We start from the raw sequence: 72089 nt of genomic DNA, 5'->3' as shown, positions 1-72089 counted from the left end.
CATAGGTCGCCGATTCGAGATGCCATTGAGGAAGTGCGAGGAAGACGACAATGAAGGAGCCGAGAACGGCGAAAAAATAGAAGGTGCATTTGAAGAAAAGGATGTGGTCTTGAAGAGAAAAAGAGGTTTTGTTGACAATACCAATGATGCAGAAATTGGGATTGGACGAGGAAATAAAATTGTGAAAGCAACTGATGAAGTGGCGAATGAAACTGAGAAGAATTTGTGTGACGAGAAACTAGCAGGTGAAGAAGATGCAGCGAATGGAAACAAGGAAAGTCTTGCTAATGAAACTGAAAATATCAAATTGAAGAAGCCACCGGATAAAATAAAAGAGTGGCACTTCCATCTCGTTCTTTTCCTCCATAGCCCAGGCTCTGATACCAATTTGTTAGAATTGAATATCCACACAGATACAAGAGACAACCAAACTTGTGTATCTACAAAAAAACTTTTCTTTTCTATTCTTGCTTTCTTGCTCTTTCTCTTTTTCTCTTGATCTACTTGATCTCTTGATCTACATTTCATACAAACTATCAAAGGCTATTTATAAGCTATAAAACTGACCAACATAACTCCACACATAACACCCTCATTACTTTATAACTGACATATCTGACTCATTAATATTCTAACTGACATAACTGACTCATTAATATTCTAACTGACACAAGAAACTAAGTAAACAAAACTGCTAAAAAACGGACATTTAAAATTTATCCCAACACGACCCATTTTCAAAAATAAGAAAGCCTGACATGGCCTACAGGCCTTGTAGGCCTCCCACTATATATACTAAGCAAAAAAAATAATTGTATAGAGCAAAGAAAGTTTTATTCATGCATGCACTAGTACTTCTCATAAGAAAAAAATGACAAACAAGAAAGAGTCAACATAATACCTCAGCTCTAGAATGTATATCATAGAGGAATAGAGTCAAAGAAATGGGAAAAATAAGAAAAATACAATTATTGGATGCTGAAATAAAGTCTACAAGAGAATGTCATTCATCTAAAACTCTTTAAACCACCATCAAGACAAGGGAAAGAAGAGTATTATTGAAAGATCTTCATCGGTAACATCATAATCCAGCAAGGTACCCATTGCTCTATGGTATTAAGCTGCAATAGCATGTCAAAATTTGGATACATCAGACAAGTTTTCCTTTCATAAAATAAAATAGCACAAAAAGTAAGAGATATTGGTATTTGGTACTTTGTGTCTTTGCCACATAAAATAAATATTATTTTATTATTTTATTTTAATAAATTAAATAGGCCAGCCTACAAGGCTGTAGGCCGGGCTTGACAAAATTGGCCTTTAGCCTATTTATTAAAAAAACTTTTTTTATAAGCCTAAGCCTACTATACTTTCCTGAAAGGCTGAGCCTGGGCTGAGCTCAATGTAGGCCAGGCCGGGCCAGCCTGGCCCATTTACACCCTGCTTGCATCAAAATAAGTTGTGCAAATCGCATAAATTGCGCTAACATTGCGTTATATATATCCGATTTAGGATAATATTTGCAGCTTGTGCCATTTGTGTCAATGGATTGTACCCTGTGGAAAAAACATAACCACTGACAGAATCGAAACTGATTCAAGAATATAATTCACAACCAATATGATTCAGTAATTCGCCAGAAAAATAAGATAGTTGGCGTAAAGTACCAGCATAAAAAATTCCGTTGGCCATATAAACAGGATTACAGTTTTTCACAAAAATATAAACACAATATTAGAAGGGCAGATTGCTGGAAGTTGCTTGTTGGTACGTTCGAATTTCCCATATTAAGGGAGAATAATTTTTTTATGTTGTTGGAAGAAATTATTCTCCTGCCACAATCACACTAAAATCTGTGCATTTTTATTTTTTTTTTAACAATTTCTCTATGTGCAGAAAAATTAAAATGTCTCCCGTAACAACAGAAAACACCTAAAGCCCTTAAAATTAACGCCGTAATTATATCCTTTCAGTCTTAAAGTTAGATTCTAACATCACCATTTAGGTTAAATGTCTTGAAAACTACTAACAATTTTCTAATCTTTTGATAAAGATACTTCAAGACATATCAATATTTTAATTATGGTAATCAAAAGGTATTTTATTTTTTTAAGTAAGATTTTTAAATTTTCACTTAAAAGAATGAGTTCTTTGTATTTCAAATATGAAGTAACTTTCATTATTTTTAACAAAAATAAAAAAAAATGCTTATTTGTGCTTCAATCACTGCTTCTCAATGCTAACCGAAACTAAGGGAACAGCAAGTTCTACAATTCTAGTGTTCAAAAGCAACTCCTCTATCACACTAATAACAATTGGCTCGGCTGCTTACAAAAAAAATTGCTTCACCATATTTCTTGTTGTAACCCACTAAGCATAAAAAGTTTAACTACTTTAACTTTTCAGTATTATTTTATATAAGTGTAAATTACATTCCGACTGTTATTCTACTTTTATCTAATGGTTTTAATTTTTTTGATTTCTTATACTAATATAATATTGGATGGATAAATTATTTCATATTAGTATTAAATTAAAAAGTTGACTTCCCATTTAAATAATTGATTTTCATCAATATGAAGATTATGAATTTCTTAGAATTAATCATTGATGGAAATCAATGATTTAGATGGGATGTCAAACTTTTTAGTTTAATACTAATATGAAATAATTTATCCATCCTATATATATATATATATGAGGTAGGATCTTTTGACACCGGTGTCAAATTTGAAGTTTGACACCTCATCTGAGAGCCGTTAGATCAAAAAAGATCAACGATGTCACATGCTTACAAATCAGAGTCATTGACCTTTTTTGATCTAACGGCTCTCAGATGAGATGTCAAACTTCAAATTTTACACCAGTGTCAAAGGATCCTACCTCTATATATATATATATATATATATATATAAAATATTTCTCCAACAACTTGAGATAAGTTTATCTCCGGCCACCCTAAAAGCTAAAACTACGTTGTTTTGTTTATTTATTTCCTTATATTAATTAATTCACTTTTGAATAGTTATGATTTATCAGCCGGAGATAAAAATATCTCCGACAACTTGAAATGATAAGTCATATATATATATATATATATATATATATATATATATATATATATATATATGCACACACACGTATGTATTGCTTCTAAGCAAAACACAAATGCGAATTTTCTTCTCCAGAAAACATCAACATCCAGAACGTTATAGTATATTAAGGGCTGCCCAATGGGATTTTAATTTCTCTTTAAATATGAGTAACCAACATTTATTTTATATTTTTTATGGGCTATATATCATCCACCAAACTCAATTCCTAGTGGAATTCGGACTTGGAACAAAAGTGTGAGGAATCCCAAATGAAAGTAGAAAACACATCACAACAGAAAAAGCAAATGAAAAGCCCCATAACAATGCGAGATAACTCCTCCACAAGAGAAAATAGGTCAACATGCTTTTATTTTGTGTTTATATAATGCAGACAAGCAAGCACCACTAGACCACAAATTATTCTTGTTTAACAATTCTTTTGGGTTTGGATTTTTCAATCTCCTAAAAGTCTTGCATTTTTTTTATGATTACTTAAAAGGGCCGCGTGCAATGGCCACATCTAAACTTGTCACATCTACAATGTGTTTTTAATTGAAAAGTAGAGGACTCGTGCTCTCTACACACAGGTGTAAAGGAGTTCTTGTAATTGAAATTTGTTTTCCTAAAAGGAAGATTATAAAGCATGTCAAGCTAAGACAAGGGGTGCCACTATTACTCGGTTTATTGGACGCCCTTATCTAATTTGGTTTTAGCCACTCACATCAAAGGTTTCGTCTGCATTCACCTAATTTGCTTATGAAATCTGTCGTACCTAAGTATGATCTAGATGACTAAAATTCTGAGTACTTGGCTTAATACTAGTGGATGGGTTATTGAGAAATACACCCCGGTGTTCGTGGAATCATATACCCATGAGCAAAGGTAGCAGAAAAATAAGGAGAACAAATTTCAAACTTGTGACACTCGGAGCTTTTTCTCACTGTGCATTCAATATGGTAACAAGCAGAGTAGTTATCAACTTTTTTCTTCTTCAAAAAGTAGCTCTCTCAAAAGTTTAAATAGATAAATTATGGGTAGCATGTAGAAACATAAAGATGGTTCCTACCTTTTACATATTTCATGCTGATTTAGATTAGAACCTTTTAAAATATTATAACACCATTGATACCAAAGGAATTGAGTGTCAAAAAGGAAGCTTCGTAGCTTGAAGAAAGTAAAGACGCATTCTAATCACGTAAGCCTTCAACAATTAGAAGATGCGGTGATTTCAAGAATGTAAAATCACTCTTGAAATCTATCAAGCACCAATATTCCAAAAAAAAAAAATTTCAACGTATTGGATACGCATATCAAAAACGTATCAATAACGCTGTATCAAAATCGGTGCTTCATAGTTTGAAACCATGCCAAAGAACAAACAATCACTTTAAATTGTCAAGTGCTTTAGTAGTTTCATATGTTTAAGAATTACATTATACTTTTTTTTATTCTCTTATTTCATGATAATTTTTTTTCAAATTAGCATACCCAAGGAGGGGCGAGGGTAGGCGGTCGCCCCTCCCTAAAATTTGTTTATTATTATTATTATTATTATGGCTTTGATGTTTTTACATTGAATATAAATAAGTTATATACGTTCACTCTCAAAACAACGTCGTTTTGAATTGAAAGATTAAAAAATTATAAAGAAAATGACTATTATAACCCTGAAATAAATTACAATTACAAAAATACTTGAATTTTCATCCCAAAACGACATCGTTTTGGACTCAATATAGATAACTTATCTACATGACTGCAAAAAAATGAATCCTATTATTATATATATAAAATAATATTTTTTAAAAATAATAAACTATTAATCCTATAAATTAGCCCTACCTCAAAAGTATTTGTATTATTTGACCTTTTCTTTTGAGTTTTCGTCCCTTATTATAAAAAAATTTGGGCCTGCCACTGCAAATTAGTGTCTCCTTAAGTATTGGATCGAACACTTATTACTAAGCCAAAAGCTATACTTGTTAGTTAGGCGCAACTCTTTTTACTTACTCTTATTAGCTCAAGCGCTATGATTTGATCTGATTTCGACTCACACCAGGCATTGCCAAGGCAAGATGTTGGCCTCACCAACAATCCTCCCAAAACATGCCTTCTGTAAAATGCCATCTCAGGGAATTAAACCGATGATCTCAACTCTAATAACAGGTGTTGGATCGAGCGCTTACCACTAGGCTAAAAGTTATAACTATTAGCCAGACCACAAGTTTTTCTACTTATCCTTATCAGCCGAAGTGTCATGGTTCGATCTGACTCCGACCACACCAGGCCTTGCCAAGGAATGATGTTAGCCTCACTAATAAGTCGGGATGACAATTCAGGTTGGCATGACATGACATGAATTTGACACGAATACGACATGAATTTGAATTTGGGTACAACCTTCGATATGAACACAACCTGCTTATTTTGTGGGTTGACACGACATGACACGAATAATTGCAAACTCGTAGTGTGTCGCTTATTATATGGGTTGGCATGACACGACACGAATAACCTGCCAACCTCAAACTGTGTTACTTAACATGCAGTTAAACACAACAAGATAAGACACCAGTAACCTGTTTACAACACGATATGACATAAGTAACATGTAAGAAGATTAATGCGAGTCAATTTTAGATTTGTGAGTTGACAAGCGACATGGCACAAATTTTTTCATATAATTTTTTATCAAGATAAACACAACATGAATTTTAAACGGGTAGATCTGAACACAAATTTTTCATATCATGTCAGCAGGTTATGATGAAAATTATCAACCTTACCGGTAGGCGTTCAAATCACATATGGGGAGTTTGTGCAACTTAGCACATAAACGAATGAATGTCCACATGTCATACGTCATATTACACTTATGTGGAACCTTGCCATGTTTATACCACCAATAAGTTCTAATTATACGAGAACTGATTCTAATTGGTGGCCTAGAGGTAACTTTTTAAAATTAAAAAATATAAATAAAAATGATATTTTTTTTAGAACAGTGAACTTTTATAAAATTCCATAGAATCAAAATTATATATTATGGGATTCACATAATATTTTTGAAAAAATTTCTGTTACACTTTAAAATGATTATATGTATGATAATGATACAAAAAAACTACAAGATTTGAAATAAATTCCACATCAATTCTTTTATAATTTACCATAATTAACAAGCACTTAATCAGTCTAACTGACCAATTAGGTGAACACCAGAAGACAAATAAAGTTTCTGAAAAACGTCGATTAACTAAAATAAAATGTTAAAAAAAATCTGACTTAATTTGACATGAAACATTCTAAGTTATAGATTATTCCCGAAAAATTTTACATCATAATGTGCAACTTTTTTACACTGGTCTATTAATATATACATTAAGGTTAAGGTAAACATATGAATATATAAACGATTTAAAGCATTTTTGTTAGTGGAATTTAAAAAAAAAAAATGATACAAAAGGTCAATATTATATATGGATACTTATAATTTTAATAGTTGGATTCATAAAAGTTACATCTTATGATTAGTTATTGGTAATGTAAATATGTTGCATATATTGACTTAAGTTATATTCTTAAAAGCATAAGTATGTGCATACGTAGTATGGAAAGAAAATTTGTGTTTGAATTAATGTTATTTATTTTTCATTAAATTTTATAATTATAAATTTAATTTTTAAGAAAAGCCTATTTGTAAACATCTTTTTTTAAGTAAACTAATTAATTCAAAATTGTTCTGAAGCCAAAACGAAAAAGGCTAACATGGGTAGATATATTTGTGCTCCTTCTTAATATATATATGCTTAATTAATATCACTTGTAGCTTGGTTGAGTGGTTGTATGTATCAGACAAGAAAAAAAAAAGACTAATGTCAATTTATTGTCTTTATCTTTTATTCTAATAATACGGAAAAAGTTCAGATACTCGATGAAGTATGTCTTTGAATCAGTTATCCTCTTATGCTTTTTTTTTTATTATCATTTATTCCTTATATTTTTTTCATCTAAGTCCTTCCAGCTATGTTGATGTGGCCCAATTAATAATAACGGTTATAAGTTAATGCTTTTAGTTAGAAGCAATAATCATTAGGGTTACAAAGTCGATGGAGTTACCGGATTAAAGACAATTGATTATATATTAGGGTTGGTTCTTTCTCCCTTAAACCAAGGTGTTATTCCTCCATCAGAAAAACTCGTAATAGAAAATAAGGCTCAGAGAGAAAAATAACCCTAACGCTACTACGAAAGAGATGGTTGTTATTATTTCCTTATCATCGCTTTCGGGTATGTTTTTATCCTTGGTATATGTGAAAATCATGTTTTTCCAAGATCCTTTATCATATTCTTATTTTATGATTTACGAATATGACATATTATATATGTTAGAGTTTCTAACTAATATGACTATTCTACACTTCTTACAAAAATAGACTTCAGCTATCTTGTGTTATCTTCTTCCTCAAACTTTGCAAAGATTATTTACCATACAAAATTTCTCCGGTTTCAGACAAAATTCATAAAATTCATGTAATAAGGTAATAAATTTTCTTTTCTCGTTGACTACAAATATTTTATGCATAAAACATAACCAAACTATAGTTTGGTTTAACTGAACCTGAGATTGATGACAAAATAAAAATCTTTCTTGATGAACTGATTCATAAGCATGATGTCTTTTGCCAATGCAACATTTTATATATACATACGTGCACACAATAGACAATGAATGTATACATTTTATATATATACATTTATATAGAGATATCTCTTCAACCATTGAAATCTGACATTGTTAAAAAAACACCAGAGATTGACTAACAATAGACAAAGACGAACATATATGTTGCAAAATATTCATGATTTCAACTGAAAAATTTTGTTGGAAATTGACAATCACACAAAATTGAGAAAACAGAAAAAAGAGATAAGAGTAGAGAGATTGACACGATGATTTACCCTGGTTCACTCAATTAAGGCTACGGCTTGTCTGTACTATATTCTCCTCACCGCCACTCGTTACATGTAACACCTCGTATATATCCGGTAATGTTATCATACTATCGTATTAAGCAGCGCTTAATTAAAAATACGGAATATCTTTTTCTTTTCAATTATGAAGTCATTAACATTACCAACTTACTTATTAATCAATTAATAAAACATCGCCTGTATGTAATTGCAATAAAACAGCTATCTGAAATACCTCATTAATTAAATAACATAAGATGAGTCTCTAGTCACGGAACTACAACAAAGTAGAACGGACCATCTAACATTTTAAACAACTCAACTCAAAAGTAATAACAGCATAGTGGCATGGACAACCCCATGCTCACCCAAATAAGGCAACAAAGCCCAACATCAGTCTCAACTCAAAACATAAAGAGAAGAAAACATAAACAACATCCAGTCCAGTCATGCTAGCTAGGGGTGAAACTGGGCCGGGCCGACCTACAGGGTCCTACGGCTCGGCCTACATCAGGTCAGACCTGACCTAGTATATTTTGTATAATAGGTCGGGCTTGGTCCTTAAAAAAGCCTGTTTAATAAAAAGACCGTAGGCCCACTTTCAAAAGGTCGAGCCTATAAGCCTACATGCTGGCCTATATTATACTATTTATTTTAAATAAAATAAAATAGAGTAAGTATGCCTTGAAGAAAAAACAAAAGATATAAATTTAATCAATTACAATTATTTATAACTTAATTATATTCGATTATATTTAATAGAAATCTTACTTTATTTCTTATATAGGAGGAACCAACATCTCAACATGTTAGATTGTGTATATGAATATATTAAAAGATTTTTGGGAAATGTTATACTTACTACAAGCATCATGATGTGTTTGTTGGATTCATGTAGTTATTTTAATTTACATAGTATGGATTTGTTTGTTGGATCTGATAAAATATATGTTATTTAGTTTGAGCATTTTGCTTTTGAAAATGACTTAAATGCATATTGTATGAGTTTTGTTATGATTCATGATTCTGTTTGGACGTTGAAATTATGATTTTTGGTGTAGCAACAAAATTTGAGTACTTCGTAAAGTTGATTCATGGTTATGCTTGGAAGTTAAAAATTAACAGGCTAACGAGCCAAGCCAGACCATTTGTTTTTTTATAAACGGGCCAAATCAGGCTAACAGTTAGACTCATACTAGGCTTGAGTCAGGCCAAATTAAAATTTTTTGGCGTAGGCTTGGGCTTTTCGGAGCAAAGCTTGGCCCAGCCCAGCCCACTTTCACCCCTAATGCTAGCAAATAAGCAGTAAGATCATAATCAGCTAAGCTCTAGCCTTCTGCCGCCAGAGGCATCAGTCACCATACTACCTGAACCTGAAATAAGCATTCCCCAAACGTGGGGTGAGATCTCTAAACAAGAAATCTCAGTAAGAGAAGGGGTTCTCAAGGATCTTCCACCCCAAGCTGACTTACATGTGCAATATAAGTTTAAAAGCAGTTCATCAATATCATTTCTAACACAGTCAATGCAACAGATAATCATGTCATATGTGTCAATTCTATTCTACTGGCCAGAGAAATGCAGGAATAAGTATACGTCTATTACCCACAATTAGTGCAAGACGCACTTGCATTAACCCCGGATCACCATATCGTATGACGCCATATACTCAGGCTTACCGTCAAGATGAAACAACACATGCATATTAAAAGCCATTACACGTAAAACTCAACAACATTTCAAATATTCAAAGCATGTAACACAACATGCATATAACCACACCCCCATGGGACATGTGGAACCACAACATGGCTAAACCGAGGACACGAAAGCTTACCTTGCAAGCTAACACCCAAAGCCAAGAGTCCACAGCTCAAAGTCCAAACACAGCAGATTCACAATCTGTTATAGACCAATAATACATCAATAACATGCACCGCAAGCATACAATATTAAGACAACAACTTTCCATTATGTTTTACGTCTTAAGGCTTCTCACCAAGCCATAAGCCCTTAATCATACGATTCTGACTTACATTAATTAATTACAGAAGTTCAACTTCCTCAAACTAGGGTCCATAAACCCATGGATCAGTTCTGGATGAACAGTACGCTATTGTTCCTCGCAAACCCCGAATATCCGGATATTCCTCGGGGTCATATATGTATATGCAATATTCGGATATCTCACAGGAAATATCCGGATATCCAGATCCCCATATCTGGATATTCCACGTCAAATATCCGGATATTTCGATACAGAATGCAGTTTCTGTATTTCCCGAAGATATCCCTCCAAGGTTCCATTTTTAACACTTCCAGAAGCTTAAACATGCATCTTAAGGTTCATTTATGTTCATATGACAGTTGGTTACTTGTTTAGTTCATTAAACATGCCAAGACTTCATCTTTAAGCAACAAAACTCAAGACCAAGGTTGGTATAACTTACCAAAGCTCAAAACTCAGCAAAATGGGTGCTCTTGGAGCTCACACAACAGCTCCAAGGTTCTGACTTGTACCAAAAACGAAAATGGCAACACAAGTTATGCCCTTTCTTCACAAAGGTGACACTTTGAAACTCACAAGCCAAGGAGAAAGCTCCAACACCACGAACCACCAACTCAGCCCCTTCATAACCACAAAACAGCCCCAAACACTGAGAAGCAAGGCCACCAACACTCTCCCAAGGTCACTCTCACTCACACCAAGTGTTTAAGAGAAGAGAAATGAAAGGAAATGGCTTCAAACCTCAAGAATGGAGAAGAGAAGCCAAAAATAGTGTTTGGAAAATCTGGTCAGCCTCCCTCCATGCATAGGAGTCTGTTTTCTAGGGTTTTGTGCCCTCACATAAGGCTTATGTAGGTGGTTAAGTCACTAACACACAATATTAACTTTAATTGTTACGCTTAGCATTTTAATCCCAAACTTTGGATTCTTAACCTATTCAATTTTACAAGAATTATCATATTTTTCTTATAATTTTCGGAGCACCTTTTCGGTACGCGCTTATCATAGCCAGTACCAGTTTCCGGCACCAGTTCTCATTATTTGGACTTGAAACTCGTTTTACAAGTCGTACATATTATTCTAGTAATTATCATGCACTTATTATAATTTTCTGAGATACTTTTTTGGTACGCATTTATACCGACTAGCAGAACCGGTATCTGCATTTTTCTTCCGAAAAGCGACTTTCAGCATTCTTAATCACTAACTATAATTATTATAGCCTCATAATAATTATTAGGGTCAATTATGGAATTATTTCCTAATTTCACATAATTAATTAATTAACTTCCTTAATTAACGGTGCGGGTTCTTACATTACAATTACTCGGTTTACAAAGAAAATATAAATAGGATTAGAAAACCCTAACAACAACTATTCATGGTCCCAAGCCCAAACTGCTAAGAAAATTACAATAAACAGAGGCCCACAATAGTACCTAGCCTCTACGGGCATGCGAAGTATGAGCCATACCCAACAATTTTCAGCTACATTCATAATCACATTTATGCTTCCTATCATATTCAATAAGAAAGTCGGAAGCACTTCCAAATTTGTTCCTTGGCCAACATTGGAAGTAAATTTACCTTCATTCATTGTGATCAGCCGTGGATCGCAGTAGGGATGTAAATGAGTCAGCTGGCATAACAGAGGCCTACGACTCAGCCTATATCAGGTCAGACTCAGCCTATTACATAAAGTCAAATAGAAGAAACTCAAGCATAAAAAAAAAGCTTATTTAGAAAGCAGGCCATAGGTTTTCTTTTACATGTCAGGCTAAGCCTACAGGCCGACCTATATCATATTATTTATTTTAAATAAAATAAATAAATTATTATTTTAATAATTTTGAATAATAAAGCAATATTATTTAATTATTTTTGTTAATAATTGAATATTTAATAGACTTAAATAGGTTAATAGGCCTAGGCCTAGACTTTTGTTTTTTTAAATATAGGTCATGTCAGACTTATGATTTGGGCCTACACAAGCTAACAGATCAGGTCATGCCTAAAGAAATTTATACAAGCATGGCCTTTTTAAGCCAAAGCCTAGCTCAGCCTAACCTATTTACACCCCTACTCTCGAGTCATACAGGTCGTCCTGCAAAAATTTAAAATTTGAATTTTTTCTAAAAAAATTTAAATTTAAAATTAAAAATTGAATAAAATACGTGGGATGACCTGTAACCTGCAATGGGATATGTTAAAATCACAAACATTTTAGCTTTTTTTATTTTTCTTGATAAAATTTTTTTTTGCGGGTTGGCACGCTGGTCATGCAGGTCAACCCATGGCACGACACTACACTAATTCGTGTCATTTATCCAAACTCACACACGACCCATTTTGTCTCACGATTTGACACGACCCACATTTTAACGTATCGTGTTGCGAGTCATAACCCATTTTGCCACCCCTAAATTAATGGTTTTAAACAATCACAAATTTCATATTCACTAATCAGTAATCATCATTTCAAATAGCAATCAATATTTACATAATATGCAACGGTCTCACTTAAAAATTCAAGTTGTTAAGTGAAGACAACTTCAATAATCTATATTAAACTTCTTAAAAACTTTGAATTTGTTCAATCCTAGGGATAGAGATGTATAATCAGATATTAGTGAGTTTATCTTGAATTTAAGGGCTATCTCAAATATCTGTAGAGAAGACATTTTTAAGGATATCAAATTACTGTGCACAAGAGAATAATGGTATAGTCAGAGGGGTGGTGTGTTTGTACAGTGATAGCAAGTAGAGAGAGAATAAGTATCATACTTGTAGGCTTTACCTTATGGAAAATATTTTTCTCATATTGCATGAGACAATTTGTTTCATGCAACACAAAAAAAAGTGGGTAGAACCCACTAAGAAGAGGAGAGAGAAATAAAAAAGTGGATCCCACCCACTTTTTTGTATGTTGCATGAGACAAATTGTCTCATGCAACATGAGAAAAACATTTCCCTTACCTTATTTATAAAGTTTACATGTAGATAGTGAAATTTTGGACCTTTAGGGCCTGTTTGGTGTAACGTATAAGACCTGATAGTATAAGCTTATACTATACATTATGACATTTTCAGTTGTTTGGTGTAACTATTGTATAGTATAAGCTTATACAGCATGATCACTTAATACATCAAAATGATGTATAAGTTAATCAGGTCTGAGAGTGCCGGATTAGACCTGTTAAGAATCGATGGATTAGAGGTTAATCACTTCTCACCTTTCTCTTCCCCTTATACCCCTTTCTTCTTCATCCCCTTTCTTCCCGGTAGCCCTCACTTCTCTTCTCCCTCCGCCACCATCCGTCTGCCACGTCTGTGAGATACATTCCACGTCTGTGTGTGCGTCTGTGAAGAAGCGTGAAACACACACGGCGGCCCTGATGGCAGCGTCGTTCAGATGGATATTACAACTACACAAGGATGTTCCAAAAGCTGCTCGCTTCTATTCGAAAGGCTTAGACTTCACCACCAATTAATGTATGCACTCTCAGTTGGGCCGAACTTCAATTTGGTCCTCTTAAGCTTGCCCTCATGATTCTGTGCAGTATCTCTCTTCATTCCTCATGCCCTCCATCTGTTCGATAATATGTCCCTTCCTAACTAGATTTGATAAAACATGACCTCATTGTACGTGATACTTTTATTAAGTTCAATTTGCTCAAAAAATATACTGCGATGAAAAACCAACAGAAATATACTATCTTTTTATTCAATTGATTTATTATTTCTAATTTTATGTGATGTTAATGTTAAATTTTTATATTTTAATATCATGACTTATTTAGAAGAATTATATTAATTCTTTCTTAAAGGGTATTTTTGTCAAAAGAATTTATTTTTATCCTATCTAGTATTATACAATGCATTACCAAACACTGGATAGTATTATCTTATACAATGCATTATCTTATACAAGGTCACACCAAATGCTGGATAGTATTAAAATTTAATCAGGTCTTATACAATCAAGCCTTATACTATCAAGTCTTATACTATCATGTCTTATCCTATACTATGCACCAAACATGCCCTTAGTGACTCTTTGGAGTCCAGTACTTGATTCATTACTATCGTATTATGATTAATATCAAATAAGGATTCTTTCCTTAATTTTCTTTGGTTTCCTCTTTACTATTGTCATTTTTGGCTACAACAAAATCCAATAGACAAATTTGTGTCAAACACATCTTCCACGAGGAAATTTCCATGCGCTTTCGTCCCTTTCCATTAGTAGCTTTCTTCCCTTTGGCACAAGCAAATTAAATTTAAAGTTACACGTTAAAGATTATACATTAATAAATTCAACTATATCTCTCACGGTTACAACTAACAAAAGGACATCACTGTTAAAATAAAGCCACCCAACCTATCAACTTAGTTTATACGGTTTCCTATCCAACTTCTATATCTTTCAAATTAAATATACTACTATCAAAGTATACATTTTAATTATTTGGTTATAATGGCTCACTTTCGATCTTAATTAATTAATTTCGTTGTAAAGTGAATGAATTATGTGGCTCAGGAACATCTGTTTGTAGTGGTGCGGCTAGTGCAGGAACCAAAAGGTTACTTTCTGGTAAAGCCAATGGCCTTCGAGACAGAGATAATGAAAACATTCAAAATTATTTAATTTTAAATGTAGCTTCCCCCAGCCTACCACAGTTCCCTTAGTCTTACGTACTTACATGGATGTGGGGTGGTAGGTTAACAAAAATGAAATGTTTCACGGATTAGGATGCTCTGTGTGTATATTGTTTAACTCGTGTCTTGCACATGCGCACACTTTTTACCTATCTAACTTTATTAATTATATGCTGATGGTGGAGCAAGAGTTTTTATTTTGGGGTCATGAACCAGTTAAAATTTAAATTAATAATGTCTTTCAAATCATTTTTAAGATTAAATATGAAATATCCATTCAAAAAATTTAGAAATCCCAACAATGGCAAACGGAAAAAGGATTTTAGCTGTGTGGTGTCATGGTGTGATGTTAGCTTTGTAACCATTATTAAAATATTTTTAGGTTAACTTTCCCCACAAAAGCTGGCTTCTGAAGGGAGAAAGTGCCACCGGTAGTACTAAACCAAACTGTCTATTATAGAATAAAACATAGAGAAGGACGTAATTACGTGTTTATATATTATGTATTATAAGTTATTGAAGTAATTTTATATGAGTTAAATTATTAAGATTAATAATGTTTCATTTACTATGGACTTTGTAATGTGTATATTCTAAAAATCTTGTTTCTATTTTTATGATGAGCCAAACTAAAAATAATAAGAAGAACTGAGGAGTACTTATTCTTCATAAGAGACTATAAACTTGTTATAAAATAATATTATCCGTAAGTCATATGCATGATTTTCTTATCTGACATCCCATCATTAAAAAATATAAATAAAATCTGTAGTGTCTTTGCTTCCCAATGAGGCTGTATATGGTGTCAGATGTAGAAGGGAAAAATGATCGGTTCCCTTGAAGTAACATGTTTGCTGGAAGTAGCGGTTAAAGTCAGCAAGTAAGTAAAGAGGTCGTTTGGGATTGAATAAAATGGATTGGAGACAGATAGGTATGCTCTAAAGAGGTACGAGCGGGGTGGTACTTCGAGTTCATAATTGTGTTTTGGGTACACAGCAATACTAATAGGGATTATCAAGTATCATGTTATAGGATTTTTAGCTTCCTTCCACCCTTCGATTAGTGTGAAGTTATTTTTTCAGTTTTTATTTTATTAAAAAAACAATTGATCTCATAATTGATGTGTCTGTGATGACATGATGTACCGAGTTTACTGTTACAGGACACTAGTAAATTCCATACTAATATCCTCAATACAAATATTTGTTTTGTCTAAACCCTCTGTATAAAAAAATGTCGCATAAAAAAATTATCTTATATTATATATTCCTAAAATTTTGTGCCTTTTTTTTATGTTATGAACTTTATATATTTGTCTCTTTCACATAAGAATACTATCTCATGTAATATGAGATTAGTAAATCCCATAAACAAATATCAATCGATTTATTACACAGATTGATATCATATACATAATTTGTTAATTTTACTTTTTGAATAAAAATTATTTAAATAATTTCAAAATAATAGATAAAAATAGAATAAATTGTGGTCGATATATAACTATATAATTATTTAATTTAAACGAATTTACCCAAGCACAAAGAAATACGAATATTATTAACACAAACACGCATAATTTTTTTCTGAGTCAATTTTTGATTGGCATGAACATAATAACACGAATACAAGTTGTCATAAATATAAAAAATCCATATTATATTCAAGTTATCGCGAAACACAAATATAGCATAATTATTTTTGGGTTAATTTTTTATCGACATAATCATAATGCAAATAGAAATATAACTTGACACAAATATACATACAAAATTTATATTATATTCGAGTCATGTTGAAAATTATTACAGAATACAACAAAGCTTAGATAACTTGCCTATGCCAAGCTTTTAGGGGCCTGAACCTCGCGGCCTAAGTTGGGTTGAATTGTGGAACTTGGCTTTAGGTCTTATCATCTCGTCAAACATGGAGTATTTGTATATAAGTCCAAAAGATGTGAGAAACTTTGATGATGGCTTTAGAGCTTATCGGTGTTGAAGTGAGTGGATGGTGGTCCCCATAACATTTGTACCCTAACTGGTCACTTAATTTATTTTGTTCTTTTAATGAATGTTTTTTTTATTTTCTTTCTTTTTACTTTCTTTCTTTTTACTTTCGGTTAACGTTAGTTATGTTTGATAGTTGATACATTTGATCAAATGTATTGATTAGATTCTCCTCCTTATAATAATTTAAACAAGGAAAATAGGGTTACGAGACGAGCCCATTAACTCTTCGGGGTCCTAAGAGTGCTCATGACTTAATTAATAATGATATTTGGATAAATTATTTAAAATTAAATATTACGTATAGCTAAATTATAAAGTATTAAAATTATAAATTAAATTTAAGGTATTTTTTAAATAAAATATATCAGTAATAAAATATTACCATAATATATAAAGTTATAATTTAAATACAAATTATAATTTAATATTATGAAACATCAGACCAAATGTGAAAATAACTTAAAGCATAACTTTAACTCGATTCAAAACTATAATAAGTTTAATTTTGAAAACTTCTAACCTTACCAATTAACTTTGGCCAAACGAAGTTGTTCTGTCTTTATTAGTCCATTTTTTATTTTATTTTTGTAAAATCGTCTTTTTTTTTTTTTGGTAATAATAAAATCGTCTTTATTAGTCCATTAGAAAGTTCAAAGATAAGGTATGCTCCAAACTAGGATAGCAGGGATTTCTTGTGTGAAGCTCACAAGTTTCGAGAAGTAGAAAGGATTAAAAGATGGGTTTAATAGAAGTAGATAGATTAAAAGATGGGTTTAATTAATTTCTCTTATTATAAAAGATAAAATTATCTTTATAATATGAGAAAACTATGTAAGGTTTATTTTTTTTTTCTTTATAGGAATCTTCATAGATCTCACAAATTTTTATGTATATAGAAAATAATTGTATTTTCTACAACATAAAAAATATTAAACATTTAAAAGCTTTAGACGACAAGTGTTTTTTTATATATATATATATATATATATATATATATATAGAGGCAATTAGTTGAAGAGGCTAGGTAGTAGAAGTTAAAATATCTGAATACATAACGGTAATAAAAAAAATTGGAGAGAATTTTAACACGTTTGTGGCTCCACTCTATTTGAATTAAATAAATTAATAATTGATGAATAGGTTAAAATAAAAATCAAATAATATATAAACATGTTATGAAACGGGTAAAAAAATATCAGAGAAATATAAAAATCATTAATATAATCTCGCCTTTTAATAATTTTTATATTTAGAAAAAGTTCAATTGAGAATAATGACAAAACTAGTAAGCCGACAGATTTGAAGTTGGTAATGAAGAAATCAAGAACCACTAAGATATGGGCTCCTTCAAATTATTGGCAGAGCATATCCGACATTTATATATGGTATATATCTATTATTAATATATCATACAGATCTACTAATTAATATTTTGTATCTTAATTTACCTATTAATAATATATATCTGTCGTGGGGTAGTGTTATATTAATTGCCTCCCCAAACTTAGAGCATAAAGATTTTCTCTGTAATCTTAGAGAATATTTCAAAGATTGAACCGATGATTCAATGCTCGAAGCAAACTCTGCTATGAAATATATATTTATACCGTTTCATGTATGCCACTTCCTTATTCTTGATATGAACTTAGGCATGATATTCTTTTTTTTTTTTTTTTTTGGTACATGATACCTTTTTTTTTTGGTAAATATACATGATACCTTTTTAACCTATATAGATAATATCTATTTATACAATTCATGGGTATAATTTGACTGGACATAGTTTAAAGTACAACATTTCCTGTAAAATTAAATGGTTTAATATATTGATATACCGTTTTACTTTATTAATTTCTTAATAATTAAATGACAAAAAATTATAAATTCTAATTTATAACTTATGTTGACCAAAGACATAAAAACACAAATCTCCGCGAAATATGTGGTGTATAATTACAAAATACCTCAAGAAACCGCTAATTTTTTTTGCCAGGGATTCAAGTTTTGAACAGCCTCTGACATGGAAAGCTTATAATTCACCAGTAATCATAAGTTCAAGTGATACAAAACTTGTTGTTCGGAATGAAAAAGATGATTTTGGGAGAGTTGCTTCCAACATGGATTAATTGACATTTGTTTGGATCGGACTAATCAAATAATTTTGAAAAAAAAAAAAAACATAATTCATAGAACTCAAAAATGTTATGAGAAGGCTAGGGTGAAATGGAAGATTGTTACGACGATGAACTCAACCGAAGTTGCATACAACAAAATTTGATGTTTTTATTTGTTAATATGCTTATCATGATTTATTTTAATTCCTTATATATTGTTTTTTTATTCTTGAACCATTTTATTTGGTAAGTATTGAAAACATGACATTTTTGCTAAAAATATGCGTTAATTATAAATAAAAAATATCAATTAAAATAAAAAATAGAAAATAAACTAAACATCCTCTACATGTCGGGACAAAGCAGCTCCCATAGCATCAACAAAAGTCAAAGGTTCAAGACCTTTACGAGGATGAGGCAAAACCTGGATTCCACAACTCTGGATGGCCTAACTATGGTTCGCTAATCAATCAGAGCACACTTCTACTATTCCTGCAGAGTGTGGATAAAACTGAACTGTCCATCATATTGACACCAAGTATCTCTTTTATTTTACTATATACTGAAAAAAAATCATAATGTACTCTACCTAAATTCTACCCCACATTAATTAATCAACTACACTATGGTCGGGATGAGGATTATATACAGTTCTGAAGTGATCCCATCACTTAAAAATATTTTATTACATGTAAAAGAAATTAATGATAAATTTTATTTTCTACATACCATTCTTTTTTTTTGTTTTTTTTTTTTGTAAATTCTACATACCATTCTTTAACCATAGAGAATCCTCATCCCTACACCCAAGTAGTTTTTTTCTTTTGTGGTTTTTTAGTTGGAGACAAGAAAGGAAGTGCACAATATAAAGTGGCTTATTTGACACAATATTTGATTGAAAAAAATAAATGGAAAAAAGTGTATTTTTTTTGTTTTGTTTATTTACAAAATAAGTAACATAAGAATTGTGTAAAAAACAAATTGTGTAATTAAGTAATAAAAACTAGCAACTCTAAAAACCACGTACTCATCCATCAACATTAGCAACCTTAAGCCAAACTCATGCTGGCCCATCACCCTGATATAATAATTACCCACGAACGTTAGTGGAAAAACTCAGGTTGCATATTTTATTGTCTCCCCTATAATTGATATAACCTACAAACTTATACGTCACTGAAAATGGAGCAATCCCCTCCATAAATTCCCACCCGCAACAACAAAGAAACAAAGAGAGATTTGTATATTTAACCCTAGCTAGGTTCATTCCACCAATAAAACGGAGAGCAAGAAGGAAAAATAGAGAGAGAGAGAGAGAGAGAGAGAGAGAGAGATGGCTGAAGAATGTGTTGGAAATACAATTGCAACCTCTTCTACCCCATTAAATTGGTGGTATCTCCAGGCAAATTCTCTTCCTTCCTGGAACGATACTAATCACGCATGGAACAACCAAACAAACCCTAATTCTTCCTCTTCTTGTGAGGAGGATATATCTGTTTCTACATCTTTCACTAATGCCTCAAGCCATTCAAGCCTCACAGTTGAGTCCTCTCGAAGACTCGTTGAGCCACATGCAACTTCCTCCAAGGTGTTGATGGGTGAACATGCTTCTGATAATCAACTTTGGAGTCATGTTCTATCGTAAGTTTCTATGTTAATTAGTAATGATTTTACAAAAATATACAAATAAATAGCTTATATGAATAAGAATATATAGAATTTTATAAATGATTATCTTCGATATTGTTTATTGCTATATCATAGACAGAGATAAGTAGAGATACTAGAATAATCTTAAGGTTAGAAAATGGGTTAAATTTAAGGGTGTTTTAAGGTATATATAGGAACTGATAATAGGGTGGCACTATGTTATTTTTTCATTGAGCAAATAATCTTCTAGGCTTTTGCTTTCCACTATCCAACGGCTGCTATGTGTATTACTCAAGTCAACAAATTTGTCAGTGTGTTCATACTGTAAAACTAATAAGACCTCTTCGATTTTCGTAGTTAATTATCTTGTATATTCATCCACACCAATAAATTAAACCCTTATTGGACACTGTAAGTTATATAACTTTAACACGTGTTTTATTATCTTTGAATCTGAAACAAATCTTGTATGCATTTGAATTGACTTTTTGTTTGTACATGGAATATTAAGGTTGATTTGATATATTTTTCATTTAGTTTAATTACAACTAACATTTTATAGAATTAATTAATAGAGATGTTGGATCAAATGGCGAGTTGCACAATAGCCAAGAAATTGGAGAGACCTATCTGGATGCACTGTCATCTAAAAGCTTGACAAGTGCTATGTTTGAACCAGCCTGTGACTACCTGAAGAAACTTGATACTAGCTGGGAATATAATGGTTCAACTTCATTCAATAGTTTTGAGAAGCATTTAAATGGGTTTAGTGAGGCAATGATTGAGAATAATGAAAGGTTGACTAAGTTGTCTAATCTTGTAAGCACTTGGTCTATTGCCCCACCAGACCCTGAAGTTAGTTGCCACTTTGATCCACAAACAAACAACATGTCTTTGAGTTCCTCCATGGATCATTACCCACAATCTGAGCCTTGTCATTTCAAACAACCTTTCGGAGATTCCATATCAGCCTCTGTTGGCGGAGCAAGTAGAAACTCTCCAGTTTTCACTTGCTATGATCAGGGCATGAAGGTCAAGCAAGAATATCATCATGCAAGTGAAGTGCCAGGAGCTATATTTGGAAAACCATTTAATGCAAATGGATTTAATAGCCTTTCAGTTGGAGACAGTGGTAAACTTTACCATGGGTTTCCCAATATTTCTTCATGCACAAGAAATTTCTCAGATGTTATATCGTTTAAGAGTAGGTTAGGAAGGCCAGTTATTGGAATCCATGCACAGAAGCCTAGTATGAAATACTTAAACTTATCTGAATCAAAGAAGCAGGGTCTTCAGACACCATCACCACCGGTTAGTTTACAAACCAATTAATTATATGGTTTATTACAGCCTCTTTGCTCTTAAAAAATTCAAGGAAATAATTAACCATGCTTTTAACATAATTTTGTTTATTAAATGGATGCAATGTGCAGATAAGAAGTAATAATAATGGAAGAGGAGAGGGGACAACACGTGAAGTAAAGAAGAAAAGATCTGAAGAATCTTCTGAAGCAAACTTGAAGAAGTCTAAGCAAGATACATCAACAGCTTCTTCTTCAAAGGTACAAATATAAAAGACCAACATACATGAACTTATGAGTGTAAAGAAAAGCAAGAAAGTGGGAAACCTACTTTTGTGCAGTGTTAAGAAACTTCTATTTATTGTTTAAAAGGTGCAGGCACCTAAAGTCAAGCTAGGGGACAAGATCACAGCCCTTCAGCAAATTGTGTCTCCATTTGGAAAGGTTACTACAGATTGCACTAAACCCTCCCTCCCTTTTCTCCTTTTTCTCTCCTTTATATATATATGCACTAAATAATTCACAGTGCTCTACTTTTCTCACTACCTACTACATAATGATCAAATTTTTTGTTGAATTTCAGACAGATACAGCATCGGTGCTGTTTGAAGCAATTGGGTACATAAAGTTTCTTCAAGAACAAGTCCAGGTGGGTATCATTATGGAAAAGTTTACTTTCCCTGCATTATGCAACTATATATATAATACACAATTATTGTTGTTGCTTACCTTCTTCTTTTTTATTTTTAATGCCAACGAATATAACTAGCTAGACTTCTTGCATATAAATTCCTTCTTAAAATGAATAAAAAATGTTACATTGAGCGATAGCACATTTTCCTTGATCTCATGAGCATCATGCAATATGTGATATATACAAGTCTTAATCTTCCTCTTAACCGTTGATTTTCGCACATCTAACGATTATAGTTTAGGAAGTCATACTAATTAATTAATTATTAATTACACTACAAATAATAACTATTGATTTTCATCCATCAACAACTAAAATAAAGAATAAGACTTTTAAGTCTTACTTTAGAGTAAACCATATATATATATATATATATATATTCATCAATATTGATTACCCGATTAATCTGATTCGAGTAATGTCGAATCCATTATAGATAAATTAAAGAAGCTCCTTATTACTTAGAACTACTAATGGTTGTTGGTAAATAAACCAAAGACCACCATATTAGACATTAATGCTTAATCACTGGGTGTTCCCTTGGTTAATCTTGAGTAACATATATCTCACATGTATTCAACTTGAAAAAAAGATGCAGTTTTAAACACTAAAAAAAATTAACTATAACTAATTAATACAATTATCCTTCTTGACTATAACTATTTAATATATACTAGAGTTGAATTTTCTTCTTGCTTAGCTTAATTCCTTTAACTTAAGTGCAACTTCTATTCCTTTAGCTTAGTTTACACTTACATTCATACATATTTTGCAGCTACTGAGCAACCCTTACTTGAAGACCAATTTGCACAAGGTAGAAAAATAAAGTTCTCCATTTCTTTTAAAAGTCTCTCAAATTTTCACTCTTATTAGCAATAATTAACCTATTGGCATTGTTTTCTTGGGATTGAATCCAGGATCCATGGGGAAGCTTGGATAAAAAAGATAATGAGGACGGAAAGCTAGACCTTAGGAGCAGAGGTCTTTGTTTAGTTCCCACTTCATGTACCCCTCTAGTTTACAGAGAGAACACTGGACCAGATTACTGGACACCAGCATACAGAGGATGTTTATATAGGTGAAAAATGTCTTTTCATGCCAAATATAGTATGTGAGTGTACGTATGTTGATCTAATCTTGGAAAGTTACAAAGGTATAGTGAATCAAATAAATATCGTAACTATTTGTCTAGGTGCAATGCATGGACTATACGAGTAAACACATTTTGGTTGAACTTCGAAGATGCAAAAATTAGTAATCTGGCTCTCCAATAACAATTATGTTAAAATATTCATTCAATATCATTTTGGTTGAGGGACATTACCAAATTTGATGTCAAATATAATATTGAAAGATCATTTCTATGTTAATGATTGATATTGAATGATAATTAATTTCCATACATTTATTGTTAGTATGCTAAATTAATTAGATTTATATGTTCTATAATTAAAATGATTGTTTGCTTTAAGTTTCATTATTTTCGTTACTAATGATTTTTGAAAAATTAAATTAAATTAAAATGATATTATAGGAATCAAAACGGATAAGACTTAAGAGCATTGATATAACTAGTTTTAATCTTAGCTTACTAATAAAATATTACGTTCACTATTTACCAAAAGAATAATATAATATTAACTGCAGCCTAAATATTAAAGAATAAAATAATATATTTTTTCCCAGGCCATACGGGGCTTCTTCAATCTTTAGATTCTTGAGCCTCTGACTAAGAAATGAAGCAAATCATTAATAATATCTTTTATTTGCTTTAAATTTTGGAGTATTTTTATATATGATTAATCAAATTATGAGAATGGAAACTATATATTGACAACAATATTTATTGAATTTTACTTGTTCAATATATTCATTTCCAATTGAAGTTTTATAAGAAGCTGAACGACAATTCCAAGTCAATATAAGTGTCTGAACTGGGGTTAACCTACTAAGATTTCTTCAATTAGAATATATATTTGATTTACTAAAACCTTATCCAACTTAATATGATCGCGTAGTCAGAAATATTTGCTTCTCAATTCCCTTATTTTTTTAAAAATAAAAAAATTCACAAAACTAACACCTACAAATACCACCACAGCCAATAGACTGAAAGAAAGTATGAACCAATCGTATATATAGATATATGGAAAATAATTGTATCATGTGGTAGGAAATTAGTTGTGTCAAGCTATAGACATAATCAATGTGGACTTCACCACTTTTAAAATAAAAAGAAAAGAAAAGAAAATAGTGGAATCAACATTGATTGTGTTTATAGCATAACACAACCAATTTCCTACAACATAATACAATTATTTTCCTAGATATATAAGTGTGGGTGGCAAAATTAATATGTCCGATTATTTCCCTCGAGGTAAGTGTGGAAAAAATGAACCTAAGATTTCTGAACGAGACTCCGTATATAAACTACATCAAAAAAGAAAATATCAAAATCAAGTCACCGAACCAAACCTGTTTGAATCCAAATTTTCGAGCTAAATCAAGTACAAGGAATGAGCCTACAATGATCAGCCATAAGCAACACAAGTAAATCAATCCTTTTTATTAGAGTAGCATTAATTTGTTAGGATCCTGATTGTAACTATCACGGTTTGTTACCTTGTATATTAAAATAGATTAGCTTGATTTATGCTTTCTGTTCCTTAAGTTTAGCTGATTTCCTGATGTAAATAGATTAGCTTGATTTATGCTTTCTGTTCCTTAAGTTTAGCCGATTTCCTGATGTAACCAATTGTAAATCTTGGTCTATATAATAGACCCAATTTAATATATCATCAAGCTGCGAATGACAGCAACTTCTGTTATGGTATCAAGAGCTTGACGATCAACAAGCCTTCATTTTTTTTTTTCATCATGACTTCCGCACCTAAAACCTTCAAGGTTTCTGATTCTAAGTCACCCTTTTACCTGCACCCATCCGACAATCCTGGTGCTGTTCTCACCACGGTCATCCTCCGTGGACAATCCAATTATGAAAATTGGGCTAAGCTTCTAAAAAATGCTCTCCGAGCCAAAAATAAACTTGGTTTTATTGATGGCACTATTGTTGCTCCTACTGATACAACATCGGACGAAGCTTATGCATGGGTTCTTTGTAACTCCATGATCAATAGTTGGCTGCATAATACTATTGATCCCCAACTTCAACCTTTTATCAAGTGTTTTGAAACTGCAAAAGGTCTCTGGGATGATCTCAGCGAGCGTTTCTCTGTTGCAAATGTCCCACGTGTCTTCCACTTGAAGGCTACACTTTCCTCCATCAGACAGAATGGTACTTCTGTTATAGATTATTATACCAAGCTTCGTTCTATTTGGGATGAACTGGAGTCTAATCGATCCCTCACAGCTTGTTCCACTGGTGCTGACTGTGCTTTTTCTAAATCTGTTACTACTGAGGATGACAACAATCGTATTTATCAGTTCCTTATGGGTCTGGATCACACTACTTATGGTAGTCTTATTACCCAAATCCTCAATACCACTCCACTCCCAAGTATCAATCGGGTGTTCTCTATGGTAGCTCAAGAGGAAACGCACAAGGCATTGGTCCGATCTCAGGATTCTCCTTCTGATGCAATGGGATATGCAACGCCTGGTACTGTCTCCAAAGAACTAGGAGATTCTTCCAAACCTAAAGTCACATGCACTTACTGTGGCAAACCTTATCATGACATAACAAGATGTTATCAGCTGATTGGTTACCCAGATCGCCCCACTCCTGGACGCAGCCCTCCTCCTGGACGAAGCCGTGGTCGTGGTCGTTCATCCACTGCACGATCTCACCCACAATCTGCTCGGGCTGCTCATACTTCTCTGCCTTCGGTTCCTTCTGAGCCGTCATCAGCATCCATCTCCATGGCAGATTTTACACCAGAAGTTCTACAACATCTCATGTCCTTGGCTGTCTCTTCTGCCCCTCCAGTTGATAAACTTACGGGTAAGATTTTACACCCATCTTGGATCATCGACAGTGGTGCATCCCAACACATGACGGGCACACTCTCCTATCTATCCAATGTGCATTCTATTTCTCCTTGTTCTGTGGGACTGCCGAATGGAGTTCATGATATTGCTACGCAATGTGGCAGCATTAATTTGGGCTCTTCTCTTCATCTCTCCAATGTTCTTTATGTCCCTTCGTTGGCTTGTAATTTGATTTCTGTATCTCAGCTTCTGCGCCAGTCTTGCTTGGCATTGTTTGTTAATTCTGTTTGTTTGATACAGGACCTAAAGCAGAAGAGGACGATTGGAACGGGTGTTGAACGAGAAGGGGTGTATATATTGTGTGCATCATCAGCTTCTGCTCATGTTGCCAGTACGTCAGATTCTGCAGCACTATGGCATCGTCGTCTAGGACATCCATCTTCCCGTTATTTATCTTTGTTACCTTTTATTTCCAATGCAAATAATTTGGCTCCTTGTGACGTTTGTTGTAAAGCCAAACAACCACGAAGTCCTTTTCCTATTAATAATAAACGTTGTTTACATCCTTTTGATTTACTTCACTGTGATATATGGGGGCCATATCATATGGCATCTACAACTGGTGCCCGCTATTTTTTAACTGTAGTCGATGATTTTAGTAGACATGTTTGGATTTTTTTGATGCGCAATAAAACTGAAACTTCCACATGTTTACTTCGGTTTCTCCACTTGGTTCGCACCCAATATGATGCATCTGTTAAGCGAATTCAGAGTGATAATGGGACTGAATTTTTGTCATCTGTAGTCCAAGAGGCTCTCTCATCCTACGGTATTCATCATCAATTATCATGCACTTACACCCCACAGCAAAATGGACGCGTTGAACGTCGTCATCGTCACATCCTCAACGTGGCTCGTGCTTTGCGTTTTGATGGTCACTTACCTATATCTCTTTGGGGAGAATGCATCTTGACCGCTGCTCACCTCATCAACAGGACACCGACTCCACTCCTTGGTGGTCAGTGTCCCTATGAAGTTTTGCATGGCACTCCACCAAAGTATGATCACTTACGGGTCTTTGGGAGTTTATGTTACACTACTGTTTTACCCAAACCACATGACAAGTTCGCTCCTCGCTCCCGTAAGTGTGTGTTTGTTGGCTACCCTTTCAACAAAAAAGGATGGAAGGTCATGGATATCTCCACTCATGAAATATTTGTTTCTCGTGATGTTTTATTTCATGAAACTATTTTTCCATTGGCTGCAACTTCATCTGCACCTTCTGTCCATGTACCGTCACCACAAGCTGTCTTCACCGATTATGATGTGGCACCTGTTACTGCTATTGATACTCCCACAGCGGAGCTTGATGACAGGGGGAGTTCGTCCTCCCCAGTTCCGGGTTCTATTACTTCATCCACGGATGTCCCTGGTTCACCGGTTCCGTTGACAGAACCCAACACTGCATCTGTGGCAGATATTCGTGAACAGCGTGCCAGACGTCCCCCATCTCATTTAAAGGATTATGTATGCAACACAATGACTACACCATTTCCTCGTCTCTCCACTTCTCCAATCGACTCAGGTATTCAATATTCCATTGATCATTATGTTTCTAATGCATTATTTTCTTCGCACCATCAGATTTTTCTTGCCGCCGTGGATAGTAACCTGGAACCCAAATCATTTAAAGAGGCTATGCAATATCCTCATTGGCAGAAAGCCATGCAAGCCGAAATTGATGCATTGGAAGCCAATCATACTTGGCAAATTCAACCTCTCCCTTCTGGTAAGAAAGCTATTCCATGTAAGTGGGTGTACCGCATCAAGTACAATTCTGATGGAACCATTGAACGCTATAAAGCGCGTCTGGTTATTGCTGGGAACAATCAGATCGAAGGAGAAGATTACACTGAGACTTTTGCACCGGTGGCTAAAATGACAAGTGTGCGTACATTTTTATCTGTAGCTGTAGCTCGAAAATGGAGCATTTTTCAGCTGGATGTTCAAAATGCCTTTCTCCATGGCGATTTGGATGAAGAAGTCTTTATGCGTTTTCCTCCCGGTTTCTCCCAAACCAAGTCTGGTCACGCCTGTAAGCTTCAACGTTCACTTTATGGTCTCAAGCAATCCCCACGAAATTGGTTTGCTAAGCTTCGTAGTTCTCTCCTCAGTTTCGGCTTTGTTCAGTCTCGTGCTGATTATACGTTGTTCACTTACTCGACTGGTTCCCATTATGTTGCTATACTTGTCTATGTAGATGATATTTTGTTGGCAGGTAGTGATCCTTCTCTCTGTGACCGTGTCAAAGCTCATTTACAAACCTGGTTTAAAATCAAAGATCTTGGTCCCCTCAAGTATTTTCTTGGCATTGAATTTGCTCGAAGCAAGACCGGTTTGTTTCTTACTCAACGCAAATTTGCTTTGGATATTCTTAAGGAATGTGGACTTCAAAGTTGTAAACCGGTTGCTTATCCTATGGATCCCAATCACAAGCTTGCTCTTGCTGAAGGACCTCCGTTTGATGATCCTAAACGTTATAGACGTATTGTTGGCCGTCTTGTATATCTCACGATTACACGACCAGAACTTAGTTATGCAGTTCACACACTTTCTCAGTTTTTGCAGCATCCTATGCAGATACATTACGATGCGGCTATTCGTGTTCTTCGGTACATTAAGTCCAATCCTGGCCAAGGACTCCTTCTTCGATCTGACAGTGATCTTCTTCTTCGTGCCTATTCTGATTCGGATTGGGCTAGTTGTCCCTTGACTCGAAAATCAGTCACTGGTTATTTTGTTACTCTTGGACATTCTCCTATTTCTTGGAAAACCAAGAAGCAAAACACAATATCCCGCTCCTCTGCTGAAGCTGAATACCGTGCCATGGCAGCTGCGACTTCTGAGCTTATTTGGTTAAAGTCTTTTCTCAGCTCTCTTGATATTCCTCATGCAGCCCCTATGCAACTGTTTTGTGACAGTCAGTCTGCTATTCATATTGCTTCTAATCCAGTGTTCCATGAGCGTACCAAGCATATCGAGTTAGATTGCCATTTTGTTCGGGACTATCTTCTCAGCAAGACTATTTCTACTCAACATATCCCCACTAGTTCTCAACCCGCAGATATTATGACCAAAGCACTTGGATCCAAACAATTCGATTTTTTGACTTCCAAGTTGGGCATCTCCTCCCTCCATGCTCCACCTTGAGGGGGAGTATTAGAGTAGCATTAATTTGTTAGGATCCTGATTGTAACTATCACGGTTTGTTACCTTGTATATTAAAATAGATTAGCTTGATTTATGCTTTCTGTTCCTTAGTTTTAGCTGATTTCCTGATGTAAATAGATTAGCTTGATTTATGCTTTCTGTTCCTTAAGTTTAGCTGATTTTCTGATGTAAATAGATTAGCTTGATTTATGCTTTCTGTTCCTTAAGTTTAGCCGATTTCCTGATGTAACCAATTGTAAATCTTGGTCTATATAATAGACCCAATTTAATATATCATCAAGCTGCGAATGACAGCAACTTCTGTTACTTTTAAATATACTGATCTATTCTCCACAAAAATAAAATAAAAAAATACTGATCTACATTCATATACCCAAGTAAATCAATCCTTTTAAATTAACTTTAATTTGCTTTTTTATTTTTGTTATGATTAGTTATGAGATTGAGTCTTGGAACAACGGTTAGCTAGGTTGTTGGTAACGTACGGTCCCAGATTCAAGTATGGAAACAACTGCTTTGTAAAATAAAATAAAAAATACAAGGATATAACTGGAGTGCAATTGACCTTTACCATAGGGGGTTTAAGTGAAACTGTCTCGGATAAACGGTTGGCAACTACCAGTTTTCTTGTATTGCCTATACCTTCACATGTGTAAACATGGATGGGTCATGGGGAAATCCAAGTCGGAAACACATAAGCAGTCGGAAACGTTTAGTTGTCGTTAACTATTCTCCTTAGAGTAGTTGAGTTATAGTCACAGTTAGCACTTAGCACAAAAAAAAAAAAAAAAAAGAAAATAAACAAGTTGTTTAAGCTTCTTCAAAAAAAAACAAACAAGTTGTTTAAACTAAGTGCGATCATATTTTCAGTATAATCAGTTGAATACTTGAATCATCAATTAACTGTGGAAAGATAAACCATGGTGGAGCAGCATATATAAATGCATTTCAATGTGTCCACTCACAAGTTGAACGATTGAAAACAGTATAAGATAGCTTCGATTCTAGAAGCAAACGAGACGGATGGCAAAAATTGTTACAGATATATAAAATTATTAATATAGTCTCATCCAATGATTTAAGTTTTTGGATGAATTAATTAGAGTCTCTACGAATAAGTGATTACGAGTCTGATTCTCACCGATTTATTCTATTAATAAATAATTAAATATTATGAAATTTCTTACAAAAGACTAGACATAATGCATCATCTATCATTTAAGTTTGCTCTCGTGTTTAAGTCTATTCTTGTCACTAAAGCACGGACACGCTGATTAGAAAAAAATTTGCGTGTTGGACACGTATCCGACACGGACACGCTCTGACACTCTCGGACACGCGTTCGACACGTGGTCAACATTTGGGGACACGCGGTCAACTCTCCGACACGTTCCGACACGTTTTTTAGACACACGGTCAACTTTTGCGGACACGCGGTCAACGCTAGGACACGCTCGGACACGTTTTTTTTTTTTTTAGAGTAAACACCCTTTTAGGTCCCTGACAATATCTACGAAATCCTTTTTAGTCCCTGGCAATAAAAAAGGACCAAATTGGTCCCTAACAGTATGCAAAAAGGGTCACGTTAGTGACGGAGGAGTTGACATAAGGACTAATGTGGCCCTTTTTTCATAATTTTAGGGACCAATTTGGTCCTTTTTTATTGCCAGGGACTAAAAATAATTTCGTAGATATTGCCAGGGACCAAAAAAGGTGTTTACTCTTTTTTTAAATCTTAATTTTTTTTAGTTAACTAAATATAAAAGAAATAATTTATAAACTAATTTTTTTCTGTTATGAAATTTGACATGAAAAATTAACAAAGTACGAAAAATTATTTATATTTATATTTATGTTATGAAATTTAAATATTCGATTGGTTATATGACTTATTATGGACTCTTATATGTATTAAATGTAAATTATATTATATATATAAAAAATTTATTTAATATCAAAACGTGTCCCAACGTGTCCAAATATGACATTTTTTAGAATTAACGTGTCGGCGTGTCGTGTCGTGTCCCGTGTCCGTGTCCGTGCATCAAGGTTCTTGTATGAGGAGATGTGTTAAAAATATAAAACTATTAATATAAGGGAAGGATCCGTTTACAAATTTTTTTTTATAAATTACACTAAGTATGACCGGTCATACACTCTTGATTGAAGTATGACTAGTCATACTTAGTGTAGTTTGTAAGAATTTGTAAACAAAAAGTTTGTAAATATAATCTTCCCCATTAATATATATATATATATATAAGAAAAATATTTCTCCAGTCACCGAATATAAAGTTATCTCCAGTGAGCTCAAAACGACGTCGTTTTAGGATTATAAGATTAAAAAATTATAATGATAAAGACTAATATAACCCTATAATATATTATAATTACAAAAATACATTGATTTCCGCCCCAAAACGACGTCGTTTTGGGCTCACCGAAAATAACTTATCTCCATTGACTGGAAAAATCCTTTACCCTATATATATATATATATATATATAAGTAAACATTTCTACAGCCACTTTAGATAAGGTTATCTACAGCTACCCTTTATAACTATGTATTGCCGATAGTACATAGTTATAACATTAAAGCTGCTTTTTTTTTCTCTCTTCAGTCACTTTTCAGAACTTGTCTGCTGACATGGAGAGAAAAATAATAATTTTAATATTATAACTATGTACTACTAATAGTAAATAGTTATAAAGGATAGCAGTAGATAATTTTATGTAAAGTGACTGTAGAAATATTTTTTTCATATATATAATTTTAACCTACAGTTTAAGTTTTGAGTTGAATAGATCACCTTTTACAAAAGTTATGTACGCAAGGAAAAAAAATGGTCAAGGGGGAGATGAGCTTAGACTGCACAAGCCTATGTTGGCGGTGCATTCAGTCATGCCCAGTCGTGCTTCATATGATGAGAAGTTGAGAACATAGACACTCTCCTCCTGCACATAAAACACGTACGTTGAGAGAATGCGTAGTAATCCCGGCACTCATGTGTCCGGAAGAGAGAGAAGAGAGAAGAGAGAAAAAAGAAAAAAGAAAAAAGAAAAAAGAAAAAAGAAGAGAGAGAAGATGAAAGGATGGGGACCACTAAATTTTTTTTTTTTTTTTGATAACAGACCACTAAATATTTTTTCTACATTGACACCAGGTTATTTACACACAAAATAAATTGAACATGAAACACTTGAATTAATATGGCAATTGGTAAGTTTTTAAAACAATAGTGTTACTTGCATAGAAAAATTTCAGCACAGAATTACAAACTTTTAATCACAATCATCATTTTATTTTCTCACTCACCCACATTTTTTTCCATCACATCCATAGCTCATACCTATTTTTGGGATATATTGAAATCCTCTCACCCATTTTAAGGAAAAAGAAAATTGATATTTGTTACAACTAAGAATGTAAATAGGCTGGACTGAGTTGGATCAGACTTTGCCTTAAAGAGATTAAATCTGTATAAAATACTTAGGTCTGGCCTAGTTGTTAGCCTTATATAGGCTCAAGTTATAATTATGGTTTGGCATATATCTAAAAAATAAATTTTTTGATCTAGACCTGTTAATAGATCCTTCATACTATAGTCCACTAGGCTTGAAAGTGAATAATACACAGGCTCATCTATTTGTGCTTAACAATGTAATAAATCAATACAACTCAAAAGTTTAAGCTATTAGGTGAAGTTACATTAATAACTTTATATTTCTCTAATGCACCCCCTCACACAAGGGTCCATCGGAGCTTGAAGGATGGATGATGCATCAAGCTCAACCAACATGAGTTAAGAAATTCCACAATATTTAATTATTTTAGTAGTAGAATGGGGACGACGAGAATCGAACACGTGACACTGGTGCTCTAATATCATCTAATGAACTAATTTAACCTAAAAGCTTAAGCTATTGGATAAGGCTATCTTAATGTTTTATATTTCTCTAACCGCATAAAAACATTCCTCCTAGAGTAGCTGTTAATACAAATAACATAAACTCTGTTATAGCCATTTCTGTACATTCAATTGAGAACTAATAAACCCTTATAATATAACTACAATTATGTATCTTCTATTAAATTATAATTTAAAATTATTTATATTTTTTAAATTTAGATTCTTTTAACTTTATTTTAATATTTCTTATTTTCATTTTTATTACGTTTATATTCTGCTATTACAATTATCATAATGTATTTTAGAAAAAAATTCAAATTTAATAAATCTAGTTAATAAATATTTCATAAAAAAATTAAAGGATAAAAATTAGAAAAGTGTTTTATTGTTCTAAGAAAATTCACTTAACATGTTAAAATAAATATTATGATATTTTTTATTTTTTATTTGGTAAAATGAAATTTTTAATTTAAGTTATATATATATATATATATATATATATATATATATATAAGTTTAATATTTTATATACATATTATTAGGCTTTTTGACCCTTTTGCCCCTCATTAAATAATTTAATAACCAATTTGCCCCTCCCCAGAACTATCCACCATCCTGCCCCCATTTAGTCGATTAAGTTGCATTTTTAATCGACTAAATGGGCAAAACTCAGAAATCATGAAACGCGAATTTTAGTCGACTAAATACTCACCTTAATCGACTACGTTCGTTGCACTTTTAGTCGACTAAGCACATTATTTAGTCGACTAAATATCGCGGAAAACCCTATATCCAGACCTGTCTCGGTCTCATTTGCATTATATTCGAAATCAAAACTCCTCTTTCTCTTGTTTGTCAGCTGTGATTCTTCCAATCACCCTTTCATTTAATCCCACCACCTCTAAGGCATAGTAATTGTGAAATCATTGTCATTTCCCTTTATTTTTCAATTGTTTCTCCCAAATCCGAACCCAAAACCCTAAAATCCGATTCCTACCCCCAAAATTCGTGTGAAAGATGAGCTCAAGTCCAAACATGAATGTTACCATGATTTACTATGATGGAAAGCATTATGAAGGCCCCAACGGTTTTCAATTTGAAGGAAAAACGAAAATGTTGAAAATCAAACGGGACACTACGTACAATGAGCTGAAGGGGAGGATTCACCAAAAATTGGGGCACAAGGGAGACTGAAGTCTTCAAGGATACAGAATGAAATGGATTGGGTTGAGTCCCAACCCACAAGCAGTCAAACTAGATGTAGCACCTACAAGCAAATTGGTCACAATAAACGTACATGTCCTATGAGGATTAATCCTAGCTGAACCAATGTTGTGAATTTTGTTATGAATTTTGATGTAAGAGTTCATGTAATTCTGTTATGAATTTTGATGTTACTTTGTGTTACTGTATAACTCATTATGTTATTTGACTTTTCATTTCTAAGTCCATTATCTAACATTGGTCCATATTGATAGATTGAAACTCATAACTAATACTAATATTACCAAAAAATGAAATCACCAAGTTTCGGGGAGCGTAAACAAATGGTTTCAAGCAATACGTACCTAATCGCATACGAATCATGTACAATACAATTTTGTACCTGAAAGTGTGTTCCCCAAGTCATTATATGCATGTACATTGATATTCGATCGGTTCCCGGGCACAAAAATTCGTGCAAAACAGAATGGGGTGTCAAAACCAGTTATTTAGACGAGCAACATGTGCTGGTTTAGTCAACTACACAGTTTAGTCGACTAAACCAGTACAGGTTGCTCGACTAAATAACTGGTTTTGACACCCCATTCTGTTTTGCACGAATTTTTGTGGCCCGGAACCGATCGAATATCAATGTACACGCATATAATGACTCGGGGAACACACTTTCAGGTACAAAATTGTATTGTGGCGGTTATAAACCATGAATGTACATGTATTGCATAAATCTTGGTTTAGCTAACCCGAAACTTGTGTTCTTCATTTAACTCTCTTATGAGCACCTGTTCTGAATTTCATTGGACATTTTAGACCCGTTGGACTGTGATTAGACACAAATTGAAAACAAGAATGTAAAATAACCATGTTCCTTCATTTGGTAAACAAGAAAAATGACATAATTACGTAAACGATTCACAACATGATGGGAACATTAAATAGTTCAGCTCATAACCATAATATTACATAAACTACAAATGTCAAATATGAAGACCGAAGTCAATTACATAACAACACACACTACAAACGTAAAGTAAAAAACATAAACCCTAAATCTAATCCTCCTCCTCCTCGGACGCCGTCTCCTCGTCATCCTCGTCTGACACATCAGTCCCCTGTCCTGCAACATCCTCAACCTGCTGTTTTCCTCGTTCAAGCTCTAGACGAGCAAGCCTATCTTCAACACCCTTGAACCGTCCCTGTATATGTCTAAATCTTTCATTCCCTTTCTGCACGTGACTCTTCCTCCATTTTTTGTGTTTCAGCGCCATTTTTCCTATTTTCTTCAGCGTGGCGTTTATGCCCTTCATGACATCACGCAATGAAAACCCACCCTCAGGCTCAGCTATCTCCTGCTGGTCACCCTCATCATCATCGTCATCATCATCCTCCACCTCGGGCTCAACCATGTCTACAACTGGAGCAACATCAGGAACCCCAACATCAGCCGCACCTGTGAACTGCCACACTCCTGTTTGGGGGTTCTTTGTCATCTTGCACTGCTCCAGTAGACGTTTTCCAAACTTATGATTATACCCTGTGGTCTTCTTCAAGGTCACATTACCCATGGGAACATCAAAATGCTCCAATATCCTCTGAACAAGACAAGCAAATGGAAGTGCACCCTTGTGTTTGGCCTTATACATCATCCAACAGATGTAGTGCCTCCAGTTCACCGAAGTACCATGTCGGATAGCCCACATGATGGGAATGTCATGCTCCAACACCCTGGAATGATTGAACGCTCGCGGAAACAGAATGTGGGTGATGACATAGAGTAGTATGCGGGACTCCACAGTAAGCAACCCCACCGTATAGGCAATGTGTTGCCCACGGACTCTTCTCTGCTCCTGCACGGCATCACCTCGTGTATATCCTGGAAGTATGGTCCCGCTGTCTGCGTCATATTCCACAGTCTGCGCAGAATCAAAGTCATACCCCAGTAACTCCAACCATACCGGAGTCGTCATGATGATCTCCACCCCGCAGACCCTAGACCTCAGCTCACCCTGTACGTAGCTGAGGTTAAGGTAGAAGGCCTGTACATGCAGCTCAAAATATGAACACGACAGTTCAGCCAAGGTCCTAAGATGTGATTCCTCCAACCACCTCACAATGTTAAAACCTTCTTGTTCAAAAAAGGTTGTATCAAGTGATTTGGCCCCACATATCGGTCGGTTAACAAAGTCACAGACAAATGATTCATGAACCACGGGGTCATTCTCGAACAAGTATCCGAATGGGAGGTCGACAGGAGCGGGCTCTTCCTCTTATGGCCTTGACGAAGACGGACGGTCTTGTCGTAGCTTCTGTCGTCTCTCAATTCCAGTGCTAGACGATCTTCTACGGCCAGCCATTGGAACAACTGTACCTACAATGCAAGTGGAAACAATATCAATGAACAATAACAATATCAAAAAATTTAAAATTCAATATAAAAAATAAACCCTATACCTAACCCTAAAATAAAACAGAAAACAAACCCTATACCTAACCCTAAAACAGAAACCCAATCAAAAACAGCACCCCAAACCCTAACCCTAACCCTAAAATAGAAACCCTAACCCTAGCGCATCACAAAAAACCATTCCTAGCCCCTAACATAAAAACATCAACCCTAACACTACAACCCAAACTAAACAGCAACATAAACCCTAACCCTAACCTAACCCTAACCCTAAGCCTAAGGTACCACATCAACCCTAACCATCACCCTCACAACAAACTTAACACCCTACCCCTAACTTAAATCCACAAAACCGCAAACAGAAATCAAATGCATGGAGAAAACAAAAAAAAAAAACCTAAACTTAAAACCAAATGCAAGTCAGAATATGTTACCTAAATATCGATTTCGCAAGTGTGAACCAAGGATGCTTCAATCGCACCTTCAAGGGTTGTGATTCGGACTTAGTTGGAGAGAGGGGACGGAATGGAGCGATTTAGTCGATGAGGGTTTGAAAATAATCCCCTTTGCGAAATGGGGGGGTTTTAAAAAACCTGATCTGCGTCATTTAGTCGACTAAATAATGTGCTTAGTCGACTAAAAGTGCAACGAATGTAGTCGATTAAGGTGAGTATTTAGTCGACTAAAATTCGCGTTTCATGATTTCTGAGTTTTGCCCATTTAGTCGATTAAAAGTGCAACTTAATCGACTAAATGGGGGCAGGATGGTGGATAGTTCTGGGGGAGGGGCAAATTGGTTATTAATTATTTAATGAGGGGCAAAAGGGTCAAAAAGCCCATATCATTATAAGCAAAATAAAATAAAATCGAGTCATGCAATTATTAAATTTTAAATATATGTTTCTCTATTATTCTTTATAAATTATAAATATGTTTACATTAATTTATACATCAACAAACTTTAATCTAAATCATCTTTTAAAATTATTTTGATTATTTTTTATTAAAAATCAGCTAATTTAATATGCATAAACATTGAACAAGTGTTTTTTCTTTTTTCTTTTTTTATTCCATAACTAAACAAATTGGCCCGAGGAACTTAACTTCTTCTTCTTTTTGCGATAACTGAACTTTTTTTTGAAAGGTTAATGTTTGGTTGGCCCATATTGAGGTGGGCCTAGTAGATTATTTCCTATCTAATAGACCTATTCCTACTGACTTTGTCGTTGGCTCAGATAAGGGTGAGTAGCTGGCTGGGTTAAGATTTTAACTTAACCCAATTCCTAAAGAATGAGTTGGATTTACACGTCTAAGAACCCGTTTGTTTCGCCTTTTAAAAACAGTAGTTTTTATTTCTTTTTTATTTTTGAAGTCTTTTTTACAAGAGTTAAAGCTATTTATATTTTTATAAAAATATTTAGTTTTTGAAAAAAATATTTAGCTTTTGACTTCTGTTTTTTTTAGAAGTTAAAATTTTTAACTTCTGGAAAAAGTAAATTTTTGACTTTTTTTGTCACTTGTGTTTTTTTAAAAGCAGATATCCAAATGAACTAAAACTGAAAAGTGCTTTTTTTTCAAGAAAAAAACAGCTTTTGAAGAAAAAAAAAGTCCATCCAAACAAGCCCTAAGTAGAGTGATTTTATTCAACTTAACGACTCTTCTATATATTACCTTATAAGCTGCATCTCGCAATCATAGATCAAGCGACGCAAGGAGCTACCACCAAGCAGTATGTGCATCAACTATTAGGGATTGTTTTAATCACTGTTATTAAAATCGGATCGGTAATTGATCTGGTCGAGGTACGAGATCACTGAGTTATTGTTTCAACTAGTGGATCATTGGTTCAACCGCATGACCTGATAATTATATGCAATTTTATAATTTATATTAAAAAATTATAAACATACTCAAATATTTAAAAAATAATAAATATTTCAAATATTTAATATAAAAAATAATAAATTACATATTATTATCCAATAAAGGATCAAACAACAATATACTAATCATGATACGAGCTTTAGATTCAGAAAACGACATCTCTAACTATAAATCAAATCAAAATTTTCTGCATAGTGTATAATTGAGATAATATTAGTGTTGTAGGTACATAACTTATGTAAGTTAATAAGCAAAAAAATACTCAAATATGTCCATTATGATTTTTTTTGAAAAAAAACAATTTTGGACTTTTTTTTTTTGAGACTGGGCCAGGTCACCGGTTAACCGACCGGTTCACCGATTTTCATGAAAATCGACCGGATCAGACCGGTTCTGATGCATGGCCGGTCCGTTGCTTTAACCTGGCCGGTTATATAACCGATTTATCGATTCCTGAATCGACCCGGCCGATTATTAATAGTGATTTTAACTTTTAAATTAGTCAGTAGTTTCGATTTTGAATCTATGCACGAAGCTATCTTTTATAATTCTGTCAAATTTAAACTAAACTAGTCTTACAATCGATGGACCAATACAAAATTAAAAAAAATCTTATTCAACCTACGCTTATGCATCTTTTGACACCTGCAGTAATTCTTTGTAATTTTTCATTGTTAATTTAGAAGTGGCAAAATGGTTTGGTCTCTTCAACCTGCCAAAAATGGAGTAGTATGAATTGGCCCGTTTCTTAAAAATGAGTTGAAAATATTAACCCACCTCATTTTATGATTGGTGGGCGGGTCAACTTGTTCAAAAAATTTAAAAATCTAAAAATAAATAATATTTTATGAATTTTATAATGTTATTTAATTTTTTTTGTATACAATAATGTTATTTAATTTGATTTCACATTTTCCTTAATTTTTTTTAATCTAAAGTCTAAATGTATATTAATATTCATTAGAACAGTTTTTAGAAACTTACTTTTGCCTTCAAATATATATATATATATATATATATATATATATATATATATATATATATATTTGACTTTTGTCATAAATAAAGTATTTTTTTCTTTAATTTTCTTAGAGGAGTACTAAGATAAATTTTTTGAATATCACAAAAAGTTAACATGAAAAATAAAATAGTACTTGACAATAAAATAAAAAATTGAATTGGCGGGTCAATCCGTCTCGAGAGGCTGGTTTAACTTGTTTGGATCCACTCTTATACGAGACGTGTTAAAATAAGTTGGCGGGTTAAAAATCTAAACCCAAAATTGTGACAGGTTAAACGCTGTTTTGTCATTGATTTGTGTTCATACCTATTTTTTCAAATAAAATAATAAATTAAAGTAATAATTCATTATATATAATAATGAAATGTTATTTATTTTTACAAGTGTGTTTTTCTTTTATTTATGGTAAATTATTCCACAAATTCAACCTAATCTAATCTACTAATAATGTACAGGTCTCGTTGGTTTCGGAGGAAGAAAATATATTTTCAAACCGAAAGTAAACTAAATTGTTATCACGATCGAGTGGGTCGAGTAAATAAAACAACCCATCCCAACCTATGCCCTTGCTTCCGCTTCAAAGTACATAAAGACAGTTGTCGGGGTTTGACTTAAGTAAACATGAGCTCGCGCCTACAATCTCACACACACAGACATTTCCATTGTGAAATTCATTAATTCCTCAAAAATATACAATATCGATGGAAAGGTGCATCTTTAAGAAGGGATAGGATTCGTTTACAAACTTTTTTTTTTGCAAATTACACTAAGTACGACCGGTCGTACACTGCATGATTAAAGTATGACCGGTCGTACTTAGTGTAGTTTGTAAACAAAAAAGTTTGTAAATATAACCTGCTCCCTTTAAGAATAACATAAGAGAGATATGATTTCGATTAAAATAAACCCGGTTCAAAAATATCCTTATCGTACAAACAAATAAAAGTTATAAAAAATGTCGCTATGAACTAAAGTGTAATCCTTCTTCGCAAACTGAAGGGTCATTGTCCCTTTATTATTTCATGTTGAAGCACTTGCCTAACAACTGCTATCTAGAGTCTAACTATGACAAAAAGCTATTAATGATAAGGTTAACCTAATCTAGTTGTTATCCACCTATTAATTAGGATACTAGCTACTTTTCTTGGCATCTTGGGTAATTATAAATTTATAATCGAGTAACTAACCTTATTGCTGGTTCTACCAAGTCGGGTACTGTAACTTGGAGAGAGAATATTTAGTGAAAAATGATGAAAATAGTTTTTCCTGTCTTCAAATTGAATAACCTTTGTCCCACTTATTGTCTGTAGCTGATTTGAACAGTAAAGTGAAAAAATACATTAGAGTGTAAGCAATAGAAACGAACCCCATTGAATACTCCAAATGTGCACAAAGTCAAATTCCCTGAAGGCTTGTGATCATTAATCTATTTTCTCTCCTAAGGGATGGTCCTCTTCTGGGTACTCATCCCCACACCATGTGTCTCAATTTTAAGCTTCTATCCAAAAACAAGCCACACGGGTCATGGTCCACAGGTGACCCAACTTCACGTGTCCTTCGAATTTGTGTCCTGCATAAACGTTATTTGTTTCAATAAAAAAGACATCTTTCAAGTCGGTTTTTATTTTATTTTTAATGAACATTATTAAAAAAGTAATATTCATCTATCAATAAACATTAATCTTATTATAAGGTAAAGAATTTTCTTTATATTTAAATTTTATATGTGTAATCATTTAATGTATGTTTTTACTTATAACATAATATTTGAGAAGAGTGTAGAATTGAAAGAAAAGTCAAAAACAGAAACTCAAATAAGTTAAAACAATCAACTAATAAATTGAATCATTTTTTATTTTCAAATTTAAAATTAATCCAATCCAATCCAAATCAAAACAAAATAATATATGTTTAATAAAAAATTATTTTACTTTAAATATTCTAGAAGGTATCAATTAATCTAACTAATAAAGTCTTTGGCAATTCATTGTAATTAAAGATAAAAGATTAAATATCACTACAAAATGAAATTTTTTATTTATTTAATTTATATACTAAAATTCTAAAAAAAAAACCTAAAATATATTGAACCAAATTTATTTTTTGAATTAAATAATTTTATAAAAACTAGCTAAATTAAATTAATTAATATTTTCTTAAAATACATTTAATTCAATCCGTAAATACCCCAGGACCTTAAATGGAGTCAGTTGTATGTCACTGACTCAGTGCTATAAGAATGAATCTTTTTTTGAAAACTAAGAAGGAATCTTTTAATCGGTGTTATTGTAAGTACTCTTGTCACAGTTTAAAAAAAGAGAGAGAGTTAAAAGTGCTGTTTACTGTTAAATTTTAATAATAATCAAGATGGACTTTAAATTAAATTATGTTGAAATCTGTAGGTCGCTAAAGGGAATAGCATCCACTTATTTTCAGTGGCATTGTTCATTATCCAATATCACTCTTTTCATCGTGCGGATTCTTATCAAATTCTATTATAAAGTAGTTTATGCCCTTGTCGAGCAAACATAACAACAACACCTGACTTTAAATTTATATATAGTTTTGTAGGTTTATACCAAACAGGAGAGTACAAATAACTGTATCTTAAAGAGGATGTCAAGAATTTGAAGGGGTAGTTTGTAAAAGGAAAAAAAAAATCATTTTAAAACTTTGATTAATTAGAAACTAGGATTTCAACGAAAATTTGATTACAAATAAATTAAAAAATTGATAAAATCTACCCAAAAAAAAAATTAATACAAAATAATTAGCATAGGAATTATAATATTAAGAATTATTTTGAATTTGGATGGAATGTAGGTTAGAAGCTTCACTTCAAGAAGACACTCGCCTTTTGTTGCACTCTGGGCACTTAAGTCTCTTCCTTGTCTGGATTGCCAAAGACCCGTTCATGCACCCTTTATGCAATGGCCAAATCCGAATGTCCATAATAGAGAATTGGACTTGGGTCTCATATTATTAGAAATGGAACGTATCCCATCAAATGTTCCCAAAAGTACAATGTAGATTAATAGAAATAGTAGCCATGACCATTTAAAAATAATAATTTTTATAATTTATTTATTTGAAAAAGAAGAAGAGAGAATGTAATTAAAAGTCTGTGTGTATTAACCTAAAAGGAAGAGATGTAAAAATAGTGCTGAACCTTTTGCATGCAAATATAATTGTCATTTTTAAAAATTTGTTTATATGTTGTATAAATTAGGTAACAAGAAAAATTTGCTTTCAATATTAATTAACATATAAGGCTCTCTTAAGTCTTAATTCCATTGGTCTATGGTCAACTGTTGTTAAAACCTTGCTTATGGTTAGTTTAGTTGGTGAACGGCTTAAATTTAAGTAGAATAATTTCTCTTGATAGGTGATATATAGTAATTTGAGCCTTTATTAAGAGCCTTTGACTTATCTTTACTTTGCATTGATGTACATATATTCAGTTACTACTATTATAAAAGATAGCGGAATATGAAAGATTAATTATACTTAATCATGAGCTAATTAAATCTTTAGAAGCATTATTTATTACGTCAAAGTTCCTGTATCCTGCATGAGGTTGTGAAATAATAATAATAGTAATAATAATAATAAAATAGTAGACTAAGGTGAATGACCGAAGAAGTTGTCTGGTTGTTGGTAATAAGATATGAAATAAGAGAAAGAGAGATTAATAGAACGTGAGGCCTACGGGGATCAGTGGCCCCAAATCATCATCTGCTAAGGACACAGTATAGCCTGTGCAATAGCAGCATAACAGTGACATAATTTACCTCATCACTTTGCTACAAACTTTACCCCCCTTAATTTAATTTTCCATTACAATATATATATATTCTCTATGGGTGGACAAGCATGTTAAGTAGTATTATTATTTATCTAGATGACACAAAATTATTGAGGAATAACAATAGGGAGTAGCTAAATTTTATGCATAAGAAAACAATAGCCAGAAGATAAGTAGGTATACAGAGTGAATTGTTTTCTTCTCTATCGTCTCCTGATTATGCTGCTGTCTCCTAAGCTACTTTCTCCTTCGTGCCTTTTTGGGTTTTAATCTGTGAGTTTTTTTTTCTGACAGACAAGAAAGCAGGTCCTTGTTTCTTCATTTTTCTTATGGTTTCTTTTTCATCTTTAATTTGTTATTCTTTCCAAGAGACAAGGAATTTAGCATGCAATTGAATTTTTTTCTTTCAGCAGAAGGATTCAAAAGTTTGATAGATTTTATTTTTAGTTCAGCAATTCCAGATTTGCAAAAGAATTATGGCTGCTGCTTCCTCATCAACATCATTCTTTGGAGTCCCAGAAGAAAACCCAACTCAGATTACACATCATCAATCCTCCACAGCTGCTCCCACCACAGTGCCTCAAAAGAAACGGAGGAATCAACCTGGAACACCAAGCAAGTAGCTTATTTGATTTTGATTACTTAAGGCATATATATATATATATATATATACACACACACACGTACCCCATTTTTTTGTTGGGTATTTTCTCAAGAACAAACACAATGAAACCCTAAATCATGAACATGAGTTAAGGCTCTCGATTTCTATTACTGAAGAAAGGTTAGAATGGTTTGAAGTGCTTTCCTCCAAGTTTCTCAAAAGCATAAGAGTTCGGGTTTACATTTTTTAATGATTTTGTTTTTCACTTCTATTTTTTGACTATACTAATGAAATGCTTTCCTTAAGAATATTCATTAATATAGGCAAGTAATTGAAGCATATAATTTTTCTAATAATTTGTTCTTTGGCATTTTGTCATGGTAAAAATTAAAGTTCCAGATGCGGAGGTGATAGCACTATCTCCAAAGACCCTAATGGCAACAAACAGATTTATATGTGAGGTTTGCAACAAAGGGTTCCAAAGGGAGCAAAACCTTCAGCTTCACAGAAGAGGACACAACCTTCCTTGGAAGCTAAAGCAGAAGAGTACAAAAGAGCCAAAGAGAAAGGTTTATCTGTGTCCTGAGCCCACATGTGTCCATCATGATCCTTCAAGAGCTTTAGGAGACCTCACTGGGATTAAAAAGCACTACTCTCGCAAGCACGGTGAGAAGAAGTGGAAGTGCGAAAAGTGCTCAAAGAAGTATGCTGTTCAATCTGATTGGAAAGCACATTCTAAGACATGTGGCACAAGAGAATACAGATGCGATTGTGGCACTCTCTTCTCTAGGTAACAACCCAGTTATTCTTAGTTAATTACTAGCTAGCCTTGCACATGAACTTTTATATATATAATAAAGAATGTTAGTTTATAAGTTTATGAAAGTTTAGGGTTTTTATGGTTTGGCTTGAATTATTTTGCACAAAAAAAAGGCTTTAAACCAAATAATAGTAGCTTAGTTGGTACATAAGAGCTGAGCAGGTGAGAGTAAGAGCATGTATTCGATCCTTCCCAGTACCATCTTCAGAAAGTGTTTAAAACCTTTTTATTACAAGCAATTTTTAAAGTAAAATATAAGTTGATTCAATCATGTAATAAGTTGAAATTGAAGTTAAAAAGAATTCTAGTGATATGATAATGTAGCTGAAGAATATAGTCCAAACAAAAGTTAGATGTGAACAAGAGCTTTCTCTCTTTTTCCCGGTTAGTTTTGTGTCTTGGTTTTATTAGAGGAATGGTAGGAGACTGCTCGCACGTGAGTACACTTTTCAAATGGGGCACAAAAATTGAAATGTTTTGAGAAAGAAAAAACAAGCAAGTTCAACTTTGGTCCTAGGGAACAGTGTCCCTCATCCTTATTCCCATTCACGTGTAGTTAAACAACATTGTAAGGGGGCACACAGGCACAGTGATACTGGGTTTGTTCTCACATGTGTTGGAGATGCTGAGTTTTTGTTCTCTTTCGGGTTGGCTATTTGTAACGGTTCAAATATATATTCAGGTATTTTCCAGCAATGGGTCCAAGGTCCCTAATTGTCACCACCATGGCTCCCTATTTCTTCAAGTAAATTACTAAAACAAATTCTCAGCATTAATTGGCTGATCTATAGTCTATGCTTCTCATAGATTTTCTGAGAAAATTTAGCAATTCTTTGATGGTACGATTGTGATCAAATGAATTCTTATCGAAGAAAATTGACAAATATTGAGGTAGTTTGCATTTATTGAGCTGGCCCCATCCAGGGCTTAAGATTATAGACTTTCATCAAAGTTGCAAATAATTCTCTATTTTACTAACCAAAGAGAGACCTCAAAGTGGAAGTTCGATTTGGAATTCTTGGTGTGTAGCATATTTTAGCATAATCCCCTGGGCCCTCTCCTTAGATCTGTTGTATTTTCTTAATTTCAAAATAGCAGTTCCAATTACAACGGAATTATATTCCACTTAAATCAATCTTCACTTAATATTTTTTTATCCTTTTTTTATAATTTTTTACATCTGGCTACCCTTAGTATTTGGTTGATTATATGTAATTCATATATCTGGAACATTTCTAGTTCCAAAATTAGTTAGGTTGCACGATCATTAAGTTACCAATATTTATCATAAAATTGAATATATGGTCTTATTTTAAAATTTTAGGTGTTGATTTGTAGCATTGTCGTTATTTAGGATGTTTACCTTGTTAATTAGGAATATTTTGATTATCGTGATACAATCTCAATAACTATATAATAATTTTGATCTCACGTGATACTCAACCTGATGAATTCAGTTTATATTGTTTCCCTAGTGTGGATTTCTATAACTATACAATTGTGATTATGTAAGATGTTGTCAATGATTATTTATTCTTCAAATATATTTTGTTGCAGGCGTGACAGTTTCATCACTCATAGGGCCTTTTGTGATGCATTAGCGCAAGAGAGTGCAAGATACCCTTTAAGGACTCATTTGTTTGACACAAATCACATGAGTTTAGGCATATCCCAAGTGAGTACCCAAATTTCCCAACTGCAAAATCAGAACCAAACAGCCACTAACAGCATTATGCGCCTTGGCAATGGTGGTGCACCAAAGTTTGAGCACATAATCCCACCTTTAAACCAATCTTCATTTGGACACTCATCACAAACAATGCCTTCCTCAGCTTTCTTCATGAATGACACTAACCAAGCATTTGAAGAGCATCAATCTCAGCAAGGACAATTCTCAAACAAGCAACTACATGGTCTAATGCAACTTAATGCTGATCTTCAAGGCAACACCAATTCAGCAACAGTAGCTGCTCCTTCCAATGTTTTCAACCTCAGCTTCTTTCCAAATAACACTAGCAATGGCACCATAATCTCTGATCAATTCAACAACATAAGTGGTGTTAATCAAGGAACAACACTCTACATTAATAACAACCAAGTAAGTGATCAAGTTGGTTCGGGTTTCTCTTCACTCTTTAGCAATTCAGAGCAACATGAAAACATGTCCCCTCATATGTCCGCCACAGCATTGCTTCAAAAAGCTGCTCAAATGGGTTCAACCACAACCACCAACAACAGTTCCTCTCTACTAAGAGGAATGTGTAGTTCCTCAACCAATGATGCCAAATCTGACCATAGGGTACTTGTGCCTAATAATGTTGCCATCACTTTTGAAAGTGATCATCATAGGAGGGGAGAAGATATAATTAGATCAAGCATGGAAAATGACCAGCAAGATCTTCATGGATTCATGAACTCTATTACCAACGAGAACACTTCCATATTTGGCAATGTGCAAGGGAACCAAAACAACCTTTGTAGGTTTCACAATGTGGAGGATTCAAACAATAAGTTGCCACAAAATCTTAATATGAACTTTGGAGGGTCTGATAAGTTGACGTTAGACTTTCTTGGTGTTGGAGGAATGGTGAGAAACATGAGTGGAAGATTTTCCCAAAGAGAACAACAACAACAACAACAACGTGCCATGAGTACTATATGTTCTTTGGATCCTGACCTGAAATCAGCAGAGTCAAGCCAACATTTCGGAAACTCAACACTGTAATAAGGAACCGCAAGATTAGGATCAGGGAGAGAAAAAGAAAATGCTTGTTACGTATGAACTTGTTTAAAACTTTTCTTCCTTTATTTTATTTTATTTTCCTTAAAAGAAGTGTAATTGGTATATTAGGGTTTCGATTCTAAAAATTGAAATTTCTTGTTTTTTTATTGAAAAAAATCACTTTCTCTTCTCTCAGTGTAGCTCTCTCTTTGACGGTGATAGAAATCTAATAAATTTATTTTCTGTTTCATTGAATTTCATGTGCCTCGATTTAATTTGAGACAGTAAAAACAAACGGTAAAGCCAGGTTGTGTACAATGCTCACCAAACGAGGATGATGACTCTCTCTTGCTGAGAATCTTCACGTTTTGGCTATATTCCAATGGAAGCGACAAAGCCTGATTTCCCTTCAGTTTCATTATTATTATTATTATTATTATTATTATTATAATATATGATGTATAATACTAACTAAAGCTACACAAACTTAAAAAATAAAGCAAGGAATTTTGTATTGCCTACCTAATACCTTACTTTTAACCTTATTAAAATAGTATTGAAAGAGATAGCAAGAGTTATATAAAAGTGAAAGTATATATCAATCTAAAAAATAATTACGAATTCTTTTTCAAACTTAAAAGTTCTTGTACAATTGGATTTGATTTGTTCAAATGATAATGAACTCGATTCCTGATAGTCGCAGCGACTAAAAAGAATGGAAATTGGAGAGATTCAAACTCAAAATCAAATTAGTCAGCCTTGTTAAAACTTCAAACACCAATTGGTATAATACAATTGGAATGTAAAACTAATTTCCGATCACATGAAACTCAACTAACCAAGGAAGGAAGACCTATATGGTTACATCAACTTATATTTAATGATAAAAAATTTATCACCAACTCCATTATCAATACAAGAACTTATAAGATAGTCCCTGCACATTTTCAGGTGCTTTTGTTGACATTAACAAGGACCTTTTAACCTTTCGTTTATAAATATTCCTGACCATATGTTGACTGATTTTGTAATGTATATACATCTCCTTGACTCTTTCTTCTCTCTTATGCTTGCATGATATATAGCATGCATTGTAGGGGGGTGCATGCAGTTGTTGCTTGTTAGGGTTAGGTCTCACGTCATTATCTATTAGATGGAAGAGTTTTATGGAGTTAATGAGGGTGTGTGGTGGCTGAAGCATACAGTGCTCAGCATGATAAAGAAACACTGGTCTCTGAAATTTTCGTTATTGTAATTCTTAGTAAACGTTCTGCGACACTTTTGTCGTACCTTATGTCATTTGCTTCTCCTTATGGGAATCATCGGTCCGTGACTACGAAAGCCAGTCATTTCATTTCGTCTTTAGTGAACCACCACTTCACTTTCTATTTTTCCTTTTTTTTGGAGTAACTGAAATAATTCATTCAAAGTTAAGACAAAGAGTTTCGATATTTGAATAAATCCTCATTCCTCACGTCATAAAACGATTAGGTATGAGCAACAATAGTTTTTTTTTTTTTAAATAAAAATAAAACTAATCTAAAGATTCTAAACACGTATTTAGTCAGCTTTTTTAAATGATAAAAGTGAAACGTGTCCACTAAAAGATCTATCCCTCCGTGATATAGTTCAATTGAGGAACGACAGATTTTTTTATGATGTTTGATAATGATGTTTTTAAATACATTTCTAAACTTTCAATAAAATTATGACTCACCGATTGCTAATAAGATCTAATGAATACCCACTGGGTGAAGTCCATAAACTAGATCCTTGTTCCAGTTTTAATACTATGCTTGGTACCTATAACATGAAAATTTCATGCAGATCGAGTTTAGGTAGACTAAATCGTCTATGTAATTATTTAATACCGGCCGGGAGTCATTTGTGCTTATTATACAAATTAGATATGAATAGTTTTTTTTTTTTTATATGTGGGGCGAGTTCAGGATAAAGGCTTTAAACTTCTTCCAAGGATAATACTGAGAAGAATTGAATATATACTTTTACACCCACCTGCTCAGCTCTCATGTATCAACTGAGTTACCATTAACATGAATAGTTTTCTCTACGGCATTGTAGTGAACTTACGAATTGAATAATCTAATTTGAACTTACGAATCGAATAATCCAATAATCAATTCAACACAACAATAGGATTTCAACATGCACTATTTACAAGTCAATATAATGATCTTCTAACTTTTTGCATAAAATAATGAGTTTTCAATTTTAAAAAGACCCTCCAATTATTCTAATTTGCTTTGTCATGTGCATACTGTCAATACTATTTTAAAGGAGTGAAAAATTTAAAGTTCCATTGTAAATTGTAGCTTTTTTAATTAAATATGCAATATAATTCCCCCCCAAGAATGCTATGACACCATTTGATACTTCAAAATACAATTAATATTAAATTAAACTTCCAATAAAAAATACCTCAAAATTATTCAACACGAATCATTTTATGTGTAAATTTTACATGAACTAATTATATGTAAATTATGTCCGTTTTCCTTCTTATAAGCAATAAATAGATGGGATCCAATTGAGAGATAAATACAAAATTGATATGATTAGGTTAAATAAAATTTGTAAATAAGAGGATTCATTTCCTCTTTATATGTAGACTAAAATTGATATAAAAAATCTTAATGTAGAATGCCATATATATATATATATATATATATATATATATATATATATATATATATATGGTCAGGATCATTTTACACCAGTGTAAGTTACACTCTTAATCTTGACCACTGATCTTACTTATATCTAAGGACTCTAATTTTTTAGTAATGTGAGCCATTAGATATAAGTGGATCAATGACCAAGATTGAGTGTAAGACTTCTAACTCTTATACTAGTGTAAGAATATCTTGTCCCATATATATATATATAATAAAATGAATATTTACTCAAATTATGTTCATTACTGTTCACAAGAGGTCATGTGTTGGCAATAAAGGCATGTGAAACTAGCTTTTTTTAAATCTTTATCAATGGGATCGAGGAGTAAGGTGCATTATAAAAGTCACATACTTTTATGCCTGATAAGTAGTAACTTAAACTAACGTGAGGAAATCATAAGATATTTTAAAAAAAAAAATGTGATTTTTAGATGCATTATTAAAACATTGGAGCTCTTGTATCCTCGCAAGAGGTTATAATAATAATAAATAAATAAATACATAAGGTATAAGTACCCACCAACACTTTCTGGAGAGGGGCATAAGTACCGTAATCCTTGGACTCGCACCCAAACTCTGAATTAGTCTCATAGGCGGCTCAAAGAATCGAACCCGTGGAGATACCGGGGGTTCTGATTTGCCTCAAAGAGGTAATTAGGATCAGTTACCAAAAAAAAAAATTATCTGATTGTCGGTAATAAAATACGAAAAAAATAAAATAGAGAGAGATAAAGTAAATGAGAGTTAAAGAGAACATGAGGCCTTCGAGAGCCCCAAGTCATCATTCGCTAAGGACACGGTATAGGCGTATAGACCTAGGGGTGAAAGGGGCTGGGCTGGGCTGGGCCAAGCTTTGCCCCGAAAAGCCCAAGTCTACATCAAAAAATTTCAATTTGACCTAGCCCAAGCCTAGTAAGAGTCTAACCGTTAGTAGGCGTATAAATGGACTGGGCGGGGCGGGGCTTTGGCCTTCCTGGCCCAAGCCTACGTAAAAAAAAATTCAGCTTATCTAGCCTACAGGCCTATTAAAGGCTTTATTTGTAGGCCAAGCCCGACCTATTTTTAAAAATAAGAAAGTCTGACATGGCCTACAGGCCTTGTAGGCCTCCTACTGCAGATACTAAGCAAAAAAATTAATTGTATAGAGCAAAGAAAGTTCCATTCATGCATGCACTAGTACTTCTCATAAGAAAAAAATGACAAACAATAAAGAGTCAACATAATACTCCAGCTCTAGAATGTATATCATAGAGGAATAGAGTCAAAGAAATGGGGAAAAAAAGAAAAATACAATTACGGGATGCTGAAATAAAGTCTACAAGAGAATGTCATTCATCTAAAAATCTTTAAACCACCATCAAGACAAGGGAAAGAAGAGTATTATTGAAAGATCTTCATCAGTAACATCATAAACCAACAAGGTACCCATTGCCACCTAAAATAAATATTATTTTATTATTTTATTTTAATAAATTAAATAGGCCAGCCTACAAAACTGTAGGTCGGGCTTGACAAAATTGGCCTATGGCCTATTTGTTAAAAAAGATTTTTTATAAGCCTAAGTCTACTCTACTTTTCTAAAAGGTCGGGCTGGGCTGGGCTCAATGTAGGTCGGGCTGTAGGCTGGACCGGGCTAGCCTGACCCATTTACACCCCTAACTGTTAGCCTGATTTGGCCCATTTATAAAAAAAACAAATTGCCTAACCTAACCCGTTAGCCTGCTAATTTTTAACTTCTAAGCAAAACCATGAATCAACTTTACAAAATACCCAAATTCTGTTGCTAAACCAAAAATCATAATTTCAACGTCCAAACAGAATCATGAATCACAACAAAACTCATACAATCTGCATTTAAGTCAATCTCAAAAGCAAAATGCTCAGATTAAATAACATAGATTTCATCAGATACAACAAACAAATCCATACTATGTAAATTAAAATAATTACATGAATCCAACAAACACATCATGATGCTTGTAGTAAGTATAACATCTCCTAAAATCTTTTAATATATTCATATACACAATTTAACATGTTAAAATGTTGGTTCCTCCTATATAAGAAATAAAGCTAAATTTCTATTAAAATATAATCGAATATAATTAAGTTATAAATAATTATAATTGATTATATTTATATATTTTATTTTTTCTTCAAGTCATACTTATTCTATTTTATTTTATTTAAAATAAATAGACAATATAGGTCGACCTGTAAGCTTATAGGCCAGGCCTTGTGAAAGTGAGTCTACGGTCTTTTTATTAAACAAGCTTTTTCAAGGCTCAAGTCCAGCCTATCTTATAAAATATACTAGGTCAGGTCTGGTCTGACATAGGCCGAGCCGTAAGCCCCTATAGACCTGTCCGGCCCAGTTTCACCCCTACGTATAGCCATTGTAAGAGCAGCATAAGCGAGACATAAATTACCTCTATCACTTTGCTAGCAATTTTACCATCCTTAATTTTCCCATTTTATTTTTTCGTTTCAGTTTATTGTAATTAATAGGAGGTATAATGCCTATTTTAAAAGTATTATCATTTTATTTAAAAAAAAAAAAAAAAAAGTATTATCATTTTACCTGAAAAGTAATAACTTTAAACTAATGTAAGGAAATCACAAGGTATAAAAAATATAATGAAAATAAATATAGGTACATATGAAAGGAACATGTGCGGCACATTCTTTTAGGGGGTGAGGGGAGGTTCCATTATTTATAGGAATTAATTATATTTAGACGCAAAATATTATAGGTACAAATTCTGCACATAACCTCATTTAGATGCAACCATAAATGAAATGCATTCCTGTTGGTTAAGAAATTCATATCATATACATCATACTCACAAAATTGTGTTCTATGCTCTATTAGTGCACCATGATATTTAACGTACAATACGGTTTTAAAATATATAAAGTCAACTGGATTGTTTCACCAAGAGAGTGAGAAATAGATCAGATTATTCGTGGATGTTACCAGGTATCCAATTCTGTTTTATCAAGGAATGCAAGAACCAAACATGAACCTTTCATCATCTAGCAATCCTAAACTTTTACATACTTGCAGGTTAGTCCACCCTTCATTTCCTAGCATCATATGTCAACCATAAGAGAGTAAAGAGCTTATCCGGCAGCTGTTTACATTACTATAACAAGTACCAAGAGCTGTGAGAATTCCAGGAAAGAATTCAAGTTACCAAGTACCAACACCTATTAACACCTCTAATAAACTAGTTTTAAAACTTTAAAACCAAGAAAAATAAGGGTACATACAAGGTTTCTTCAAATAAAGAGAGCCCCATACCTAATTATAAGACTGCATGACATACCACCGAAAATAATTTTCTTTTTTAGATAAACAAGAAGCGATGCAGAGTCAAACCAAGTATATGAGGTGTCAGAAAATCTTGTTCTCAATATGCATAATTTTAGGGCAAGTAGTTCATGTAAAAATGCAAGATACAGATAACAGAGGTACTATTTCTAATGTAAGAAAGAGCACGCACGAGTAGTTGCAGCATATTTAATGAAGAATATGGCATAGAGAATTTTACAGGAAAAATGTCAGCAGATATTTTATAAAATGCAGATGTAGTATTTAAAAATTTTCCTTAAGCAGATTCTTTACTTTCCTGTGTCTATGTTAAAAACTGTCTGAATTTTGTTGCATCCAAGCAAACTATCCTAACAGAAATGGAGAAACAATTGCACACAAAATGAGTAGGAAGAAATTTCCAGAATACAATTAAATGGTTATGGAAAAACAGCCCAAGTATAATGTTAGCATACCCCACAAATATCCATGGAAAAGACCAAGTAGAATTAACATCATCAGCATCAAAAATTCATTCTCATCCATAGAAAAATCTTGTGTGTTGGAAGGTGTCCTAAGATTATTTAGATTTTATCACCTGATGTGAAGTAGTACAAGACCAAAAAAACACATAGTATATTAAACTAAAACAACAAAGAAAATGAAACATTACCGGCATTTGTGGTCGATGTGGCAATTGTTGTAGAACAATTTCCTCATTCTCCAGGTTCAAATGCCGGTAGAAGAACATAGAAAATGAAACTAGAAAGCAAATTAACATGTGACTAAAACATTTTCTAACCACAACATTTCCCCTTCAACACTTACCCCTATTATAACTAAAGACAAATTAAATACAAAAGCATTTAAACATTTTGTATTCAACAATAAGATCATTATAAACAAATGCAATGCCAGGGTGGGCAACTTCTCTGTTCAAATCTTCAGGATGACAAAATGGGAATAAACTAGTTCCAAGACACTCTCAGGGAAAATATATATATATATATATATATATATATATATATATATATATATATATATATACACATATAAAAATAGAGTACCAAGACTTTTACATTGTACTAAACTAATGAAACATTTGAACCAAATATATTGGCAGATTCAGCAGCAAATATGAAATTTTACCATCATTTATGATAAATTCAGATCAAGTGTTGGATTACGTATTTTGCTTCATCCTCATCTACCAAGCCATAATACTTCAAACCAAAGTCCAACATTCATATATAATTAGATGATAGCAACAAGACCTAGTCACCACTCACCCGTAAAATGAATTCGATCTTAGAAGTCGGATATTAACAACCTATTGGTCTAAAACATTATGTTACATCAAGCAAATCCAAACAAATCAAACTTGTATTTTAACGAATTTTCTGAATTACTTCTTTATGGAGAGTGCAAGAGATACAAACATCAATCATCAACCCCATTTCATTATGCAGCAGCAGCACCAAATTATAGCACAGCGCAGCAACACAACAAGCAAACACTTTTGAGCTTCAATAATCATTGTCAAACTCAATAACAACACTGCTCTGTACAAACTCAATGACATTGAAAAATGAAGCATTCTGAATACGAACAACAACAGCCAATTGAAAAAGGTTAAACAAAACCATAAAAATCATGATATCCAGGACCCATCAGAGTTCTAAACACTAACATGACTCAGTCCCTTAAACGTTCATTAACAATTGCGATGATAAAGTCAGGTCAATTCGAAAAATATGAAAAACGAAACACGGTTGGTATTGCTTTAGAGAGAACGAATAGAATAAGTGTACTTGAAATTCGAAATACGAAATAGATAAACTTTACCGAGAAAAGAAGAGTGGACAGAACGAAGCCCTAATTCTGATGGCAACGCAGAGGAAAGGAGAACCAAAAGGGTGAAAATGGAGTAGAAAGAAGTTCAGCCAAATTTAAGGCCCATTAGGGGAAAATTTGGCACATTTTTTAGGCCCAAATAAAGTCAGGTCCATTTCTTTTTGCAATATAAGAAAACACCCCGTAATAGAGAGGAGAAAATTAATTGCAAAGTGTATAATTTGTATAATTTAAAGCGATAGGTTATTTTACCTATCACATTTTTACCTACCTTTGCCTATTACTTTTCAATACCGTTAGATCAGAAACTAAAGAGTACAGAAAAAGATAAATGTTAATTAAGATTCTGATCTAATGGTTTTTTAAAGTAGTAGGCAAAGGTAGGTAAAATAACCTATTTAAATGATTGCATAGGAGATTAATTTTACCTCCTATAGACTCATAAAAGTGTGTGGTACTCATGTGGGACAATGTGAAAAGAAAAGAAAGAAAAATATAGTATGGGGTCCACACACCTTTATGTATGTGTAGAACATAAAATTATCTCCTACAACATGAGAAACATTAATCCCTTTAAATTAAGTTATAGTGAAATTAATGTATTATTCAATGACTTCTATAGAAATACTCTAACGAATGTGTGAATAAAGATTTTTGTATTGTAATTGTGATATTTCTCTTAAGATGATGGTTATGTTATTGATCTGGATCCCTTAGAAGTGACATTGAGGTCCAACCCAAGAAAGGCCCAACATCATTGCTTAACCTAGAAATAAACATGTTCATCTCCCATACAACTGGACATCTCCCATCAAGTACTTAGCAAACAATTGGGGATAGGGCGGGATCAGCTACTCAGAGCAAGCAAACCATGAGATCCAATAAAAACAAACCAACACTCACTTGCTGTAAAACTACACAAAAACATAACCTAAAGGCATCATTACCCGCAACAGTCTGGCAGGCAGAAATTAGCCTACCTCACTCCTCCAATAAGAATGAACACTGCCACTCAAAGGCGACATAAACGAAGGCACCCCTATACGATAAATATCACAACAAGCAACCTTAATGATCATGTTTTTTTATAAGAAAAAGCCACGTAGAACACTAAATCATAGTGAACCTGTGTTCCCTTGAATCTCACCCCCTCGAACTTAGAATATTCTAAGTGTTATCCATTCATCTCGTCATATTCTTACCCATCACACTAGACACCTTTCTCCATCTCGCTCTATCAATTTTTTCTTCAACCATGTGTGATCCAGTCTAATAGTTATTGGATTGATCAATTTTAAATATCAAAAAATATATGGATATAAAACACAAGTTTAAGAATCTTGTAATTATAACAGGGATTCTGAAGTTTTATTTCACACATAATATTAGCTTTTTGAGTTTTCGATGCTTTAAAAATAGACAAAATTAAGGCTTAGGTAACCCTATATTTAACTCTATTAAGAAGCAGTACACTACAAAAACTTTAACATAGTGTAAATGAAAAATGTCATCATACTGCAGAGGGTACCATGAATAGGTCAAAGAAAAATAAATGTGTCGTCTACGTCTATTGGATGATTCGATTTTTTTTTAAAGGAAATAGTTTAATTTATTCCTTTAAATTTTAATTAATGTGAACTTTAGTTATTTTCAAAACTATTGCATAATTATCAAGTTATTGCATGATTGAGTTAACAAAAGATAAGTTCGGGTACATAATCATGCATAACATAGTAGTTTACATTTGTAACATATTCATCAATTATTGAAAATTATTTTATAACATATCAAAACTTCATTTAATTAATGAACATGGGTCTAAACATCTCATGGCTTTTTATGATAACAAGTAATCCTAAAAAAAATACTAAACGTATACAGATATGATCAACTATTTAAACTTGTTTAAATAAGAATTTACTCACTTTATTATTTGTAGTTTCCGTTAACTAAAGCAAGATTCCCTGATCACCCGGGAACGTGGTGGCTCAAGCTAGGGAAGTTTATCAACCGATTCAAATCGTGGAAACCGAACCGAAAAATCGATAATCGAATAAATTGAAAACCAACAAATCGAAAACAAAAAAAAAAACCGCAAATTTTAATTGGATTGGATCGCTTTTGGATGAGTCGATGAAAACCGATCCAATATATTAATTCCCTTCTACCTACTTGGTCTTTTCTCCAATCATAGCCCAAAAATTTCTAAACCCAAGACCCATTAACCCATCAACTATATAAATCCAAGAAAAAACTTAGTCACGTCTCATCAACAAAATTTCATATGTGTAGAGCTTCATATCTCATTGTCAAAAAAAAAAAAAAAAAAAACTATAGTATTGTTTACTGATATTTTTGTATTTAAAATTTTTTTTACAAAACTAATATATACAAAATATGTTATTTGCACAATAATCATGAAACTAATTTTAGGATATTCAAAAAGCCGAAAACCGATTCAATTCAAACCGAAAAAAATTGGATTGGATCGGATCGGATTTGAAAAAAAATACAAATCGAATGGATAATTACATGATCAAACCGAAGAGATTAGATCGGATGAATTTTGTTTCCAAAACCGATCTAATCCAGACCGCGAACACCCCTAGCCAGAGAGTTGTTAGCAGCAAGATGGAATACCCAAACAATAATTGAATGTTCATCCCCATCAACCCACCCCTTCTCCCTAATTTTGTACTGAATTCAGTATTATTTTTCTTGCTAAAATTATGTAAGATGCTTGTACTCTCATAGGTTGTAAGAACCAATTGGCAGCATACTTATTCATAGGTATTAAAATTTGGGGACCATTTGATTTAATATAGTTGTAATAATTCATGCGTGATTTTGTACAACCATTGTTTTAAAATTAACAAATTATGTCTACACTAGAAATATGTAAACGACAACATTCAAGCCTTAATATGCGTGCCCTTTGGTTTGACTCTTGCCCATCTCGTAAACGAGGTTTGTTTTAGTGGTCCCATACATATGGTCCCATTTCAAAAATAATTAAAGGACAAGGGAATGGGAGAAAATTTTAAAAAAAGTGAAGGATTGGGAGCGAAGCACAATTTTCTAGAAATAAAAAAGGGATCACCTAAAAAACGGATCACTTTATAAAATTCCATCGTAGACACCGCGATTGATTTTTTTTAAGATAAATCACAACTACGAGTTATCATATTCGAGTAGAGGATATTTATATCATGCTAGGGTTAGTGCTTTCAAATTTTATTTTATTTTTGCATTCACAAAAATTTAAAGCCAAAATATTACTTTAATAGAATCAACCATATGCCACTTAAAGTAACTTCCTTTGTAAATACCGCCAAAGGCGGATTCAAGTATGAGACGGAGGGTAAGTGCTCACCTTTAAAATATGACGTAAAAATATAAAAATATCTTTCTCTTAAAATTTAAGCTTTTCCAATTTAATTTTGGGGTAAGATATTATAACAATCAATTAGGGTTATTATCAATGTTACTACTAATTAATTTCACCGTTAAATCGATTATGTCGTTATGATTTCTCATATTTAATACTTTATATTTATTTTCACCTTTGTATGGTTATGATTTCTCATATTTAATGCTTTTACATTGAATATAGGGATCATAATCATACAAAGTTGAAAACAAATATAAACGTTGGATCAACATAATCGATCTAACGGTGAAATTGATTGGTAGTAACTCTAGTTGATTGTTACGATATCCTACCCTTTAAATTTCCTCCTTCTATTTTATTTTTTCGTGAGTTTTTTTCTCCTCCACCTTCATTATCCAAACCTAACAGCAGAGAGCTCTATTCCAGACACACCATTTGCATCTACATATTGATTCATCTCTTCTCAAACCTCAATCTCCGTTATTGGAAGTTGGAACATTTGCTTCTTCCTCCAGTTGAGTCGCAATCCGTCCAGATCTAGATCTAAACCAGACTCAACCAGCCGACAGCTACTCGCAAGTCGCGTTCCAGACCAGACCAAAATCTATATGTACCTGAACTTATTGAGTGTCCATCTTTCATTAATTTTCTAGATCCGCCCTGAATACCGCCGTTGATAAAAAGCACGAGCTACCTACGCTACCAATTTACAAACAAGAAATTTCAGCAATTACTTTTTAACAGATTTATCAATTAATTAATTACCCTGTAGCTCAACATTATCTTTAGCTATTTCATTTTTTAATGATATACATACACGAGGGAACTTATGTCTGCGAGGCATGATGGATTATTTATGGGACATATTTATGTGGGGCCCAGTATTTCTAAAAAAAACGATAGCTCAAAGATCGATGGGTGTATTGGAGAATTGTTATATAACATGAGAGTTACATTTCTCGTTATACATACGTATGGTATGCAAATATTTCAACCAAAAGTTGAAAGTCTTCTTCAGGATTTTTATTTTTCTTTAACATGTTTTTTTACACAAGAGTCCACTAAATTTAAAAGATAGACAATGCATAGGCCTTTTTATTTGTATTAAAAAAATTTGTAATATTTAATTATTTTTGTTATTAGAAATGGAGTAGTGTGATCGAAGTCATGACCATTAAGTCCTATCGACTCTGATATCAAAGGTTTAAGTAGTTAAGTGAATTTATTTTTAATAATTTTTATACTTTTCTAATATATATATATATATATATATATATATATATATATATATATATATATATGGTTTTATAAGAATTATGTTGTAGGAAAAGTGATTGTGTAATGTTATAGAGATTCGTTTTGCGTGCCTTAATTTTTTATTTTTGCTTCAAAAAGTGTGAGCCCCATAAAATGTTGTGTATGTAGGAAATTTTTTTGTGTCGTGTGACATGATAGATGCAAATCCCATATATATATATATATATAGAGAGAGAGAGAGAGGGAATTTAATGTCTTCATATCATAAGAGATAATTTTATCTTTTACAAACATATAAAATGTATGAGATTCATATTTTCTTTTTCTCTCTCTTATCTTCATATGGATCCACATATATGGACCTCATACACTTTATATATATTTAAGAAATAATTTGTTTGCCTATAATATAAGATACATCAAACTCATATATGTGTGTGGACTACTTAAGAATAAATTATAACAATAATCACTGAGAATCTCGCGATTTTATAATTAAGATTTAGTCAAAGCTTGCTAGGTAGATCTAATATCTAAAGCTCGAGATGTCATCTAAGTTGGTGAAGAAGAAAAATCTATTTGAAGATTTGAGTCTCTTTTTTTGTACAAAAAGAATTTACTTTTGATGGGTTTGAATGATGTTTAGTTCTTGAAATCGCTCACGTCTCGGAATATAGTTTAATCAAAATCTTCATCCAATTCAAATTGATGCGTGCCTTTTGTTGAATTTCGAGACACTTTGATACGTGCGTCAAGGAGTTTTTACTTTTTCCACAAAACACACTACTTTACCGGTGTTCGTTACTCCCTACCTATTCACGAGACAGAAAACGAGTTACATTAATGGAGTTTACAGTCTTATATGTCCTTCAAAAAGAGGAAAAATCAAATAGAGAGATTGCATTGGATTAGTCATCACCTACTCCAAAAGATATAGAAAAAATATGGACAATAGCACGTGAAAAGGTACTTTCTCTGTCTCACATGCAAAGGGCCAGCTAGAGGTGACATATATTTATATATAATGATTATATTAAAAGTCAATACTAACGTGCTTTGAGATTTATTTATTTTTAATCGACCGACATGCTTTGAGCTGGCTTCGAAAACCCCTTGTGTTTTTTTTAAATGTTTGGCCACTTTAGGTCACGGTCTGGTATACCATTTCCTATGTTGATGCCTTCCCATCAAAATATTATGTTACGTATTTCTTCTGTACAAAATATTATGGGACGAAAATTTATTTTATTTTGATTTTAGACTATATTATAAGTTTCCATAAAAATTCATAACAATGCTTCTAGATAACCTATCAAATTAAAACCTTTTTATCTGTTATGTTATACAATTGCTCCCGTATAAACCCTAACGGTGAATTATATAAATGGACTTATCTACAGCATCCTTTCTCACTGTGGTTCATTAGTAATTTTAGATTAACATCTTGCTATTACCATATTTAGACATAAATTACTGCCACTAACTCAAAAATAATCAAACGCATCGACAGTCATATAATAACAAAAGGATGGCTAGCTAGCAAAGGGGCAACATGTCAAATTATAAGAGTAACTCTCTTTAGCTCTTTATAATTATTATATTATTATTACTATGACTTCAATTACTTGTATTAATAAAATATTAAAAAGAAAGATCTCGATATTAGCATATAAATTTTATCTAGAATTCAAATTATTTAAATTTTCATAGACAAAGATTATATATATGTACACATACACACAACTGAGTTTTTAAAACTACTTGTTAGATATAATAAATGTTTTTTAAAATCTAGAACTGCGTAATTTCTTGTATCTTTTTTGGATAATATTTCTTGTACTTTTAAACACACTTAATTTGTTTACAAGTAAAATAATAAGCCAATTTTAAAGAAAAAATTAATTTGGCCCTACTATTAATAATGTTTTGTCATATAGTTATTTAAAAAAAGAAATATTTTTCTTATGTTGTAAAAATAAAATTACAAGTGAGATCCACAGGTAAGAGGAGAGAGAAAAAAAAATGGTGGGACTTATCCCTCTTTTGTGTGTGTTAAAAAATTATTTTTCTCGTATAAAATGAGATAAATATAATCTATTAAAAAATTGACCCCCCATATTTTTAAAATCAAACGCTTTAACTTTAACGTTGTTATAATAAACAATGCGTTCATGCATGATTGAGGTACGACCATTGTTGCTGACAGCTAAGAGTCCAAGTTGATGCATAGGTTTAGACTTTCACATTAGATAGACCATTTCCATCCATGCATACGAACAAAATAAAATAATTTAAGATTGCATTAATAAGCGTAGGTACAAATACATATATAAATTATGCGACAGTAAGTTAAATCCTTTTGTTATTTAGTTTTCCTTGTCATTAAAGTTTGTCTTCTTGTATTCTGAATTATAATTATTCTTATCTCTAACTAGCCCGTGACCAATTTTTTTAAGAAGAAATAATTTAAACTAAACAATATAACGGAGATTCAAGCCTTCTTAGACGAGATTGGGATTGTAGCATAGCATCAGCCATGTGCTTCGTGAAGGGAATGCTTGCGTATAAAACTTGCAAAATTGGGTGTTGATCAGATCGCACATTAGTTGTTGGGTTGGGAGCGATGTTATTAAATCGAGCTCGATTATTGATTCGGTTGAGATATTAGGTCACTACTATAATCGCATGATCTGGTAAGTATATGTAAATTTATAATTTATATTAAAAAAATATTAATATACTCAAATACATATAAAAAATGATACCAATTCAAAATATTTAATATGAAAAATAATAAATTATACATCATTGTCCAACAAAAGATAAATCAAACATATAATATTTGTGATACTAGTACATCAGGTTTAGTAAACGACATCTCTAACTATAAATCAAATTGAAATTCGCTGCATATTGCATAATCAAGAAAATAATTAGTATTATATGTACATAACTTATGTAACTCAATAAGCAATAGATCACTCAAATATTTCAATTAAAAACAAACAATTTGTGTATGAAAGTGAAAAAAAAAAGTATCGATTGATGAAAACAAATTAATTTTTTTTTATGAATCAGGCCGGGTCATCGATTTTTATAAAAATGGTCGGGTGTTATATCACTTATGATTATATTTGTTCTGGAGAGACTCCCCTCCTTACTTGATTAATATTACCAGTTTTTATAACATTGGTTGGGAGAGTCTCCCCCTCCGTATCCATTGTTCTCTATTCTTCCTAGTTATTTTGTATTTAGATTTTAGAGTGTAAATAAACCAGTCATATTTATGTCATCTAGACTATATTTCAAAAGTAAATATATATGTTATTTTTTAAATAGACTTGTTTTATGTATAAGTCCATTTTATTTCAATAAATATATTAAATCAGGTCAAATTTATCGTAAGCGATATATCTAATGTATTTAATTTTAAAACTGACTTATATCATATTATTCATTTTAAATAAATATTTTTAAATAATAAAATTAATTATTTTAATTATTAATATTTTTTCTAATTCTCGATATATATGCCTAGAAAATCATATAATGAGATTCAAAATATTATATAAATATCTAACCTATTTTGATCAAAGGCTAGCTTAATTAAAACTATTGAAAAAATTATTCATAGACAGAATATATATATATATATATATATATATATATATATATATATATATATATATATATATATATATATATATGAATAACAGCTTAATGTACACGTTAGTTATTATATTGAGGTGGATGCATTTAATAGGAGGAATAGGATATTATGTTTTTTTTTTATTCCTACTCTACCTATTTACTTTCTAAACTTTTTGATCATAATTCCAAGAGGAGAAAAAAAAAATAAAGATCAATTGATATTATAATTTATCTGTGTTGAAGAGAAATGGGTAGAAAAGATATAAAAAAAAGCATAATATCCTATCCATTAATAATATTAATAATTATTAGAATAACTGCCGCAAAGTCCTGTTATTTCTCGTATCTTTCGTTGCCATATACAGAGTTAGCACCATATCGACGTGGTATGATAGTGATGGTTTCTCTGTAGTGCAACTAAATTCCATTGATTTAAATATTTTAAAATAATTTCTTGTCAATTTTAGAATAGAGGGGCACTAAAAAGCCCGGAAAATTTTGTCACGGAATATCTCGTATGGAGTAGCAAAAGTCAGTTTTGGTGGGCCTTACCTTCAACAAACGACACTCGCCATCATAGTAGCATTTTTCTTTTAGAAAGACATTTCATTTTCCCAAACCCTTTTTATATTAAGAATGAATGTTGTATCTTCAAGATGGCTTTTTAATTATATGTCTGAAGAGAAATTTAATTTTTTTGCCAATGAAAATCGACTCAAATATTGAAATCTAACAGATCTAGATCTACAAAATGGTCGACAAAATTTGATTTTAGAATAAAACAAACTTCCTCTCAAATGAAATTTAATTTACTTAAAAAATTGTCTGCTAATGTAGGTCTGGCTCCGTTTCTGGATGCACTTTGTTACAATAAGTTTTGTATAATTTGTTATGTGTAGGTGATAGAGATATCTAGCTTAAGGCTAGTAGACGAATATGAGATTTCATGTTCTCTCTAGGTATCTATGAATTAAATACTTGATGATATATTGCTAATCACTGTATACATCTATGAGGCTTTATCCAATGAGATGGTATGTATATACAATGATAGCGTAATAGTAAAAGAGAGATCTCTCTATACATGTGATTTTTACCTCTTATTTATAGAGTTAACCTTAAAGTTTTAACAACCTAGACTCTTTGCTTCATGGCCAGTTCTCTTCTTGTTTAGTTGTCGAGTATCTATTTTTTATTGGGTCTTTTAGGCATACGAACCTTATGTAGGTCATAACATAATAGAGTTTGTAACAAGATCTTGAGACTTAAATTACAAAATTAATTTATATAGTATGTATAATTAATTTTATTTAGAGTTTGTTGTGTAAGACATATCTAAATCGTTTAGTCTGCAAACAATAAATGGATTACCTATGTAAACATTTTTGTTCTTATCTGTGTAACTACCAACAAGTTACATTATAATAACAATTGACAGTAGTTACAAGTTCACTTTACAAATTTCACCAGAGGAATAAACACCGACAGTTGCTTGAGTTTACCTTCACTTTAAATACAAAAAAATCGTCGTCCAGTTTTATAATGGAAGTTGTAACAACAATATACAAATTGTGAAAAGCCAGAGTAGTTCCTCAGAACTGTCAACTATCAAATATTTAATTGATAAGAGAGAAAGATTAAAAAAAAATCAATAATGCCCCATAAATCACACAGAACTTTTGGCAAACGTAAGTACTAGATTTCGAAATTATGTATGAAAAGGAAATGAACTTTAATTTATTTTAAGAAATTCCCTGCTAATTAATGTAGGTCTGGCTTCATTATTTATTAGATATAATGCACTTTCCTACCATAAAATTTTGTGAAAATAAATGCTCTCATGTGTTATCTAAAACGATCATGTCACATGAGAGAAGGATAGTGATAATTTTATAACTTCTTATTATAATATTTTTTCTCCTTCGTCTATTATCACAATTCATTCACCTTATATAATTAGAATGTTTCCACATGAATGGTCATTTTAAATAACACATAAGAGAATTCACTTTCAAATTTTGTATAATTGAGTTTATAACAATATTGTAAGTAAAATTACAAATTTAATTTGTATAGTAAGTATAATTAGGTACGGGTTATTCTTACACCGATATAAAAATAAGAAATCTTACATCAAATCTTTGTTGTTGATTTACTTTCATCTCACGGTTCACATATCTAATAAATCAGAGCCATTAAATATAAGGGGAATATTAATCTTATGTTACATGAGAGTATTATCTCATGCTATAGAGAGAGTTTAAGTGGGGTCCACCATTAAAAAGTAAAAAAGAAAAAGAAAAAAGAAGGGGTGCGATTTTCGATGTGAGAGAAAATGAGATAACTACCTCATGTAGAATGAGAGTAGTATTTCTCTAAATATAAATATAATTAATGATTAAGATTGAGAGTGTAACTTATATCGATATAAAATAATTTTATTTAGAGTTTGTAGTGCAAAACAGATCTAAATCGTTTAGTCTACAAATAATAAATGGACGATCTATGAAAACATTTTTATTCTTATCTGTGTAAGTACCAACAAACTACATTATAATAACAATTGAAAACAGTTACAAGAGTTCACTTTACAAATTTCACTAGAGGAATAATCACCGACAGTTGCTTGAGTTTACCTTCATTTTAAATACAAAAGCTATCAATTCTAAGCGTAAAAACTACGAAGCAATTTTTATTTTAAAAAAAAAAAAAATCATCGTTCAGTTTTTGATAATGCAATGGTAGTTGAAACAACAATATACAAATTGTGAAAACAAGAGTAGTTCCTCAGAACTATCAACAATCAAATATCAAATTTTAATTGATAAGAGAGGAAGAAAGTTTAAAAATTGTTTTAATGCCCTATAAATCATACAGAACTTTAGGCAACCATACATTTCGAAATTATGTATGAAAAGGAAAAGATGAAAAGAACTGGATTAAATAAAGTCGAGATTACAATGTTTCACTGTAAGAAACTTAGAATCAATAGATATATCTATGCCTCACAAACAAAAAATAATTAAATCAGATTCTTGTCTTTTCAGCTTGGGTAAAGAAAAATAAATTGGTTAAGATTTCTAGCCCTAGCTACTTTATTCTCTTAGCTTGCACCCTCTATCAATTCCAAATCCACGTTCCAAAACGCTTTGGGTCGCAACCATTCCAAAATGCTTTGGGTTGGCATGCTCTAAAAGTCAATAAAAATGGGTAGTCAAAGATAACCTTATATAACATATATCATGTTTCCAAGAAGGTGAGTCTCAAGTGAAAATCAAACTTATCAAGATGGTTGGTTGGAGTTAAATGGTAAAGAAACAAACTATAAAATGGAGTGCACTAGCTTCCTTTTGATCACAACCAAAACCCACTTCAAAGTAAACTTTGGAAAACAATGAGGTCTCTAATGGCCTCAGCTTCTCTCACTCTTGCATTGGCCATAATCCTTTTCAGCTTCCCATCTGAAACTTCAGCAAACTACGCTTATTCCTCTCCTCCACCTCCCAAGGAGTCATACCACTACCCATCTCCATCACCACCGGTTCACTCACCACCTCCCCCAAAGGCTCCTTATCATTACTCATCACCACCACCACCACCTTATAAGAAGCCATATCATTACTCGTCTCCACCACCACCAGTCCACTCACCACCTCCTCCATACCATTACTCATCACCACCACCACCACCTTACAAGAAGCCATACAAGTACTCATCTCCACCACCACCAGTCCACTCACCACCTCCTCCATACCATTACTCATCACCACCACCCCCACCTTACAAGAAGCCATACAAGTACTCATCTCCACCACCACCAGAGCACAAGCATCGTCACCCTCACCCCCCAGTGCACCACGTACCAACAAAGAAGCCATACAAGTACTCATCTCCACCACCTCCAGTCCACAAGTACCCTTCCCCTCACCCAATCTACCACTCTCCACCACCACCAACAAAAAAGCCATACAAGTATTCATCTCCACCACCTCCAGTGCACAAGTACCCTTCCCCTCACCCAATCTATCACTCTCCACCACCACCAACTAAGAAGTCATACAAGTACTCATCTCCACCACCTCCGGTTCACAAGTACCCTTCCCCTCACCCAATCTACCACTCTCCACCACCACCAACAAAGAAGCCATACAAGTACTCATCTCCACCACCTCCGGTTCACAAATACCCTTCCCCTCACCCAATCTACCACTCTCCACCACCACCAACTAAGAAGCCATACAAGTACTCTTCTCCACCACCACCAGTTCACACTTATCCTGTTTCCCACTCTCCACCACCACCATCACCACATAAGAAGCCTTATGAGTATAAGTCTCCTCCTCCTCCAGTCCATTCCCCACCTCCACCACACTACCTCTATAAATCACCTCCTCCACCTTACCATCACTAGATAATGCTTTTGCATCACATGATCACATGGTAATTTTTCTTTCATACAACCTACATTATTACTATTAGTAAAAATTTCCTTTACCTAAACCACTTCTATTTTCTCTTCACCAAATTATCAGTATATATTTAGTTGTTATGTATGATCTTATTTTGAAACAAGAACGCATGTTAAGAAACATTACTATACTATTTAACATTTTAGTCTTCATTTCATGTAAAATATATTTATATGGACTGACAGACCAATATATGCGTATTTATGTAGGATCTAAGCAGAAAGTGTGAAAACAACACACAAAGAGGAATAAGAGGAAGCTTTTCACATATTTCGTCTTAAGTGTTTGAGAATTGTTTAGGGGACAGGGTTTATTTATTTATTTTAATTCTGCTTTTGGTTTATTAGACGGTTGTAAGGCACTATTCCCTCCATGTGTCTGCAGCTGCCAGATTATTGTAAGGCTGAGAAGCCAAATAAATGTTCCCTCTCTCATATTGGGAATAAATTTGTCCCGTGTATCTAAGGTTTCTTTTCTATTATTTTTATGATAATAATAATAATAATTTATGTTTATATGTTTGTAATTGATTATTTTTTAGTTAGCTTTTTCGTTATTAAATTTTTCAATTGTTATGAATTTAGTTGCACATTTTAAGCGAAGCGAAATTATAAATATAAAGAGGGATATTAGTTTCTTCTTTTGCAGGAAAACAAAATTTCATTCATGCACAAACATAATCTTGTGAGTCCCATAAGTCAAAAATAAAAAATAATAATTAAAAAGTAAGATTAAAACTTGTATATGCATGAAGGGTGTTGTTTTCTCCGGCAACAGCAACGGGGGAAGAATACAATAGGGCAATACTTTTCTTATTTTGCATAAGAAAAATACTATCTCCTACTCAAACAATAAATAGGAGAGAGAAAAGAGTTGAAGATGATAGAGAAAAATTCTTGTGGGACCCATTTGAAAAATGTGAGTGTAGGAGATAATACTTTTTTCTTATGTAATATAAGAAAAGTATTATCCATACAATAATAGATATAAACATTTTGGTGAGCAACAGAGCATGTAGTATTTTTCGCTTTTCCATACAAATATCCAGTTCCTTACTACTAATATATATGAAGAAAATCTTCACGTTATTGACATTGGTATCCTCGTTTCTAGTTTCTACCCGCGCGTAGAAACTCAAGACAAATAGTAGCAAAACATCCGAGAGCGCAATTTGAATTCAGAAAATCTCCATGTTAATTCTTAGCATTTGTAACCAGCTGGGGTTTCTACGTACCGACTAGTGCATAAAAGTATACGAAATATAGTAATAAAGCATCTAAGTTCAACTTCCCATATATGAAAAATAAGTTAACGGGAGATAAGTTATTTTCTATGAGTCTAAAACTACGTTATTTTTGGGCAAAATCAAGGTATTTTTATAATTTTAACATATTGCAGGATTATATTAATCTTTATAATTATAATTTTTTAATCTTATAATCTAAAACGACGTCGTTTTGAGCTCATTGGAGATAAAATTATCTACAGAGGAATACTTTTTCCTAAAATAAAAAAAAAACGTCTAAGTTCAACTGAATTATGAAGGTATTGAACTCTTTTTTTTTTTTAATTCCATGATTCTAATTATTCATTTGGAAGTCGGATTTCTTAGGTATTTGATGCATTTAGAATTGTTAGTCCATTATACATGCATGGTCGAAGTAATTAATGGTTGATTTAAAAAATTCAGAATCAAACAAATTTATACAGCCCATTAAAAATTACTAACATGTTTAAAAAAAGCAAAGATTTAAAATTTACATATTATTAAATCCCGATTCAAATCGTGTTTTGAACTTGGAATTATCAAATAATAAGTTGGTTGTTTATTTTTATTTTTAGAAATTTTCTTTATTTTTAAAAATTAGCTATCATTATATTTATTTGAAAAAAGTTCATTATCCCCATGTGGTTTACACTTTATTCTTTTATCTCTTATACCCTTATGTTTTCTTTTCTTTTCAAATTACCCATTGTGTTTTTTTTTTCATCCAAGTCCAACTTGAACACTGTTAGTAATTAAACTACTTGTCCATTTTACCCGAATTTTTTGTTCGGAGTTTTGTTTATCAAAAATAAAATATGACCCCAAAAATAAAATATGATCCCAAAAATAAAAAAATAAAAATTGACAAAGTCTACTTGATTATGACTAGAAAAAATAACACATAACGGACGTGAGAACATTAGTTGTTAAGAGGAGGGCCTGGAAAAATTCGACTAAGGCAATTTGTAGCTAGATGCGACAAAATGAAGGAAATCACATTAACTACTAAAACAACAAAAAGCAATCAGAGAGCATTTTGCCCCAATATTAAGGTCTCTTTTATTTTTCTCCTCTTATCTTTACCATTCAATACTAATATTATATTCTCATAAATGATTCTTATACACCATATTTTTATATGATTTCTTATATGTTGATATATATATATATATATATATATATATTATTACCTACAAATATAGTATAAATTTATAAAAAATAATATAAGTGACGAGTAAATAATATTATTATGATAACATAAAAAGAATGAAATGGTAGTTGTTTGCCAAACGATTGGGGATTGATTCTGAAATAATAAAAGAAAGATTTCTTTGTTTAAAAGTAATTATATTCAAAATTTTGAATGTTAACCTTTTTTAAGATTTCTTTTAGGGATATTTTGTCCATTCTGTGAAACATTTGAAAGGAATATGACATATGATTGTTCTTCATGTCTTTATAATGAACCTAAACTTCGCTTATTTACTATTGTTTTATCAATTTTTCTTAATTTTAGAATTTTAAATTTTAAATTAATTTATAATTTATTTGTAAAATAGTGCTTTAACTGTAGGAATTGAATATTTTATTACTTTAATAATAAAGTTTGATAAAGAAAGAGTTTCTATCTTATCAAATCACAACTTTTTGTTTAATCACTTTTATATAGGCTTTCGGCTTTACTAATCTCACAAATTAGACAGAAAAAAGAGATCTTAAATGTATGAGACTAATCCCAAATAAAGAAACATCATAATAATCCAATTCTGACGTTAAAGATCCTCTCCAAATTTGAACTCAATAATATATTTTTAGCAATTCACCATATCAGAATTCATATTAGCCACTGAAGTCTACCCTTGGGTTTAATTACTATATTATAATTTATAAGTCTCGTTATTAAATGTCTCTCAAGTACAATTTTTTGACATAAAATATGAAATGAAATCTTTTCCCGCTATTTTTTTGCCTTTTTTATTTTCTCTTAGTTAAATGTTGACAACTTAATAAAGACATCTCTTTCTTAATGGACAGTATCTAAGAACCTGCACCGTTAATTAAGAAATTTAATTAATAAATTATGAGAAAATAGGAAATGATTCAATAATTGACCC

At 32.5% G+C, this 72089-nt stretch overlaps 3 protein-coding genes and 2 non-coding genes across 5 annotated transcripts; 3 read left to right on the top strand and 2 right to left on the bottom strand.

The window, feature by feature from the left end:
• Positions 1-20192: 20192 nt before the first annotated feature.
• Positions 20193-23588, top strand: LOC133313307 (transcription factor bHLH111-like). Its single transcript, XM_061514658.1, has 7 exons — positions 20193-20500; positions 21085-21820; positions 21943-22071; positions 22183-22254; positions 22394-22459; positions 23280-23318; positions 23422-23588. The coding sequence occupies exons 1-7, from the start codon at positions 20193-20195 to the stop codon at positions 23584-23586; spliced, it is 1515 nt and encodes a 504-aa protein (XP_061370642.1). The 3' UTR covers positions 23587-23588.
• Positions 23589-44194: 20606 nt separating this feature from the next.
• On the top strand, positions 44195-48264 carry LOC133313291 (protein indeterminate-domain 5, chloroplastic-like). The gene is made up of 4 exons (XM_061514640.1): positions 44195-44237; positions 44384-44546; positions 44929-45325; positions 46913-48264. Exons 2-4 carry the CDS (start codon positions 44408-44410, stop codon positions 48078-48080), a joined length of 1704 nt encoding a protein of 567 aa, XP_061370624.1. The 5' UTR covers positions 44195-44237; positions 44384-44407; the 3' UTR covers positions 48081-48264.
• A 6333-nt stretch (positions 48265-54597) lies between these two features.
• Positions 54598-54692, bottom strand: LOC133313308 (small nucleolar RNA snoR31/Z110/Z27). Its single transcript, XR_009751805.1, has one exon. It is a non-coding gene; the product is annotated as a small nucleolar RNA snoR31/Z110/Z27 (small nucleolar RNA).
• A 513-nt stretch (positions 54693-55205) lies between these two features.
• On the bottom strand, positions 55206-55296 carry LOC133313309 (small nucleolar RNA snoR31). Its single transcript, XR_009751806.1, has one exon. It is a non-coding gene; the product is annotated as a small nucleolar RNA snoR31 (small nucleolar RNA).
• A 12337-nt stretch (positions 55297-67633) lies between these two features.
• On the top strand, positions 67634-68653 carry LOC133313301 (extensin-like). The gene has a single exon (XM_061514653.1). It carries the CDS (start codon positions 67634-67636, stop codon positions 68648-68650), a length of 1017 nt encoding a protein of 338 aa, XP_061370637.1. The 3' UTR covers positions 68651-68653.
• The last annotated feature ends 3436 nt before the right edge of the window (positions 68654-72089 follow it).

The sequence above is a fragment of the Gastrolobium bilobum genome, unplaced genomic scaffold, assembly GCF_033153095.1.
Source record: "Gastrolobium bilobum isolate Gb01-03AN ecotype WA unplaced genomic scaffold, APGP_CSIRO_Gbil_v1 utg8451, whole genome shotgun sequence".
Classification (NCBI taxonomy): Eukaryota; Viridiplantae; Streptophyta; class Magnoliopsida; order Fabales; family Fabaceae; genus Gastrolobium; species Gastrolobium bilobum.
The sequence above is the reverse complement of the archived record's forward strand: the minus strand, read 5'-3'. Positions and strand labels throughout refer to the sequence as shown.

Coding starts and splice junctions, on each gene's coding strand:
- LOC133313307 (XM_061514658.1), top strand. CDS start 20,193: ATGGCTGAAGAATGTGTTGGAAATACAATTGCAACCTCTTCTACCCCA. Junction 20,501..21,084: donor CTTTGGAGTCATGTTCTATC/GTAAGTTTCTAT, acceptor ATTAATTAATAG/AGATGTTGGATCAAATGGCG. Junction 23,319..23,421: donor TGAAGACCAATTTGCACAAG/GTAGAAAAATAA, acceptor GATTGAATCCAG/GATCCATGGGGAAGCTTGGA.
- LOC133313291 (XM_061514640.1), top strand. CDS start 44,408: ATGGCTGCTGCTTCCTCATCAACATCATTCTTTGGAGTCCCAGAAGAA. Junction 44,547..44,928: donor GAATCAACCTGGAACACCAA/GCAAGTAGCTTA, acceptor TAAAAATTAAAG/TTCCAGATGCGGAGGTGATA. Junction 45,326..46,912: donor TGTGGCACTCTCTTCTCTAG/GTAACAACCCAG, acceptor ATTTTGTTGCAG/GCGTGACAGTTTCATCACTC.
- LOC133313301 (XM_061514653.1), top strand. CDS start 67,634: ATGAGGTCTCTAATGGCCTCAGCTTCTCTCACTCTTGCATTGGCCATA.